Source organism: Abrus precatorius, unplaced genomic scaffold, assembly GCF_003935025.1.
Source record: "Abrus precatorius isolate BTA unplaced genomic scaffold, Abrus_2018 Scaffold5, whole genome shotgun sequence".
Lineage (NCBI taxonomy): Eukaryota > Viridiplantae > Streptophyta > Magnoliopsida > Fabales > Fabaceae > Abrus > Abrus precatorius.
The window spans coordinates 5,733,561-5,804,794 of record NW_020874395.1 but is presented as its reverse complement, the minus strand read 5'-3'; the positions used below and the strand labels follow the sequence as shown (position 1 = coordinate 5,804,794).

General features: G+C 30.4%; 7 protein-coding genes across 15 annotated transcripts; 2 read left to right on the top strand and 5 right to left on the bottom strand.

Annotated features, from left to right (window-relative positions):
- Window positions 1-11,752: 11,752 nt before the first annotated feature.
- On the bottom strand, window positions 11,753-17,505 carry LOC113867293 (14 kDa zinc-binding protein-like). 2 transcript variants are annotated; one of them, XM_027502524.1, is made up of 5 exons: window positions 17,204-17,505; window positions 16,636-16,693; window positions 14,255-14,344; window positions 12,202-12,319; window positions 11,753-12,084 (listed from the first exon to the last, which is right to left on the bottom strand). In XM_027502524.1, the coding sequence occupies exons 1-5, from the start codon at window positions 17,338-17,340 to the stop codon at window positions 12,017-12,019; spliced, it is 471 nt and encodes a 156-aa protein (XP_027358325.1). In that variant the 5' UTR covers window positions 17,341-17,505; the 3' UTR covers window positions 11,753-12,016. The 2 variants fall into 2 exon arrangements, 1 of the variants encoding a protein (XP_027358325.1); XR_003505155.1 differs by having other exon boundaries at window positions 12,054-12,084; window positions 12,202-12,501.
- Window positions 17,506-19,132: 1,627 nt separating this feature from the next.
- LOC113867533 (L-2-hydroxyglutarate dehydrogenase, mitochondrial) lies at window positions 19,133-25,227 on the bottom strand. Of its 6 annotated transcripts, none has more exons than XR_003505177.1 (6): window positions 24,778-25,129; window positions 23,568-23,849; window positions 22,966-23,402; window positions 22,002-22,161; window positions 19,473-19,686; window positions 19,329-19,408 (listed from the first exon to the last, which is right to left on the bottom strand). XR_003505177.1 is itself a non-coding variant. In XM_027502915.1 (5 exons), the coding sequence occupies exons 1-5, from the start codon at window positions 25,120-25,122 to the stop codon at window positions 19,295-19,297; spliced, it is 1,338 nt and encodes a 445-aa protein (XP_027358716.1). In that variant the 5' UTR covers window positions 25,123-25,227; the 3' UTR covers window positions 19,160-19,294. The 6 variants fall into 6 exon arrangements, 3 of the variants coding, with proteins under 3 accessions (XP_027358716.1, XP_027358717.1, XP_027358718.1); XR_003505178.1 differs by having other exon boundaries at window positions 19,392-19,408; window positions 19,583-19,686; XR_003505179.1 differs by lacking the exon at window positions 19,473-19,686 and having other exon boundaries at window positions 19,133-19,408; window positions 22,002-22,189; window positions 24,778-25,226.
- A 505-nt stretch (window positions 25,228-25,732) lies between these two features.
- Window positions 25,733-28,011, top strand: LOC113868120. Its single transcript, XM_027503686.1, has 3 exons — window positions 25,733-26,009; window positions 26,935-27,059; window positions 27,711-28,011. Exons 1-3 carry the CDS (start codon window positions 25,766-25,768, stop codon window positions 27,915-27,917), a joined length of 576 nt encoding a protein of 191 aa, XP_027359487.1. The 5' UTR covers window positions 25,733-25,765; the 3' UTR covers window positions 27,918-28,011.
- A 2,900-nt stretch (window positions 28,012-30,911) lies between these two features.
- LOC113867030 (calmodulin) lies at window positions 30,912-36,770 on the top strand. Of its 2 annotated transcripts, XM_027501947.1 has the most exons (4): window positions 30,912-30,929; window positions 34,150-34,311; window positions 34,924-34,944; window positions 35,896-36,770. In XM_027501947.1, exons 2-4 carry the CDS (start codon window positions 34,236-34,238, stop codon window positions 36,267-36,269), a joined length of 471 nt encoding a protein of 156 aa, XP_027357748.1. In that variant the 5' UTR covers window positions 30,912-30,929; window positions 34,150-34,235; the 3' UTR covers window positions 36,270-36,770. The 2 variants fall into 2 exon arrangements, with proteins under 2 accessions (XP_027357748.1, XP_027357747.1); XM_027501946.1 differs by lacking the exon at window positions 34,924-34,944.
- A 4,558-nt stretch (window positions 36,771-41,328) lies between these two features.
- Window positions 41,329-45,451, bottom strand: LOC113867745 (ubiquitin-conjugating enzyme E2 22-like). 2 transcript variants are annotated; one of them, XM_027503197.1, is made up of 7 exons: window positions 45,326-45,451; window positions 43,472-43,598; window positions 42,993-43,137; window positions 42,841-42,918; window positions 42,473-42,585; window positions 42,237-42,340; window positions 41,329-41,800 (listed from the first exon to the last, which is right to left on the bottom strand). In XM_027503197.1, exons 2-7 carry the CDS (start codon window positions 43,472-43,474, stop codon window positions 41,464-41,466), a joined length of 780 nt encoding a protein of 259 aa, XP_027358998.1. In that variant the 5' UTR covers window positions 43,475-43,598; window positions 45,326-45,451; the 3' UTR covers window positions 41,329-41,463. The 2 variants fall into 2 exon arrangements, with proteins under 2 accessions (XP_027358998.1, XP_027358997.1); XM_027503196.1 differs by having other exon boundaries at window positions 41,405-41,800; window positions 43,472-43,612.
- Window positions 45,452-47,175: 1,724 nt separating this feature from the next.
- LOC113867291 (COP9 signalosome complex subunit 2-like) lies at window positions 47,176-57,456 on the bottom strand. Its single transcript, XM_027502522.1, has 12 exons — window positions 57,286-57,456; window positions 57,108-57,200; window positions 56,610-56,688; window positions 54,134-54,374; window positions 53,967-54,041; window positions 53,719-53,853; window positions 50,305-50,492; window positions 48,369-48,464; window positions 48,180-48,270; window positions 47,928-48,062; window positions 47,574-47,686; window positions 47,176-47,481 (listed from the first exon to the last, which is right to left on the bottom strand). Exons 1-12 carry the CDS (start codon window positions 57,293-57,295, stop codon window positions 47,391-47,393), a joined length of 1,347 nt encoding a protein of 448 aa, XP_027358323.1. The 5' UTR covers window positions 57,296-57,456; the 3' UTR covers window positions 47,176-47,390.
- Window positions 57,457-60,101: 2,645 nt separating this feature from the next.
- Window positions 60,102-66,298, bottom strand: LOC113867141 (proteasome subunit alpha type-3). Its single transcript, XM_027502207.1, has 10 exons — window positions 66,049-66,298; window positions 65,748-65,787; window positions 65,590-65,673; window positions 65,284-65,357; window positions 64,176-64,262; window positions 64,002-64,086; window positions 63,828-63,874; window positions 62,478-62,543; window positions 61,695-61,785; window positions 60,102-60,503 (listed from the first exon to the last, which is right to left on the bottom strand). Exons 1-10 carry the CDS (start codon window positions 66,150-66,152, stop codon window positions 60,432-60,434), a joined length of 750 nt encoding a protein of 249 aa, XP_027358008.1. The 5' UTR covers window positions 66,153-66,298; the 3' UTR covers window positions 60,102-60,431.
- Window positions 66,299-71,234: the final 4,936 nt, after the last annotated feature.

Genomic DNA, 71,234 nt, shown 5'->3' with positions numbered 1-71,234 from the left:
AGGCATCGATACAAAAGGATATGTACCATGACACCGGATTATGGGATTACCTTTCATTCAATATTCCTGTAAGTGATCATACCTTTCAGTCAATATTCCTATAAGTGATTAAAGGTCGTTTCCTAGCTCTCATTGAGAGATGACACAACAAAATATGGAAGGAACATTCACATCTCCTAATGTGGCAAAGCCCAAAAGCTGTAGGAGCCGAGGCCTTAGGAGATTAAACTAGAAGAGATGAGGTTGCACAAGATGATTTTAACATACAAAGATGAAGGGAACTTCTTTCATCTATGTTTCATCCATTTACTCACCCTGATAGATGTTGGGAAAAATACGCTGAATTTTTCATGAAGTCGGATCTGTGAAAGTAAAATAAAAGCGAAATAATTGGACACACCAAATTGATAACGGAGTTCGGCCAATAATGCCTACGTCTCCGAACTATTGCAGATATTTTACTAGGAGAAAAGAAATACACTAGTGTTTACAAAACACTCTCAAACTCACTCACAGCCCACAACCCAAATATACCCAGAAGCTAAACTAATTTCTGTTTTTCTACTTCTTACTGACTACTATCTCGTTGATTGCTTGGGATGCTTGTTATGTGTTCAGCCAATGTAATGAAGCCTATTTATAGGCAACTCAATGCTCTCAATGCACATGTTCTTACCACCCATTTTCACCATAGCTAGTTTGTAGCCTCCATCTATGCACCGAAAATTACTTGCCGCTGTTGACAATTGTATGAGAGAAGAAAAAGTCTTCCCTCTTATGTTGAAATGCAAGCCACATGTTCTTACAGGTGGCTCCCCCTTCAATTTAACTTTTCAACAATCTCCCACTTGAAGACAGATTGAAATCAGTCTTCACACCTCAATCAATGCAGCAGTCTTTTCTGGTCTGTTATTCTAGCAGGCCAACTGAAGTTGAACGCAACTTCAGTTTGTCAATGGTCACCACCTTTGTTAGCATGTCTGCTGGGTTCTTGCTTCCTACAATCTTTTTCAATGTCAGCACCTCATCCTCAAGCAGAGATCTGATGAAGTGATAACGTATATCAATGTGCTTGATTCTAGAGTGAAATGCTGAATTTTTTGCCAGATGTATTGCACTCTGACTGTCACTGTGCAAAACACTCCTCTCTTGGATGAATCCCAGCTCTGTTAACAAACCTTGAAGCCATATCAACTCTTTACTGGCTTCTGTTACTGCTACATACTCAGTTTCTGTAGTGGATAAAGCAACAATCTTCTGTATTCGCAACATCCATCTGACAGCTGTAGTACCAACAGTAAAAATGTAACCGGTGGTACTTCTTCGGTGATCGACTTCACCTTCGAAGTCTGCATCTACATAGCCTTGTACTTTTAATTCTCCTTTTCCAAAGTACAAACACTTCTTTGTTGTGCCTTGTAGATACCTCAAAATCCACTTGACTGCTTCTCAATGAGCTTTTCCTGGATTTGCCATAAACCTGCTTACAACTCCTACTGCATGGCCAATGTCTGGCCTAGTACATACCATTGCGTACATCAAACTTCCAATGGCTGAAGCATATGGAATCTTAGCCATGAAGTTTCTTTCTTCCTCCGTCTGAGGGGACTGATCCTTGGATAGGCGAAAGTGACTGGCCAAAGGTGTGCTAACTGGCTTGGCCTTGCCCATGTTGAATCTTTGTAAAACACGATTGATGTACTCTTCCTGAGATAACTGCAAAATTCCTCTTTGCTTATCTCTCGTGATTTGCATTCCAAGAATCTTCTTTGCTGGACCTAAGTCTTTCATGTCAAATTCTTTTGACAGCTGCATCTTTAAATCTCTAATCTCGTTCATATCTGAACCTGCTACTAACATATCATCAACATAAAGTAGCAAGATGATATAACTGGACTTATATCTTTTGAAGAAACAATAGTGGTCGGCATTGCACTTCTGAAAGTCTTCCTTGTGCATGAAGCTTTCAAACTTCCTATACCACTGTCTTGGGGCTTGTTTCAGGCCATACAAGCTCTTCTTTAATCTACATACCATATTCTTTTTCCCTTCTTCTGAGAAACCTTCAGGTTGATGCATGTAGATTTCCTCATCTAAGTCTCCATGAAGAAATGCAGTCTTCACGTCCAATTGCTCAAGATAGAGCTCTTCACTAGCCACAATACTTAAGACAGACCTGATAGTATTGAGCTTTACAACTAGAGCAAAGATTTCAGTGTAGTCAACTCCTTCTTTTTGCTGAAATCCTTTGACAACTAGTCGGGCTTTATATCTTTTGGAGCCATCATGGTCCTCCTTCACCCGATACACCCATTTGTTGTGAAGTGCCTTCTTTCCCATAGGTAACTCAGCTAGTTCCCATGTCTGGTTGGAGATCAAAGACTTCATCTCGTCTTTCATAGCAAGCTCCCACTTATTGGCATCTATAGTCTGACATGCTTCTACATAATCTTCAGGCTCTCCTCCATCAGTCAACAACATGTAATCCATATATCTCCTGTTAGGCACATGAGATCGAGAAGACCTTCTCAATACAGGAGTTGAAATAGGAGCCTCTGGTATGTCAGACTGCTGCTCATTGTTCTCTTCAGTTGATTCCTCTGACTGAGGATTCTCAACTATAGGATTTTCTGGGACATCATCCACTTCTGCATACACTGGCTCAATCTGTTCTGCATTGTTGGCGATTATGCTATGCTTGTCCTTGTACATCACTCTTTCATTGAAGATTACATCTCTGCTGCGGATCATCTTTTTGTTTTCATCATCCCATAGGTGGTAGCCAAACTCATCTTCACCATAACCGATGAAAGTGCACTTCTTTGATTTGGGATCAAGCTTACTCCTGCCTTGATCATTAATGTGCACATATGCTACACAGCCAAAAACTCTAAGATGTGAGAGTTTTACCTCTTTTCCACTCCATACCTCTTCTGGTATTTTGTGCTCCAATGGTACCGATGGACCTCGGTTGATCAAGTAAGCTGCTGTGTTGACTGCTTCTGCCCAGAACTGCTTTGGTAAGCCTGACTGCACACGCAAGCTTCTGGCTCTTTCAGTCAACGTTCGATTCATACGCTCAGCTACACCATTGTGTTGAGGCATACCTGGCACGGTCCTCTCCATTCTGATCCCGTACTCATAGCAAAACTTCTTGAATCTGGTGTCTTCATATTCACCACCATTGTCGGTTCTTATCTTTTTAATCTTCAATCCTGTTTCATTTTCAACCATGGCTTTCCACATCTTGAAAGCCTCAAATACTTCAGACTTATATTTCAGAAAGTATACCCATACCTTTCTGGAGTGATCATCGATAAAAGTCACAAAGTATTGCTTTCCACTAATGGATGGAACAGATGTTGGACCCCAAACATCAGAGTGAACAAGCTCGAGTCTTTCCTTCTTTGGGGTTCTTCCACTTATCTGAAAGCTGACTCGTTTTTGTTTTCCAAGTATACAGTCTTCACACATGTCAATTTCTACTGACTGAAGACCTGGTAGCTTACCGTTTGAGTGCATGATTTTTATCCCTTTCTCACTCATATGGCCTAGTCTCTGGTGCCATAGATTGGGATTTTCAAATGCTGCAACTGCAATCAGATGACATGCTCCTGCTGTCTTATAAAGAGTACCACTCTTTTTGCCACGAGCAATTACCATTGCACCCTTTGAAATCTTCCAATTATCACCGTGGAAGACTGTTGTGTAACCTTCACTGGCCAATTGGCTTACTGAGATAAAGTTTTTCGTTAGGTCGGGAATATGTCTGACATTTTTCAATTCCCATACAGACCCATTCAACTTAATCTTCACTATACCTTTGCCCACAATCTCACATGATTGGTCATTACCAAGATAAACTTTACCAAGGTTTCCGGGAACATAGTTCTTGAAGAATTCTCTCTGCGAAGTGGCATGAAAAGATGCTCCAGAGTCTAACACCCAAGACTCTTCCTTGCTCTCTAAAGAACATATCAACGCATCATCTCTTCCAGAGGTGGAAGCAACATTTGCCTCGTCTTTCGCCTCCTGATTCTTCCGTGCACTCTTGCACTGGTTTTTGTAGTGCCCGGTCTTCCCACAATTCCAACACTCGATCGACTTTGAGTTTTGGGAACCATGATGATTTCTGGACTTGGATCGTCTGCTCTTTGATTTGCTGCGTTCTCTTCCTCTGGTTGAACTTCTGCCTCTTGACTCTGTATGCAATACTGAAGAGGTTGATGATTCACCCGACTCTCTACGCCGGATCTCTTCACTGAGAACCAAATCACGAACATCATCAAATTTCAACTTGTTGCTTCCCAATGAGCTACTCACAGCTGTGACAGTAGCATTCCAACTCTCAGGCAAGGAAGATAAGAGAATTAAAGCTCGTACTTCATCATCGAAATCGATTCCAACTGAACTCAATTGGGTTGTGACAGTGTTGAGTTCGTTTAGATGTTGCGCCGTTGAGGCGCCTTCTGCCATCCGTAAGTTGAACAACCGCCTCATCAAATGAACTTTGTTTGAGGTTGACGGCTTTTCGTACATGCTTTCAAGAGCCTTCATAAGATTCGTCGTAGTCTTTTCTTTTGCTATATTGAAAGCAACATTACGGGATAATGTTAATCGGATGACTCCAAGAGCTTTTCTGTCCAGAAGTTTCCAGTCTTCTTCCTTCATAGACTCTGGTTTCTTGCCTGTAAGAGGTTCATGCATGCCTTTCTGATACAAATAGTCCTCTATTTGCATCTTCTAAAAGCCGAAGTCTACACCATCAAACTTCTCGATTTTCACCTTTCCTTCATCTGCAGCCATCACTTCAACTCTGATCTGACTTCTCCGTTGGATCGTTTCTGACAATTTCTGTGAACTACCGTGTTTCAGAACACGTCTGTAGACAAATTTGTAGCGCCAACAAAATTTGCACTATTCACGTTTTTCATTATTCACAGAATAGTACTTTACTATTCATATGAATAGTAACACCACAAAAATTGCAGAATTAACAACTAGCTCTGATACCAGTTGTTGGGAAAAATACGCTGAATTTTTCATGAAGTCGGATCTGTGAAAGTAAAATAAAAGCGGAATAATTGGACACACCAAATTGATAACGGAGTTCGGCCAATAATGCCTACGTCTCCGAACTACTGCAGATATTTTACTAGGAGAAAAGAAATACACTAGTGTTTACAAAACACTCTCAAACTCACTCACAGCCCACAATCCAAATACACCCAGAAGCTAAACTAATTTCTGTTTTTCTGCTTCTTACTGACTACTATCTCATTGATTGCTTGGGATGCTTGTTATGTGTTCAGCCAATGTAATGAAGCCTATTTATAGGCAACTCAATGCTCTCAATGCACATGTTCTTACCACCCATTTTCACCATAGCTAGTTTGTAGCCTCCATCTATGCACCGAAAATTACTTGCCTCTGTTGACAATTGTATGAGAGAAGAAAAAGTCTTCCCTCTTATGTTGAAATGCAAGCCACATGTTCTTACAGGTGGCTCCCCCTTCAATTTAACTTTTCAACAATAGATACAATCCCTCAAAATCAAAAAACAAAAATGAAGAATAGTGTTCACGAAGTGGAAATTTAGTTTTAATTTTATTGTAATATCAATGTTATTTAATCATATAAAGAATGTTGTTTATTTATTTTCTCTATTCCATAATTTTGTGTTTTAATTTTTATGATAAATATAAAATATTTTAAGAATTAAAAAGGGTAATTTTACATTTAAATTATTAAAAAAATTTACATTAAGTGCTAAACTTTTTTATAAAATGACTATTATCACTGATCAAAAATCATTATTGGTATTTTTTTTTATAAATTTTCATATTCTTATAATTTATTTTAAAATATTATAATTTAGTATTTATACGTTCTTTTTTCATATATAAACTAACCCTTTTTCTTATAGTTTTTAATATAATTACTCATAAAATAAAAATTTACTAATAATAATCAGTTGGGAGTTAATAAAAAATAATGACTTATTATTTATTGATAATATTTAAATTTTATTTTTTATATTTTAATTTAAAATAATATTTTTCTATGCAACATGTGTAATATTTTAAATCTGAATAATATTATTCTTACTATTTATTTACGTTTAAAGAAGTTTTTAGAAAGATATAAAATATAAAAAAATATTATTTATTCTTATTTGTTAATTTTTTCTTCAGATAAAAAAGTATAATTTTTTTTATATACACATATATTTCTTGATTATAAAATTTTATTGTAACCATTTATCTTTTATTCAAATTCTTTCTTTTAAAATTTTTATACATTATAAATATTTAATTTATTAAAATAATTTTTTAAAAATTTATATTTTTGATAAAATACTTTCATATGTACATGAGTTAAATATACTAGTATTAATATATATATATATATATATATATATATATATATATATTATTTTAATTAAATCTATTATTTTCCTTATAATTTTAAATTTAAAAGTTAGAAAAATATTTTATATATCCACTTTTTGTTATTAGTATTCGAACTTCTTTACCTTAACTCTAATCTTATTATCAATTTGTCTCATTAAAATTTAACAACTTTGAAACATTATTTATTCGAGTTAATTGTCAATGCCGCCACAAGAGGCCACCAAGTGATCACACACAAAAGGCCACCATTGTGCAAATTTATTTCATTATTGCTCTGATATTGTCGATCGATCGAATCTTGCATAAGATAGGATCATTGCCAATAAATAACTTGTGTGTTTAGTTACGCTTATTGTTTTTAAGAATTTTAGTTTAAAAAATTATTGTATTAAGATACATTTAACACTTGTTATCTTTAAATATTTATTTTTTATCTATCTTTGTACCTTATTTGACAACTACATATTAAATTTTTATATTATTATACTACTTATGTAAAGTTATATAAATATATTTTTCTTTATAAATATTTTTTTCTCAAACAAGTGCGAGTAATGGATACAAAATGGGTATGTGGGTACCCAGATGGTACAGATATGAGAATTAATGTTCATACTAACATAGGTATAAAACTGAGTATGAATATTTTTTTTAAAACGCAAGTATAAGACTGATTATTCATATATCCTACCCATTGTCATCTCTGATTTAATATTATGTGATTTTGGTTAGTAATTATTTTATAAATATAAAAAAATAAAAAATCTTATTTACAGTATAAAGAATTTTTTATTAAAGAAAAAATATTAAATAATTCTCGATTATTTATAAAAATTTTATTATAATTTTATATTAATATAAGTTTAAAAAATTTTATACTCAATTTAAATATTTTATTTAACTTATATTTAGTGAATTATAATTTATTACTTCATTAGTTTTTATATGTAAGTTAAATAAAAAATTTAAATTAAGTGTAAGAATTTTTAAATTTATATTAATATAAAAAAATTATATGTATATATATATATAGGCATTTGATTATCTTTAAATTTATATTAATATAAAAGATCTTTAAGCGCGTTGATTATCTTGAGCACTTTGGAATTTGGAAACTTTGACGAGGCTTTAATCAATATAGGCATAGATGGAGTACCAAAGAAGACTCAACCACATCCAATTGCTAACAGCTAACAGCATAGCCACGTCAACCCACCGCATTACTAGTCCATAGTTTCCCATGTCAAGTTGTCAAATCAAACATTGCATTTGCATCACAAAAAAAACTGCTTGAAATATAAAAAAGTAAATTCTATATTGTCATCATAAAAGAAATTACTTGAATTATACAAAAAATAGATTTTACAGTCCAATAATACATAAAATAATAATTATCATTAATTTTATATTAATAATAATTTTTGTCTAAATAATAAATACTTTATATTAACAGTTATGTTTGAGTCGAATAAGATCACTAACAGATACTAAATTTTTTTTTAATAAAATTATATCCTACTTAAATAAAATTATCTCGGATAGAAAATGTATATAATTAAAAATATAAAGATATCTATAAAATAATCCATTCTGGGTGCAGATAACAGATTTTTATCCACAAGTCAATAGATACTGTAATTTTGCCCCTTTATATAATGTAAACGAAACGGGGTATTGGATTGTGCATGAGGGCATCGTGATCGGGAAGAAGCAACAAGGAAAGGGTATTATTCAAAGAGAAAAAAATGAGCTTCAAGTATTGTTCCATAAGGTCTAAACAACGCAAGTTTGGAATCTCATTCACTGTTCCAGATCGTGTCATTTCGGAAATCAATGACAAAAAGAGAATCATGGGGAAGCATCCTTTGAGGATCACTAGAGTTCCCCCAGAAGGCCCAATTGAATTTCACAAGCTCATGCAAGAGGCAGAAAAAGGGTCCTCACCTTTGACTTTCAAGAAGAACAATAATGGGGTTTCAGATAAGTTGGTCAATCACAAAAGGCCTTACCATAGGAACCGTTTCAATGATTGGTATGTTCAAGTGTTCTATTTTGAGAGTTGTAATCCAACCCAACCTAACTCATAAGGGTAACTCTCACTTTCTTCCACATTCAAGTTCCTTGCCTTGTCTTGCAATTATGTAAGTAAATACTATATATTGATGCCACTAGATTATTATCCTTGTTGTAGTTAAAGCTTTTACATTTTACCTTTTTCGTTTAACCTTTGTCATGGCTTTATAGTTTTTATTAGGGGTGCTTCTATGAATTGTTAGATATGTAAATTTTTATTACTAAAATTTTGATCATGTTATCATCAAATGAGGTTTTTGACAACAAAACACAAGTTGGTTGTAGCGGAAAGAAAATGACAAAATTATCTATGTATTATATTATCCATTTTTGTTTTTAGTTTCCCTTGACAAATATGATGGTATTGTGTAGAATTAATTAATGGTTCATAGCTTACGACAATAGCATATTGACAAATATCAACTAAATATTCTTGCGCTGTTGACAGACAATGATAGATTGAGATCTTTGAGGATCGAATGACTAACCTTAATTTAAAAGTTTGCATAACTATGAAATTTTGGAGAATTAACTCTCTCCTATGTACATTGAATCTTTGAAGCTAAAGCAAATTAATTCATTTTAATATTTTGGAAATTCAGAGCTACGAATTTGTACGTGGCCTGATATTTTAGGTTCTATTTTTAGTATACGATAATATATATTAAGATTATTCATTGTTAATCATTACAAGAGAGCTAGCGGAATAAAAATATTCAAAGTACAAAGTTTACAAATGAAAGCAAGGGGAGAGAAGAGTGAGTAGTTAAATAGATTACATGAATTGAACACAGATCTGGAATTGTTCAAATGGCTAGGATGATAAATCAAGTTAAAATATGAAGATTATTCATGAACTAATAACTCACACTTAAGGGGTACATTAACATACATCTCTCTAGCTAAATCAAATAGATACAAACTTTTGGCTCTTGTGGAATCTTCAACTCCAATCCATTGTCACATTCTCTTTGCTGTGCTCCCCCAGCATGCAAATTTGAAGCATCTTCAATTGTATCAAGTGAGGTAGCAGTAACAATGGAAACTTGGTTTTTAATCTTGGGTCGTACTAGGAAAGACAAAATAAGTACAAGAGAAGCCATGGCATGGAGAATGAAACGCAACCTTCAATTCAAGCTAATAGATAAGTGATCACTGTGTGAATATATATATTTTGTTATATAAGTGATAAAATGGTATTGCCAGCCAGGAATTGATGAAAATGTTGGAGGGACAACTCCTTGCCCATGGTTTTGTTTCTGGTTTTCATTATTACAAGAGAAAATTTGGCCAATGTGCTACACCAAGTGGTTGGGGTTGTTGAGAACCTCATCCTTTGATAATTAATGAGAGGAAAAAAAAAAGAATATCAAATTAACTTTGGCCTGGATCTGGTGTACTTCATATTTCAACTGTATCTTTGATATTCAATTTTTCTAACTAGTTCAGTAAGCTTTCTTGTTTTTGTCACTGGGCAAGTACTGGATTATGAGAGGTAACGTACATGTTCCCCACTTGCCATGAAATACAATCTGTCTATAATAATAATAATTAATAATAATTTTATAAGCATAATCTGCTAAAAAATTATCACACAACAAATGTGAAACAATAAAATATAGACAATCATCTAAAAAGCTTTTGTAGACATATGTAAACATAAACGTTTTAACTCTATCATTTCTGCTCTTTTAACTATTGTGAATTCTATTATTTTCTTGTCGACACTGGATAATGGGAGCTTACAGAATACTAATAAAACTAGTTTAAAAGTTTTTTTTATCTTGTTTTAATAAATATTTTTTATATAAATTTATAAAAATAATTTATTTAATAAATGTTTAATTAAATTATTTACCCAAAATGGAGCCAAAAGTTTCTTGTGTCCACAGTATCGCATTCCTGAACTCTTCACACAGCATGACAAAACAGAAAATGGCCATTTAACCAAGTCTCAATCTACATCTTTAATATCTTACATGTTCATATTTCAAGCTTTATAGGTGAAGTCTTAGGTGATTTTCATTCAGTTGTAATATTGTTTTCCTTACTTTTACCGTATCATTGAATCAGGTGAATCTATCCCACTCTAAAATATTTACTATCATCCTTCTTTAAGTAATTTTTAAATAAAATTCTTTTTTTATTGATTAATAATAATAATAATAATTTTTAAATAACAAAATATTAAATGAAGATTGACAATAAGCATTTTAAAGTGGTGCTAGACATTCCCTGTTAAATTTCCTTTAAAATTAGTTTCAGTAAAGAAAATAAATAAATAAAACCATTAATATTAGTTTAGTTGTAAATTCAACTATTGTTTATTTGAAGCTTTCAACAAAAATAAGATGAACATTAATTTGTAGAAGAATTGTTACCCCTTATATTAAGTTATTAAATGCATCAGCAGTACAGTCATCATTTTCATAAAATAGCTTTGCATGCATTTAATAAACACTAACTAAGAAACATTTAATACACTGTCAAATGCTTCTAATTTCATAAAAAGATATATTAAGTGCATGGCAAATTCAGTTTATTTTTTTAAAATTATTTATCTATTTTTATCAGCAAATTCTTTGAAAAGACTTGAAAAAATAAGCAGTTAACCTTTTAAACCTAATTTGATGTCGACATGGGCTATATGTTCTATATGATTTTAATATCATAAACACTTTCTTTTAAAATAAAAACTTTCTACTTTTTATTGTCATAATTTTAGAACACTAGTCAGCATTTAATCATGAATAAACACTCTTATTAATTATTTACAAAGCATTATTCCTACTTAGAGCATGAAGGGTGTTGTGTGGCCCCTGCATCCACCATACTCCACATCAATATTCATTTGGTCCACCTTGTCAAGCCTTGTCCTCCTTTTGTTTAATCACCCCATGCGATGTGGGCCTCAGTTGAGTACCTACCCTAAACTAAATTGCATGTTTGGCCGGAGATAAATTTTTAGAAATTATCACTTATTTTTCAAAACCCTTCTAAAAAAAATAACAAAAATAAGCAATTATTTTTAAAACAGTTTCTTTAATGTATATCTAAAGACAAAATAAAAACCTATAAATAATAAGTTTTCAGGAAAATCACAGAATGCAATGCATTTAAAAACACAAGAATACTACTATTTTTAATAAAGTCTTACTATTTATTAATTTTTTGTTGTGACTTTAATCACACGTTAAAAAATTTCGTTCTTAAAATAAGCTAAACCAAACAGACAAATTTAAACACCCACTACAAGCATGGATTTGATGCCTCTAATGTTAGAGGAGCAATTTAAACCATAGTATAAAGGAATGCCATCATTAAAAATCAGAATCTAGAAAACGACTATGGAACTAAGCAGTAGCTTAAATTCATGTGTGTTTAAACATATCCAACACTGGTTATCTAACTTGATCATATATCAATTCAAGTACAACGTAGCAACTTATTAGTTGTCTTAAACCATTATTGAAAGAGAGCACAACCAGGATATTACTGCACATGGTTCACTATGAATCCTTTCCCACATCTTAGCCAGGTGGCCAGTTCATTTGTCGTCCCCCAAGGAGGTGCACATGAATGTGGTAAACTGATTGACCTGCCAAAATAGAAAATCATATCTTAAAATGATTCAGAAGAATCACTCAAGAGTTAACAATTCAAATAGAATATCAGTTATCAAAGTTTAAGAGTGGGCATGGAGAACAAAACTTACATCCCTTTGGCCCATCATTGATCACAATCCTGAAGCCATCATCAAGACCTTCTTGCTTTGCAACCAACTTAGCAGTGTAAAGAAGGCGGCCCAGAATTTCGCAGTGCCTCTCCTCAGCCTGTGGAAATAAATTCAGAAAACATAATTGAACAAAATAGAGAACAATTGTAGGTCATGGTCCTAGCTGTCAAAAGTTTCTGTCACTCAGTTTGATTCGTCAAAAAAAGTGAAGTCTCTCTTTAGGTGATAGTGAGAATAATGAATGTTGTCATCATATATGTGTAATGTTTTCTTTTGCTCTTGTTTACCAATATATTTGCAAATGTGTCTAAGGATCCATAAAAAGGAATGAATGAACAGTATAAAACTTCACACTAATACTTCAACTTTGCTGGAACTGGAGACACTACAAAATGGTAAATTGATTTAAAATACATAGAAATTAGTGATGAAATTTAGTGTGATAATGATAGGAACCTAGTATATTTATTTGAAAGAGTGGGGGAAGAACTCCCAAATTTACAGAATAAAACATATTGAAGAACTTCAAGGGTCTTATACCTCTCAATACCAAAAGGCCCTAATTTCCTCGCCAAAATGATAAGATATACCCCATCCCCTTCAGTCCCTTCTAGTTATTTATAGGCAGCATGCTTAATTAACTAATTCACACTACAGTCAACTAATTAATCTACTGTAACTACTAACGGGTAACTAACATATTGTAGCTAACTATTAATTGGGGTTACCTCATAGCTAACTAACGAGTTATGTTCATAAATGTGATTGGTGATTAAATTAATTGAAAAGGTTTCAAGATCTTTCACAAACACACACACATATAACAGTTTGCATGATTTTTTCTTTCACAAAACAAAAAGTAGAAAAAATAATTTCTCTCTGTGACGCCAATATGTTATCTTCCACCGATGTTTTTGATTTTCAGCCAACATTTTAATCGGACTATCTTTCATCTGATCTAATTTTCTCATCGGTGCCTCCTCCCCTTGTTTCAGGTGACCAAACCACTTTTGGCACACTTCATTGCCCAGTACTTGCAAACATAGGCCACCACTTAGAAAAGAAGATAATATAGCTAGTTATAACATTGTCGCTAGTAAGATGACATTCTAACAAGAAAAGTAATTGACATTACACTGGAGAGAAACACTTTTCTAATAGTGTTTTAAGGGTGAAATATATCTTCGTAAGAGCATGCAGGGATTGATAGCATTAAGAATAGTACCTAAGGTTATCTACATGAAGAAGCAGTTTATATGTTGGCATTAACCAAAATTTTATGATTTCTGAAAGGAGATTGATATGTCGATATCTGGGGTGCTAAGCAATCCATAGCCCATATCAAACTAGATTCATCATATAACAAAGAGCTATGGCTGCAAAGTCATCATGAACATGAAACAATGAACAATCTAATAGAGGGTTAGGTAGCCTCCAAACTATCATTCTCATAATAAAATATAGACCAAACAAGATTAATATACAATGATCAGGTAGGTCCTAAAAAATGAATAGTCACCATGAACCCATTTCAGAGCAAAACAAATTAATAGTTGAAGCACATCAGACATTATCCCGTTAAAGAAGTCATATAAACCACAATTCAAAGATTTAGCATAAGCATAAACAGTCCAAAAGAATAGTTTCAACTTTCAATAACTATGATTCATTGTTGACCAAGTTTTGGTAGGTCCACAATTCCACACAGAAAGGTTCATATCCAAAAACATGTAGACAATAGCCAGCACTTCAGAGTTCAAAACAGCATCGCTGTTACTGTAGGACAATATAAGATGAGCAATCTTTTTTTTCAAGAAAAAACCTTTACAGAATCAACAAGCAGATACTGAAGGAAATTTATTGTTTGCGTTCATATACCAGAAGAAAGGGCTAATTTTCATTATATTACTGTTTCAAGTGAATTCAATATGTAAATATACTAAGCATAATCATATGTGCACCCGTTTTTTCAAATGAAAGTTTGAGAAAGCATAATATGCCTATATACACAGAAAGAGCCACTAACAAATACCTTGGACAGACCAGTTAACCCATCTTTGACTTTAGGAATGATTAGAATATGTGTAGGAGCTTGAGGAGTTATGTCCCTAAAGGCAAGCACCTGTCAAAAGGGGTAAAAAAAAATAATAGAATGATCAATTGTGATAATAAACCAGAATACTGGACAACAGTGGAACCTTGCTAGCCCAGGCTCACTAATGCTAAAAAAAAACAGACAATAGAGAAAAAAATATATTTGATGAGTTTTAAAAGATCAAATTGGTAAATAATATCTATGAGAATTTAGTTTTTGACCAAGTCCAATGATATCATGTGGATCCACATAGCTAACCTTGACTAATGGGATAAGGCAATTGTTGTTAACATAAAATTTGAAATTGGAAGAATTTCCCTAAGTCTATTTTGGCAAGTTAGAAATACTTGTTTTTCCTTTAATCATCCATCATAGCATATAGCAGAGAGGCTCTTGCGCAAAATTCTGGCCATGCTTTATTTACAGGTAGCATAGAAATAGCCAAAGGAAAGGAGATAGAGTTGACAAATAAACAGTTCATTGACTAATACCATGACTGTTAAAAAACAATATTCTGATCATCCAATTAAATTTTTTCAAGGGAGAAGAAGCTAGGAAAGGCAAAGTGAAGATGACTGACAAAAAAAGAAAGTTAAAAAAGGAATATTCTGAAGAAAAATAAACCTGCAAACTAGATATAATTTTTCAACTTTTTAGCAATAAATTCAAAGTTGAAATGTTACTCACATAGAAGATCAAAATAAAATAGAATTGCTATTTGTACAAAAGATTTGTCCAGCTTTCGTTACTATTAAGAAACTTGGGCCTAACTCACTCCCAAAAGCTAGCTCATAGGAGGAGGATTGTCCTAACCCTTATAAGAAGTATTGTAGCTCTATTCCTAACCAATGTGAGACATCTTAACACCCCCCTTCACGCCCAGAACTAGACATCTGGTGCGTGATACTTGTAGGATTAGACATCTGCATGGGTGAACCCAACTGGGCAGCCCAACTTTCAAATTGAATAGGTTAGACATCGGTGGACAGCCCAACTTTCAAACTGAATAGGCTCTGATACCATGTTAAGAAACTTGAGCCTAACTCAATCCCAAAAGCTAGCTCATAGGAAGAGGAATTATTCTGACTCTATTTCTAACCACTGTAGGACATCTTAACAGTTACATCTTAGAGAAAAAGGAAGAGAAGAGAAAATAAAACCATGTAATAAGATGGGTGATAGAAATAAATTTGTTATTATAGAAATTTGTCACATCACTCATGTTATAACTCCCTTTTGTTTTCTTCTCTTCATTTTATACAAATAGCATTTCTCAATTTGAAATATCCATGTTAAGACATTCAAAACTGAGAAATCTGTTCACAAAGGATATCAGAATATCCACTTTCTTTGAACATTGAAAACGGATTGAACCTTTTTTAACATGTTCACATATCAATATGTTTAGAATGCAAAGAAACGTTAGCTATGAGAGCCAGGACACCCATTAAACCCAAAAAAAGTAAAAAGCCAACAACCCTATTGTATCACGACTCATGCGATTCAAATGTTAGCTATGTGGTTCAAACATGAATCATGCAGTTCTTTGTATCACGGGTTGCACAAGAAAATGGGTCAGGTTGTGTGCAACTCAGTGTGAAAAAACCCTAAAACAGAACTTTTTTTTATTATTTCTTGTAGTGATTTGGGTGGGGAACAGCCAACTTTTACCCTCCATTGATACCAGACAAAATATTGAACAAAGAATTTTTCAATTTCTCCTTTCCCACCACTTACCCCACATTCACATACTATTTCATTTCTTTTGGCTGGTCAGCTGCTCCCCCACATTTTGCTGCTGATTGCTGACTATCTCTACCCCACACGACACAAACTTTGTGCTGCCTTCTTTTTATTGCTCTCTCTTATTTCTCTTAATTCTTAATCATTGTCTGCTGGTTCCTGCATGATTCTGGTATTCCTGTACTTTGTTGCTGTCTTTTTGCTGTGTTATTTTGAAGTGTATATGACACATCATTAGCTATACAGTGAACTATTTGACTTCAAAATCCTAACATACAGCCGTTTCTATATGTTAAAATGTTTTTAGATTTATGCATTTTAATTTTTGATAATGAATTTGTGCTTTTTATATTACTTTGTTATCTATGTATGTTATTTTTAATCATTCATCGTGAACCCACGATATGGTTTGATTCACGATTCCAAAAATAAGGCTTTCATTGCAATTTGAATCCCGATTCAATGATCATGCTATGGACAGCGAATTTCAGAATTTCTGTGTCATTGATTCCTTAAGGAAACACCAACATGTCGCCCAAAATTCTTAATTGCAAGGACACAGAAGAAGGCATTACCTTATCATCCTCGTAAACCACAGTAGAAGGAATCTCCTTGTTTATAATCTTGTCAAATCTGTGCATCACAAAACACAACATAAATGACAGGTACCCACAAAAATTGAGATATCCACTCATGTCCCACTCCCAGTTCCAGCACCAAGAGGTAGAACCTCTGCAAAAATAAACATATGTATGTGCACCAAATCCGCCACAGCCACATCAAAAGCACTGATCAATTCCATCAAATGCAAAAACCAGAATCAACTTCTTCATAAGCAACAAAACAGCACCAATAACCACACACCTTAAACCCCTTCATTTTTGCAACAAAACTCACTCTGTTTTTTTCCAAAGCATGGAAATTTGAGTACCCATTAATCCAGAAAACATAAAAATGCAATCTTTTTTAGGTTTTCTTCGTACTAACCGATGTAATCAGAACATCAAACAGATGAATGGCAAGGAATTTTGTGAAACAAGGAGATACCCATGAAAGGGGGAACAATGAAATAGTGATCAGAACAAAAAAACAAAGTAAGGAGAGAAGAGAAGGAGAGTAAAGGATGAAGCTTTTAACGCATACATGGTGGGAGCATCAGCATCAGAGGGAGTGGCAGCAAGAGCAGCTTCTTTCTCTGAAGCCATGGAACCGAAAGAAGAACCAGTGAAGTGTGATGCCAACACAACGATTCTTTGATTTAAATTGTTGTTGCCATTCATTCGTTCATAAAATTAATTATAAAAAAAAAATGCTTAATTGGGATGGGAAGCCCCAAATTCAATAAGCCCTTGTAGCTGTATCTAATGTCCAAATGGCTATTGGGTTATAATTCTGAAGCTTAGATTTGTGTTGTATAATGACATTTTGTTGGGACACTTGTCCAAATGGTAAGCCACCACGTCCCTATGATATGTATCTGTTGAAATTTGTAGGTTTCCTGTATTTTGCGTTTAAAATCTTTATTTTTTTTCTTAGCTATTTTAAGGATAAAATAAAAGAAGAAAATATAAAAAATAAAGTAAAAATGATTTAACGTTCGAATGAGCTAAAATAAGAAAGAAAGAAAAAAAATATGATATATATATATATATATATATATTTGTTTATTTGAATAAAAAAAAAAATTAATTATATTAAAATAACTTTAAAAATAAAATAAATTTTTTATCATCATATTTTTTGTTGATACAAAATTTTAAAATATTTAATATTTTTATATTTTATAAATACAAATAATTTTAAAAAATAAAAGTAAAATGTGCCCTAAAAATAATTACATCACATGTGGATAATAATAAGTTGAATTTTCCTTAACAAGTTTATTATTCAACAAAAAAAATAAATGTCAGAGAATAACTTTTAATAAAAAAATTTAAGAATTAATTCTAAAAAAATGTTGCTTTTAGAGGAAAATAAAGTAATTAAACTAATTTATTATTTTGCATAGAACGGTCTATTTTCTCTTCATAATAGAAAATAAATTTTGATTTTGATTTTCACCTTTACTTTTTTCTTATTTTTAATTAAATAAAAATTATATTGTTCATATTAATTATTTTTTATTTTATTAAAAAATAAATAATAATTTATGAATTAATTTTTAATTTAAATGACATGTATATTTAAAAAACAATAATCTTATTCAAATTGAGTGAACTTACTATTAATTGAAAAAAAATTATTTATTGCAACGTCTAATACTTAAACTTCAAGAGAATTTAAGAACTAATATAATCAATTCAAGATATAATTTTGCTGATTTAATTATTTATATTATTATTATTGTATGCTTTTAAGTTAGAATATTAAATTTTTGGAAGACTAAAATAGTCCTCTATATATTTGTAGCAGTTTCTGTGTTTAAGGATACGCAATAAAAAATAAAATAAAATCTAGGGTACCCTATACAATTGAGATGGTTAGGTATCCTTTCTTGTACGTAAAATAATTTTAATAAAATAAATAATTAGTGAATTAATGATTTAGTTAAAAAAAATATTATAAAAATCATAACTGTTAATCTAAAAAGTATATAAAATATTCTTTCAAGTTTACAAGTATCATAGTGAGCATAAAAAAATTATTAAATAATAATTTTTACTGAATATTTTTACATCTAATGATAATAATATAATAAATTTTGTGATATCTTATAAAAATTAGGTATAAGTTTTTATTCAGTGTTTTATACTTATACATTAGAAAAATTGCTTAAATGAACATTAAATTTTATTAAAAATTACAATATTAGCATTAAATATTTTACATTAATTATGTTAGAAATCTTAATAATTTTTTTCTTGTATATTACGTTAAAAGAATTGTATATATATTTTATACAGTTGTTGCAAACTTTTATGTATTAGGTGTTCATTTAAAATCATAGTAAATATACTGCCTTATATTTGCGGAATGATAATTACACAACTTTTGGCTTACATTTCATGTTTGATTCCAACAAGCTTTAAACAGGACCCTTATCAAGTAGTTAATAGTAGACACGGCAACAAAAACGAATGTGGACATTTTTTTTGTGGTATTAATGAATTATTATTATTATTATTATTATCAAATTGTACTCAATTTTAGCTTAATAATGCAAAATTTCATGTGTAATAACAACTTGGTTTCGGGTGGTGCGTAGTTTCTACATCTTTACACTTCATACTTCCATCATCCCAAAAATCTTGTAGAAATAAAATCTGCAATTGCCATACTTGATGTTAAACCTGGTGAGTCAATTCCAAAAAGATTTACAAGACCTGGTACCCCATGGATGTCTTCTCCCTGCACAAATGGAACAATAATTAGACCATTTTTTCATGTTTGGTTGAAACGTAGAAAATCCAACCACACCCTTCAAATGAAGATGGCAGTAATATTGCCATGATCTTCAAGGATATCACAGAATTCACATGACAAAAAAAAAATTAATACTACAACATTTGCAATTTTCTATACCGCTTAAAAAATTCAATCAAATTACATTTTGATGTTTGAATTGGAAGAGACTCATCTACCTAGTAATAAATGCATTGTAGTAAATGTGTTGTGGTGGTGTGACACTAAGAAGAATGTAAGAAACAACAAATACTATAACAACAACCAAGCCTTATTTCATTAAGTGAGGTCAACTACATAGATCACACGATGTTATTGGGTTCGATCAAAAATTAAATTTTCAGAAATTTGATTAATTAACAGATCTCTTTTAATAACTATGTCTAAGATTCATTTGAATCTCCTTTGACCTCTCTTTACCAACTAAGAGTTATGCAATTCACTTTCCTTATTAACTCTTCTAAAAGTCTTCTTTGCACATGACTAAACCACCTTAAACAATTTTCAATCATATTTTCCACTATAGGCACTACTCTAATATTATCTTGTATACTATCATTTTATATCCTATCTTTTCTCACATATTCACTGATCCACTTTAACATTTACTTTTTTGTCACTCTCACCTTTTTCTTATATTCCTTTATGGTCCAACATTCATTACCATATAAGATACTAGTCGTATTGCAGTCCAGTAAAATTTTTCTTTCAGCTTGGTAGGTATTTGCAGTCACAAATAATTTCTAATATCTTTCTCCATTTTAACTACCTAGCTTGAATTTAGTGACTAACACTTTCATTAATTTATCTATTATTTTGTATAATCAATCCCCAAGTACTTGAAATTGAGAACTTTCAGTATAATATCATCTCCAAGTGTAACTTTCAACAAATAATCCTCATCTTTTTTTTTGGTAAACCTACAATGCATGTACTCTATTTTACTTCTACTCAAATGAAAACTCTTAGATTCTAAAGTCTCCTTCATAACTCAAGTTTTAGATTAATCTTTTTTTTCGAATCCTCGACTAACACTATATCATCTGGAAATAGTCTGCACCAAGAAATAATCTTTTGTGTCATTTTTAAGCACATTTAAAACAAGATTAAACAAATAAGGACTTAAAGCGAAGCCTTGATGTAAATTAATTCCAATTGGAAAGTCTTTAGAAATACCTCATAAGTTTTCACACATGTAGTTACCCCTTTGTACATGTCTTTTTTACCCAAATATATGCTACTCCATATCAATGAATTTTTGCAACCTCAATTTCTTCCTGTATTCTATGTTCAATCACCTTTTCTCACAACTTCATAGTGTGACTCATGATTTAAATCCCACTATAGTCCTCAACATTTTGGATATCACCCTTATTCTTGTATATAGGAACCAAAGTGTTCTTCCTTCATTCATATGGCATATTCTTAAATCTCAAAATCTCATTAAAGATTTTAGTGAGTCACTTCAGTTCTTGTTTTTCCAAACTTCTATAGGAATATTATCAAGGCCAATCAGTTTACCATTCTTCATCCTCTTAATAGCTTTCTTTACTTCTCAAACTCGAATTTTATGGTAATATGCTAACTTTAGCTCATTCACTTGTACTTCTAATTCTGTTAAATCTTCACTTGCTCCTTGTCCCTTGTTAAAATGTTCATAGAAATATTTCTCCCATCGAGGATATTTAACAAAAAAAGAAGCAATAGTTTCAAATGATTGACTTTTTATAGTTGCAATTAGGACTAACAAGGCTGAAATGAATATATATCTGACAGAATCCATTAAGGATATTATATGACTGACCTGAAATATTTTGCACAAGGATAGATGTTCTATTACTGAGATTGTGCATTTACAGTCAACATTAACAATGTCATCTAGTTTACATGCTTATATACCAATATTTATTACTGATTATAAAATTTTGTAAGTATCTGCATGATTGGAAATTCTAAACGAACAAGTCTATATAATCATGATTTTAGAGCAAACAAATGTCAGGTGATGCCAACAGTCCACGATATGTAAATAGCAGCAAATTTTGTGAAGGAAAAAGTATAATCTAGAAAACCAATGCTTATCTTCTTCATATTTGTACTTTAGCCAAAGCATATTCAACCATATAATCACGTGGATCAATTGGCATTTGGCAACCATGGAAGTATTGATGATACTTACAGTTGTTGTGCAAAGTTAAAGGGTGATGCCAGTAGTCCATTGACTTAAAAAGAAAAACAAATTCTATGGTGCGTGTAAAAGATACTTTTAGGACACCAATACCAATCTATTTGATTTGTGACGGAAATGTATCAAATGAACTTAAGCTGATAAATATTGAACATAAAGTGGCACAGACCAATGGACTAATTTGGAGTTTACAAAATAACTGTTAGCCAAAGCGAGGGAACTGTTACATAAATTATATGGTAGAAATGTAATAGTAAATCTAACATCTTGCACAATACTGTCTCTCTTATCAAATTATGAGACTCACAGTACAGGAGGATAGGAAAACAGTAAGAGAGTATGAGAAGGAACCTGTATAACATAATCAACAGGGGGCTGGCGCGGTCCTGAAAGTTTAGGTCTGATCCCTGAATATCCAGGTTCTAGAGAACCGTCCTTCAGATTTGGGTAGTACTTTCTTATCTCTGGATAAAATTGCTCAGCACGATTTGCATTTACTGAATAGTCAAACCTAGGATCAATGGTTACTTAAGTCATATCTGCAATCCAAATACACTTTTTTTCAAGGGAATGCATGGAAAACTGCCATGAGGGAAAAGGAAAAAAACAAACCAAGGTTTAGCAATGACAAAGTTTTATTTACTAATATATCAGTTGTCCAAATCTTACATTTAAGATCATACACAGATGTAAAATATCTCTAGTAAATATAAACTTTATGCCTATCAATTTAAATTTTAATATCGCATTAAAATATAACTAATCTAAACTTAAAATAAATAAATGGACACAATAAGTATGATAACATACTTCAAGGGGCTAATAGAAGCATAAGAGTATAAAGAGTGGTATGATCTTGATACACTAACAGACACAAACAAGTGACTGCAGAATAAATCCAAGCCATAGACTAGTTTCACCATTAGGATAAGAATTAACATATAATGCCTAATCTTATAAAATTGTTAAATAAAGTGAACCATCTACCTTTCCTAATGCTAAGAAACTATAAAAACGATTACACTATACATGAAACTAGTCTTTGACCATGAAATATTAGCAAAATCATGTAGCTTCATTCAAGTATTTGGAAAGATGTTGTGATAGTGGGAAGGTGAGAAGCGATCTAGATGTCAAGTAATCTGTTGGGCATGTTTGAACTGAAACTACAAATAACGAATTATAAATTTAGGAATAAAACCATTTCAAACACAAAAAAGGCAAATGTTGCCACAGATCATGTATGGGATATGGCAAGGAACCCAGATTCCAAAACAAATCAAAAGCATGCGAATGAAAGGGTATTAGGAAGTACTTATTCTGAAAGCTTGAAATATCATCAACACCATCAATCCATTCAACATTTGGCCCAAACTTGACCTGACCACTCAAGTCTAGTGTAACATGCACTCCAATGCCGCCATCCTCTGGTATAGGATAGATCAAATGTTTGAAAGGAGGGACTTTAGTGTTAGATAACATGAAGTAGCAACCACGTACATAGTAGGCAGGAGGAATAACTTCACTTTGTTGGCCAATAAATCTTTTTGCAAGAGCAGGGGCACTCAGGCCTGCAGAATTGACAACAAGTTTAGGAATTAAGACAAGTTCTGGGTGCAAAATTGATGTTCCATCCCATTGGTTAAGATGCTTGGTTTCTGTTATTTGAAGACAAATCTCATTTCCTTTGAGATGGCCACCAATGACAGTTGAATTGTACGTGAAGGTTGTTCCAAGATTTTCAGCTTCCCCCTGGACCAACATGGGGGTTTGTATTCTTGTCAATATATCATTTTAACTCCAAATAAAGAAAATGTTTAATTACAAAAGATTGAAGCTGAATCGATATATTTAAAACAAATTTGGATACATTAATCCCCATCTTTACAGCATGTAAAAGAAGCTAGAAATTCATACCACTAAAGACAGCATTAAAGAATGGGAATCAACAATCCCCGTGAGAGGTGATAGTATTGCCTTCAAACATTGCAATTCAGGTTCCATTTTCATGGCCTCAGCACCATCCATCATCTTCAAACTATCAACCCCATTTTGAATCCCATGATTAAAAATATCATCTAGTTTTGCAATCTCCGAAGATTGAGTAGCCACTATGAGCTTACCAATTTGTTTGTGTGGAATATCATGCTTGGAGCAATACTCATACAACATTTCCCTTCCTCTTACACAAAAAATTGCCTGCAGATAAAGGAGGAAATAAAACAGATATAATCATATTTTGGACCATTGTCAGGAGAAAGAATGGAAAATAAAAATACTCAATATTTATGATATGAAGTGAACAATATGTCTAAGTCCTTTTTAGTAGAGAAGATTATTTTCATTTTATGTGTTTTAGATTTAGTCAATAAATATTATTTCTAAGAATTTAGTTTTATGATATGAAGTGAACAACGCTTCATCAGATGTTTAAGTGTCAAACAAAAATGCCTACTAGTGCATTCACTTGAACTTCAAATGCAAAATAAAATCCCTGGATACATTGCTTCCCCATCTATCATCTTAGCCATGTGAGATCAACGAAAGACTCAACCATTTGAGTCTCCAATTACCCAACATGCTTTTTTCACCAACCAGCAAATAACACCGAGATTTAACCAGATTCATAACATAAAATTGATAACTTTATCTAGTGGGGTTACACAAAAATGGATTTCGATTCTCTCATGTTATTGTGTAACATGATATGATCACGTTAAATAAAAGAAAGATACAAATTGTATCAAATTGAGTTAATAAGTCCTATATCCAATTATAGTGGGTATTCATTTGATAAAAATTATATCTTTTCTTCTCCAACATGACTATTGATAACTAATAATCATCTCTTAATGAGAACATGTCAACAACTATATAATGTCACATACAAAGAAAATGTTAATCTCAGCCCACAAAGTACCTGAAAGTAGTAATTTTTTATTAATAAAAGATGCATTCATCATATTGTTATAACTTAAATGTGATATTTTTCAATAAAATTTTGCTATTTTAGGTGTTTAAACTCAATCCTAAGGTGAGATTCCCAAAAACCCTACTCATTAACATAAACAAAACAGGATCCAAATTCAATAAAAATGACAACTTTAACTGAAAAGAGCACCCCAACCTTGAAAGAATTGCGAGGGTAATAGATTCCAGCATGAATAACTTCACTATTTCTAGAACTGGTGCCTGTTCCAAAGGTGGGGGCAGATTCTATGACCAACACTTCCCTACCCTTAAGTGCTAGGGCTCTTGCTATTGCTATGCCCACCACACCAGCACCTATCACTATGCAATCCACTCTCTCCTTTGGAACACTGTACGAGGTTGTCCTTTCAGGTTGGGTGGTGTTGCTCACGTTTCTGACCCAATTGCCAAAAAAGTGCTTCTTCCATTTTATATCAACATTCTTTCTTCTTGATGCCGATGATATGCATCCTTCCAACCTTTGAACTGTTTGCTTTATCATTCTCAGTCCGACACCACTTTTGTTGTCTCAGCTTTCAGCTTATTTGTTTGTTGGAGGAGAGAAAATTATGGTGAGGAACTGAGGATTAAATTATCAATCAATTTACCAAAATCCAATCACCATGGGCTCGATAAAAAGAATTAAGTAGGGAAGGATTTATGCTTTTCTTCTTTCATGCGAGATGAAAGATGAACGAAATAAAACGCTGAAAGATAAAGTAACGGTGATTAGAGTTTATTACTCCCACATCATCCTGTGAAATTATTATTTTAAAAACTTATATTTACAAAAAATATTCTTTAAAAATTTTATTATTTAAAAATTCATATAAATTCGTATTTACAGAAACAAATCATTCTTCTTCGACCACTCTCTCACCCTTTCAATCCCAAATCAAAAAACTAAAATAGATATATTTAAAATTAATTTCATACAGTATTTGTGTCATATTTGTCTTGCAAATGAAAAAGCTTATATTAGTAATTAAACTAACCGAAAATAAAAACTAATTAAAATAAATTAATTAATATTTCATTTATTTAGTTTCTCTTTGCATTTCTATTTCATCAGTATATCATGATCCGTTGGAGGTGAGTGATTAACCATTGCTTCCATTGGAAAAGATAAAGAGAAACATAAAGAAATGATGGGCATGCCAAGAAGAATGGTCTACATAAACACACCATGTGTGGCTGTGAGTATGGTTCTCATCCTCATATGGATCTTTGTGCGAATGCACCATCCTTCTCTTTCTCTCATCCCTGATGATGATGATTTCAAGGCCAATCTTGTTAGATTTCACACTCGGCTCCATTCTCCCATTGTAAAAGACAACCGTGGCTGGTTGCTTGATCCTCTATCTCTTACATCTGCTTATGCCATTTCAGGTTTTTTTATTTCAATTGCTTCACTTCCGAAATTCCATCTTAATCAGATTCATTATCAAATGTTATAGGCTTATGGCAGTTTTCAATTTTTAATTATAATTAACACCATATGTGTATTAGGATCAAATGATATTAGGTGTTGAATTTAGTAAAATGGCATCACTAATAACTTTTTTATTAAAAATATATTTTAACAATTTAACTATTATATATATTAGTTATCAAATGTGTTACTTTATTAAAATTGAAAAACGTGGTCTGTATATACTAACTAGTATTGTCTACGAATTGGTCAATGACCCTAACATATTTTTTGGTAAAAAAATAATTAAAGTGGATTAGGTGTAGGATTTCAAGTAGATATGGCAAATAATAGATATATTCTTTTAGGGTACGTTTTACAACAAGGAGCTTTGGAGGAAAAGGAAAGAGAAAGTGAGATTTTCATTTTAAATTGATATGTCTAAAATTACTTTGGAATGACAAGAATAAATGATAGATTATTATAAAAACTTTTAGTCATTCCTTAAAAAAGTTTTCATTAATATTATATAATTCTTTTATTTTCAAATGTAAAACTTTACTATTCTAGTCGTTCATGTCTTGTTTTATTAGTTCTTCGTAGTAACAGTTCTTGGAGAATAGAGACATAGATACTTATGTTTGTGTTTATATATTATGTTTAGAAGCAAGAATAGAATGTAGTTATTGTGTTTTGTATTGTATTTAGATATAAAAATTATGAGAGTAATTTATGTAACTTTTAAAAATTATGTAATTTTTAAAATTATAAGAAGTATTTTTATTTTCAAAAGTTTACTTTTTGTGTTTCTAGAGTTAGAACATACTTTTGATTTGTTATTTTTGTGTTATGATTCTAGTAGTAATTTAAAACAAGATCCTTAATTGCTTCTCTTCTCCATAGGTGGAGCTGTTAATTGTGCTTCGATTCATGCTGGGGAAATTAGACCGGGCAGGTTAAGAGGAAATCATAGACACCATGATTGTAATGAGACACTTGTCATTTGGGGTGCTTCAACAAAATTTAGGGTAAGGTCCAATCTTAATCTTGACACCAAAAATATCATTGATTTTCTTATGTATTATTGAATTGATAACTAGCTTACCAGATAAATGACTTTTATAAATAGAAGGCTATACAATCTTACATGTTGGCCAAAAGATAAAGTAAAATCCCTTTAAGTGAATAGTTATCAAGATGTTATCTCTATTCTTTTGGTTTCTTTGCCTAAACAATTAATCTTGAATGCTTATTCTTGGATAAGTGTTACAAAATATATATCTCTTTTAATCTTTGAAGTTACCGATTTCTGAATTTATGCTCAAATAATAGTATTGTAAGCAGAAAAATTGAGATTTGTTGTTGGCTTACTCCTCATTCTTGTTTAGTTTGTTTTTTAACTTTTATCTAGTCATGGTTATGGATAAGAAGGTTTTCATAAATAAAGTGAAGGAATATGCTATAGTTTCTTGTGCATCACAGATTCACAATGAAATGAAATGAAAAATTCCTTCTATAATAAATTTTGCAATACTGTTGAATGGGCATAGCAAGCTATTTGATCCTTTTGTAATGCAATGGTGGAACAACTAATTTCCAAATTATAACACAGATTGTAGTTGACCATCAAAAACAAATTTTCATACGTTTTTTATTTGTGACATGCAACATTTTTGCAGTTAGAGAACAAGAAGATACCTGATAGTGGTTATGCTGAGGTGACTTTTGGGTCAGATGATGTTGTTATTGTCGCAAGCCCAAGAGGGATAGCCCATGCAATAATGAACATAGATCATGTTCGAAGTACATTCTTTATAGGATGCCAAGATAGTGTCATAACTTATAATGCATCAAGTACTGACTTTAATGTTTGGAAAGATCTTTAAGGTGTTCTCTAAGGATTTTCTAGTTACTTTCCTTTTGGTGCAATGTAAAATGTATTTTCTAAGGTTATTAATACATGACATAAGAAGATTATTTGAGATGAGAGAAGAATGAGAGACATAAAATGATTTCTTGTATCTAAACTATACAGCAAAACATGATAAAAATAATTAATACATGAATTATAACTATAACGAAACATAAAGTTACTTAATTAATATAATTACAAAGATATTAACTTTACTGTCTACAACATTATTATGATTACATATTTCTGAAAATGTCTATGTAGAATGTTTGCTTTGTTGCAAACTCATTTGATGAATTTTAAGGTTTTCAGTTTAGAAAAAGGAAGAAACTATATTTTCTATAGTATCCATAGTCTGTTACAAGAAAATGTTCTTTGTTTTTTTGTCTACTAGTTACTCAGAATCATATTTTAGGTCATCACCTCACCAAATACATATTAAATATAGTTGGGTTAATTTTTATGAGCCATTCTTTCTATCAGCTATATGACTTGTTTCCATGGTGCAATGCTTAGAAAGTTAGAAGCTTGTAATCTGATGTTATATTTTTTTCTCAATTCAAAAGTTTTATATACTGTAAAATTATAGATGATGCCATTTTACAGTTGTCTACCATCATTATCCTTTAGTATAAAGGTGTTTGTTTAAATTTGTAACTAATGTTCTCTCTTTCTTGTCTTCTTTGGAAATCTGAATTACTATACTATTTGTGCTGTGAATCTATTTTCTCAGTTCTATTTCATTTAATCAAGTATACGTCCACAAAACATTTGATTAGCATGATTTGATTAACCATAGAAATTTCGGTCACTAATCTGTGTATTTTGTTTTTTTTTATTATTATTATTGGTGCTGATTCTTACCTCGGATGAAACTAATTAAAAGCTATTTAAGGAATTAACAGATCTTGCTTACATGAATCCATTTTATGATTATGCTTCAAATTGATGAAGTTAGTATGGTTTAATTCTTTTTGTTTGTCTCTTAATTTTTTCCATAAACTTTTTACACCTTGCTTAATTTATGCATAAATGTTTCTTGAACATTTAAAAGATAAATATTTTAAAGTAATTTTTTAATATGTTTTTGAAATGGATATATACAATATCATATTACGGAGTCAATTTTCCGTAATTCAAATAACAAAACTGTAATTTATACAATGAAATTGGAACTTGAGATGTGTAAGTAATATTAATAAGAAATTTAGTTGTTTGTTCCCCAGTAGATTGTTGTCTACTGCGATGCACAGTTGTGATAAATTTTGATCCTCCATAAATTATGCTTAAAGAAAACATTCAATTTAATAGTCTATAAATGAAAGTGTTAATTATCGAGAAAATCTTTCAAATTTAAATATTTGAAATGACAAATTAATATTTTAATTACTTAAATCGCTATCAAATTAATCTTTTAAAACTTTTGTGACTAAATTAGTCTTTGTATGATGGCTTTAATTCCGTATCAGAATTAATTTGATAAATTTTAGATTTTTTTTCAAAGATTTAATTTATCTTTAAAATAGCAGTGTCGATTTAGATCTTGAAAGAATAATTAGCAAATTAAGTTTTTAAAAGACTAGTTACTTTGTTAACAAAATGTTTGAAGAACTAACGTCGTAAAGATTTAAATCCTTAAAAACCTAATTTGATAATGTAAATTTTTAAAAAACATGATTAATGATGCTTTATTTTTTTAGGACCATGTTCACATTGTTCTCATTGTTCTTATATTATAAGCTTCAATTAAGTCTTTGATTTCTTCTCCAAGCAGCTACATGTGTGGTGTTTTGAGGTGTCCATGATTGGAGCTTCCGTCACTGAAAAATGTGATTTACTACAAAAATTATTGTTGAATTAGATTTTGTTAATATGAAGATTTTTAACAAAAATTGATTTGCTAGTATATTTACTTTATAGTTCTATCCTAAAAAAACAATATATTATACTATTAAATAATTTTATTAGTATATAACATTAATATATACCATCAATACATAAATAGTATAAAATATTATTGGTTAATATAAGTCTCTATATTCTTTGTTAATTTAATTTTTTGGTCAAACAACATCTATACTAACTAAAATTATCTTAACATTTAACATTTCTTGTGCATAAGTAAATGCCAATTGTTTGTTTATAATACACCATAAGTTAAATGATTTGTAATTAAGCACTCCTTTAATGATAAATAAAATTAGATTTCTTATCTTTAGAGAATCAGCCTCTCAAGTCTCAACTAATGCTACCAAAAGGTTTCTTGTTTTAGTTGCTTTTCCTATCACAGCATACTCACAAATCCTCACAATTATTCTTCGTTTCTAGGTTGACCCATTTTGGTGAGATGCAATCAACTTAACATCTGAATGGCCTCATCATTGCAAGAGTCTACGTAACCAATAAAAGCTCCAATTGTCTTTGATGGGGACGCCGTGGTTTCTTTTTCGTTCACTCTATTTTCCATAAAACCAAATAAACGAATCCCTGTCATGAAAATTCTCCGATAGAATTTTCAGCTCAAATTCATATATATTACTAGTATTAAAGTTCAACTACTAATATGTTACATGGCATATTTTAATATATTTTAAATTTTAAATTTTATTATTTTATTATTTTATTATTTTTTATGAAAATTTTATTATCTTATCTATATTTTATTTAATATTTTAAGTTCTAATTTTTTTCAACACATTTTTTATACTATCATTATTTTTAATATTTTTCAAAGACTAAAAATTATAATAATATTTAGAAAAGTATAAATTTTTATTGTATATGTTATTCAACATTATAGAAAAATATTTTATTAGATTTACTTTTTTAGGAGACTTAAAATCATAAAAAAATAGTTAGACTTTATATTTTTTTACTAGATAATAATATAAATTTAAAGCACATATTATGAGTTAACTCTTTCGTAAAAGTAAATAAACATATTTAATAAATCATACCCCCCTTCTCTCCCTCTCTCTCTCTCTCTCTATATATATATATATATATAAAGTGATTATTGTAATAATAAAAAATTACATGCACAAATAGGTTATGAATTAAATACTTATAATTTCTTTTGATCTTTGAAAGAATTATAATGAAAATTAAGTTGATATTTTAAATATTTATAATATTAAAATTTTAAAATATATGAATAATTTTTATTTTTATTTATAAATTATTTAATTTCATTTGAAGGATTTGTTTATCATCATAAATATTTGTAACACCAAAATTAATATCAAATAAATTTTCTAAATATTAATTAATATTTTTATATTATTTAAGTAATTTATACATTAATATAAATGATTAAAAACTATATAATTTCAAAATTTAACTAAAGAACACTAACTTTATAGTATCATCTAATCATAAATACTTTATAACATTTAACCCTAGATATTAACATATAAGTGAAAAAGGTTAACTTTTATAATAATTAATTTAAAAATAATACGTGTAATGAATTTAAATTATTTATAATAGAATTTTTAAAATTAAAAGTTATTTTTAAGATATTTTAAATAATTGATTATTATTGCAGAAAGAAAATATAGTTAAAGAGAGAAAGTGAACAGAGAAATCGTGACGGGGCATTAAAATGGGCCTTACTGCTGCAACCGCTCCGCGTCCAAACCGCGTAACCGCGTATTGCGTCCCCTGTTTCCGTTGTCAAGTTGCGTGGCAATAACGTCATAGAATAATTTTCTTTATAAAATTTAAATAAATAATAAATACAATAAATAAATAAAAAATCATTGACCAACAACAATTTCTCACCACCACGAAACTAGTATTTGATGTGACTACTAATAGAAACATTATTTTTTAATATATTATAAATTTAGAGAATATTTTATGTAATTATTATTAATTTTATATTAATAAAAATAAAATTGATGATTTATTTAAAAATATATAAATATTTTTTTATTTTTTAAATATTAAAAAAATTATAATTATCAAATTTACATGGTAATAAGCACTTTTTTTTTCTGAGGTATTAACTAATAAGCACTTTAATAGTAAATACCTCCTTTTTCTTAATTTTTCAACGCTATGCTTTATTAAGTTTCCAAAGATTTTCGTTGGTGAGTTTTGTTATGATAAGGTACACTCCATGTAAAATCTGTGGTGTGTGACTGTGGACCGTAGATTTTTATCTTTACATTCTAGTAATGCCACGTGGCTACACGCGAATGTTTGTCACCGAAGAACACTGTTGGCCAATTGTGATAGCTTTGGTTTTGTTGATTGAATTTTTGAATTTACAATTTTGCCCATTACCTGAACCTGAGATATTTTGCTACCATGCCGAAGATCTTTATCCTCAAGAGACGTATCTTACCTAAACTACCCCTGATTCAAAATTGACGTTTGTCTTTGATGTAGTCTTAGTTTTGTTAACGATATGACACTAATACCCATCCCATTTATGAAAAATATTTAAATTAAAGAAAAAGGGTTTTCAATTTAAAGCGTAATAAAAGTTAAAATAAGCTAAAACTCTTATTTTTGATAAATATTATAATATATTTTTAACTATTAATTAAAATTATAATAACTTTATAAAATTTTATTTTTATTATTCTTAATTTAATAAACTTTTTATCCTTTTGTAATTTTTATTAAATTTCAGTCAATAATTAAAAGTGTCTTTAAAAAATTGTTAAAAATATTATAAAAAGGTAAAAGAATATTAGAAATACACTTTCTTAAAGTTTTATCGTCAATTTAAAATCTTGTCAGCATTTTCATTCAAGCAATTGTCCCATTTTCTTAGCAATTTAGTTGTATTTTATGAAGATGAGAATTTGGTCGATACGTCATTTTTAAAAAATGTTAAGAAATTAGAATAAAACTATAAAAATCAAAGTTAATATTTTGATTATACAAAATTATGTGTCAAATAATGTTTTTTCTCAAAACATTTTTCATGGAAACTTCTTAAAATACAATAAACATTAAAAACCAAAATGCTTTTGAATTCTCTTTATTCCTCATCATAAACACATTTTTAACTGATTCCTAAAGAATAAAGCTTTTAAAAAATAATTAACAGGTTTTAATTTATACAGAAGCTAAATTTATCAAAATTATTCTTATTTAAAAATACAATAATTATATTAATTTCACACTACACCTTGATTTTAATTTTAACGTTTCATTGATTAAATATATTAGTAACTAGATATATATAATTTTATTAATTTCAACCCTTAAAATTTAGTTTAAACATTTAAATGTATTGATTTTTTTTAAAAATAATTATTCTGTTAAAAATATAAAATATTAGATATTTAAACTTGAATTAAAAACGTGATTTTTGAAAAAAAAATCACATTTCCTTATTTAAAATATTTATTAGGTTGGAGTAAAAGATTTTCCTTATTAAATTCATTTTATTGAAAAAAGTGACAAATGCTTATAAAAATGTATACAGTAATTAAATATAATTTAATTAAAAATTTTGGATGGACATAGAAAAAAACCTTAATCCGTCATGAATTTTATAAAGTAAATTATATATTGTTTTTTATTTTTATCTGTTCACATAAGATGTAACACACACATTAAATAATATAATTAATATCTTTATTTATATTAAAATTATTTTGAATTTTTCAATACAAAATTCACTATTATCTCTCTTTGATTTATTCTAAGTGTGTAAATGATAATGAATTACATAAAAATAAGAGTATAATTAAAAATTAATGTTATTTTAAAATTCTAATTAGTATTTATATAAATAAAAAATAAAATAAATCCCAAATATTTTGTAATGAGACAATTAAAAGTTTTATATATTTATAAATATATATATATATATATATATATCATTTTTTAAATTAAATTTAAGACTTTTTTATTCAAAGATGCAAACTCTTTTTTTTAGACGTTACATCTTAATAATAAAAGAACGAATGAAGGGATTATCAATGAATTATTCATGTTCATAATAATGAATCAAATATTATAAATTTGAATAAAACTTTATTATTTATTAAAAGGTGAAAATGGTAGAATAAGGGGTAGAAAAGGGAAGAGAAGAAGGGGCAAAAAAGAGAAAAGGAAAAGTAAAAAAATGGTAAAGGGTGTGGAGACCGCGTTGCTCAGTTATGATTGATTCCAGCGATGGTGCTTCATATATAAACAGCGCCAGCGAGACTTGGTGCCATCTACGTTCAAACACACACACACTCTCTCTCTCAAATTGATCCAAGAAACTCGAACTAGACAATAAGAGAAAGAAGAAAGAGCGATTCTCTTACCGAACACCAAAACAATGGCCGATCAACTTACCGATGAACAGATCTCCGAGTTCAAAGAAGCCTTCAGTTTGTTCGACAAGGATGGCGACGGTTCGTTCTCTCTCTCGATATATATTTGATTTGATTTTGTTACAACGAGAGCAGTTTTCGAAGATCGGTGTTCTTACGTCGTTATTTTGTTTTGACAAGCTTTTGCTCTCGATTTGGATTCGGAAATTAGGCGGAATCGTGATTGTTGATTTTTTCTTTTGAGAAGTTTATTGTTATTATTATTATTATTATTATTTGGTTAATTTATAGATTTAGATCTCTGGCTATTTATTTATTTATTTATTTACTGCAGAGGAGAAAAAATGCTAACGTTTTTTTTGTCTTCTGCTTGTTATTTTCTAGTTTCTCTTTTGGTTGAATTTAATTGTTTAAGGAATTATTGTTTATCTCACTTTTCTTTTATAGACATGAATTGAAGGTTACGTTTGGTGTTTGGTTTATTAATTTTTAAGGAAAATAATTGCTGGAATTTTAGGTAAATGAGGAGTTGTAGAAGGTTTTAGATCTTAGTCTTGGCATGTTTTTTTCCATTGCATGTTTTGGTTTTCATATTGTTTGAGGAAGGGGAAAGAGAGGAACGAATTCTAGTTAGATTACTCATTTTTCTTCGTTTCCCTGCATTTTCTTTATCAGTAAACTGCATATATAAAGATTGTGTTGATAACGGAGACAGTCAGGGATAATTATAAAACTTTCACTTGATATTAATGTTTGACTGATATATCCAACTGACATACGGACATTTGCAACTCTTTATTTATTTATTTATTTCTAGATATTATTGACATTCTTATGAATATGATTAATATTTTGATACTTTGCCTATGGCTTGTGAGCTTGCTTTTGTGTCCGAGTGTTGTGAAACTTGGCAAAGTTTTGTTGAAAAGCACTTATATATTATCGGTTTTTCTTACTTGTGTAGAAGGGCACACAATAAGAACATACATTTAGTAGGGTTTTACTAAAAATTAGAACATTAGCTATTATAATTTTTAATGAAAAATTACTATTTATTAATTTCTTAATGTGTGTCCTTGACAACACATCAGAAAATATACATAGCTAGTTATATTTTCTTGCTAAAGACAAAAGTATCAAGGGTGTGTTTGGGTAAGTAGTCTAATTAAAATTTAATGAATAAACTTTTTTCACACAAGCGTCTATAACGTAAATTTTTTCATAAAGCTTATTAGAATCAATAAGTTGTCAAATTCAAGAGTTCACATAAACTTGAATTGTAAACTCTTATGCAAAAATAATATTCAAAATGCCACAATAATAAAACAAAGCACAATACCTAAGTCAATAACAAAATTAAAAGCATATTTAAATATACCAAATCATAATGAAAATATAATTTTGATGCCCTAATTTCCAAATGGTCTAATTTTGGTAAAAGAAAAAATGTGTGGTTGATAATGCATTGATGTTATTATGAAACTATTCTCTAAATAACACATAAAAAAAGGTCTGGATCCTGAAATTGATTGAATAAAAAATTATTAGTGTGACTAAGCATAATCATCTAACTAATTAACAACTAACTTCACTGTGTGTGGTTGATAATGAGGCCATGAATTTGAAGCTGTTGTTGATTTTGTTGAATTTGGTGTGGACTTGCAGGTTGCATCACGACCAAGGAGCTTGGAACTGTTATGCGATCATTGGGGCAAAACCCAACTGAGGCAGAGCTCCAGGACATGATTAACGAAGTAGATGCTGATGGGAATGGTACCATTGACTTCCCCGAGTTTCTAAACCTCATGGCCCGGAAGATGAAGGACACTGATTCTGAGGAGGAGCTGAAGGAGGCATTCCGGGTTTTCGACAAGGATCAGAATGGGTTCATTTCTGCTGCTGAACTCCGCCATGTGATGACCAACCTTGGGGAGAAGCTCACTGATGAAGAGGTTGATGAGATGATTCGCGAGGCTGATGTTGATGGTGATGGCCAAATAAATTACGAAGAGTTTGTTAAGGTGATGATGGCCAAGTGATCGCATCACAATGTCCACCAAAACCTGAATGAAAAAATGCTGATTAAAAGGAAATGAACAAAAAACAAAGGAGAAAGGACAAGATTGGCTTGTACAACTGTGCTCGTAGTAGTTCTTGTCTTTCTTCTTCCTTTATTTTTATTTAATGGTTTAGAGTCCAACCTTAAAAAGTCAATTAGGGATAAGTGCTGCCACTAATGGTTGTGGTGGAACTGTATCGTCTTAGTTTGTCTTGTAATTTTATTCCCCCACCCCAACCTCCCCTCTTTAAAAAAGTTGTAATGTTGATGTCACTTCTCTTTCTACCACTCCTCATTTTTGGTGAATGTTGGTGAATATTGTAATGATATTTGACATGCAGCCTAGTTCTTCTTGAAAAGAACATTTCCTTCTTGTTGACAATACCATTTCCTTCTGGCCAGTAGGATTATTGGATATGGGTTTGAGTAATAGGTTTGAGAAACAATTTCAAAACTAATTTTTTAGCAATCTTTTTATGGTCTTGAGTTACAGGATGCTTTTTTTTTTCTTTTTTTTTCCGTTGATACAATAATCATACTTAGTGTTAGTGTTTATATTCAACTTTGAATGTGTTTGATAGTCTAAATATTATTGCACAATTTTCATCAAGTTCTATCTTTATGCATTAACAATATATACAACAGTTCTATATACAGAAAACTTGATTTTTGAATGATATAATATTCATGTATTACGATCTCTTATTTCCTGCACAAATGTGTATCACGTTCAATAGCTTTGGATACGAAAGTTTAAAACACTTGCGAATATTTGGACAGGATAAGACCCATTATTTAAAAGGTTTCTGATGAGAGTAGGTTTAATGTTGTAATAAACATGCTTTTTTTTTTTTTTTTTTGGTGCATGGTACAAGAAATTAGCATAGAAGATATTTTTTTTCTCTACTAAAATAATTACATATTATTTTTCACAAAAATAAGTCTATTTTTATGGTTAACTTAACTTTCTATTTTAAACGAATTAAATAAATTTAAATTTTCTCTCACAAAAATTAGCATTTAGTTTTATTTTTTGCTTAAAAAAATGTGAACATAAAAAAAGTTATGTAAAATTTATTTAAATAAATTCAAAATTTATTTTTATATCTTCAATCCTTCTTATTTTTATCGTACCTAACTTCTCTTCCTTAAATTTTGTCTCTCTCTATCCAATACTCTTATTCATCTTCTGTACTCAACTCTCTCTCCTCAGCTTCATTTTCTTTCATAGAATTATATTCAACTCATTTCTTCTTTCCACCCTTACTCTCTTTTCTCATATCCAACTTTCTCTCTCTCGCTTTACTTTCTCATAAATAATATCTAAAATTTATTTAAGTGAATTTCGTGTAATATTTTTTTATTTTTTATAATTTTATTTAAAAAATAGAATTGAACTTTTAGTTTTTGACTTAATGAAAGAAAATTTGGATCCAAATTACAATTGTATAAAAAAAATTATAGGTTTACAATTGCTTATATTAAAATACTTAATAAGTTTATTAAAATAATAATATAAAATTTATCTAAGATTTAATGACTTTAATCTAACAAAATGCATTAAGGTTTTCAATTTTAAAGGATTTGTCTTAGATTTACAAAGTAAATAATTATTACTTAAATCATAATTGAACAATTACCGAATAAAAAAAAATAATGAATAATGATAATATGAAAAAGTAGAAACATAAACTTTGGAAGTTGATTAGTAGTCAAGTGTCTAACATGTGATTCAAGCTTGTCTAGATCATCTATAATATTTATAAATATTTGTAAGATTTTTGTTTTAAATTTTTAAATTTTGATTTTGGCCTTTAATTTTTTAAGTTTAAGTGTATTCTTAATATTTTTTTATTATTAAATGATAACAAAATTAACTTAGAAGATTGCTAAATGTCAATTTTTTGTTATTAAAATTAAAATCATATGGAAATAGAGAATAAAATAAAATAAATAAGATTAAAACTAAGATTCACAAAATTTAAAATACATGGATTGAAAATATGTTTAAGAAAATTCATAAGCAATTATATTTTTAAATAAATTTAAATTTCTAATAAATGATAAAGAATAATTAAAGTGCTTGTCGTAATACAACTTTCATTACAACGATTTTAATAATGCTTTTATATTATAAAAGTATCTTATAACATAATAATTATTTATTTTAATAAATAAAACATTTTAAAGTTATTTATTTCTGTAATAATATAATGATATTTTAGAATAGTAAGTATTATTTTATATTATATCAAGTAAACGATTTAATTGTAAGATCTTACTTACTGTTGTTTTTAAATGTCTTTAGTCAAATATTAACATTAAGATAATATAATATGTTAAGACTAGTGTGTGAGTGAATTAATAATCAAATCTCATATCATGGATGTAAGATATCAAACTCTCACACAAATACACATTAGGAGTAATAATATATTGGACTAATTCTGTAAAAGTGTTATATAAATTGTTATATGAGTGTCAAACATATTTTTTAGTATAACTATGAGTGATTTTTTGACCTAAAGACATTATGATTTCTACGTGATGAACTTATATTTTGATCTAATCAAACATCACCTCCAATGAAGTTATCATAATGTTGCAGGTTGAATATAAAATAAATCATGAGTAGGAATGTTAGTGATCTATATAAAATTATCATAATGTTGAAGGTTGGATATAAAATAAATCATGAGTAGGAATGTTAGTGATCTATATGAAATTTGTCCCTCTTATATAATATAAGTAATATTTATAAAGTTTTTTTTTTTTACAAAGACATACTACAAAATACATAGTTATTCTTAGTAAAATAAATATGAGATATTTATTCAAGAAAAATCTACTTAGATATCAAGAAATAAAAGTAAATTTTACAATTAGACATGCTCTATCCTTGTGTTCAATTAGATGAAATAATAAAAAAAACTAATCATATATTACATATTATCATGTAAATATATCATGTTAATATATAATATTCTTAATATTTGAGGATAATGTTATATTACTAAATATTGTTTAATATTTATAAAATTTAATATAAACTAAATATTAAAAGAATATATAAGGTTGCACAAAAGAACAAGCCTATTTGAAAACTTAAATTCTAGTTGAACTATAATTATTATCTAATAGAAGCAAACTCATAAGAAATGAGAGTAAGAATTGAATTACATTTATTAGGATTTTTCCTTTTTTAAAAGAGCATTAGATGCCTAACCTTAATCACATGTGGCCATATTTACTCCCTCATAACTATTAACCTATAGATGACTTAGGTGGATTATTCATGTATCTATCTAAAAACATACAACTGCGATCAGCATGTTTGTCATAACAAAGCAGCTTTAAAATAAAAAATTGTACATGTATGCCTGTGTTTGAAATGTAGATATCACGGGGGTATTAGAGGATGATGTGTTCTAGTTTTATTATTATACACACAATTTCTTTGACCAAAAATTTTTAAAGTTAAAGTTAAGAATTAATTTAACAAAAGAATTAAATATAAGATGTGATTATATCATAATACTATGATATATATAATGATTTATGTGAGAAGACTATTTTCTAAATTATTGGAGAAACCATTAATTGTCCCTCAACAGACAATGTGAGGGCCATCTAGTATGAATGATATAGTTGAGAGGTAAAAATAAACTCTTTAGGATACGGTAAGAAATATAACAAGTCATTCTACCTTAATAGAGACACTTTGGGGAGAAGCACCAAAGACAAGAAACTATATTTTGAGTATAGTGCCAACTAAAGTAACTACTAAAACACCTATTGCTTTAGACAAGGCAAAATCCTATTATTAAGCACAAGATAATGTTAGAAATTGTTATTGTTCAAAAAATAAATTTGAAATTCCATAAAAAATATTGATCAATTTTTCCTTCAAGATGAGGTAGTTGCTCCTCTACGACTAACTCAATAGCCTCACAACACATATCATTAAGTTAATCCACCAAAGAAAGGAGAAATACAATTGCATATGACTATATTTTATTTCTTCAAGAATATGATATAAATAAAAGTATGATCGAGGGTGATTCTATTAAGGGCCTAATATTTTCAAAAGAATTTAATCCCAATTAACTTTCGTCAACCCATATAGGCAATATAGTTGCGGAGACCACATGTGATATTCTTTAATGAGGGATCCACAATCAATCTAAGATTAAATTGATACACATTTCCATTAAGTTTAGCGATTTTAAATTAATTTCAATAAAATTAATTCTACTTAACTTTATAGCAAGCAAATCTTTAAAATTGAGTTGGCAGAATTGAAACTTATTGCAATTTATAAATTCATTATAAGCATAGTTGAAATCTGAACTTTATAATTCAAGTGAAAGAGAATAAATAAAAATAAATAGCTAAAAGCATTTTATTGTAGTTTAGATATAAAGTGATGTTTTAGCGCATTTATGAAATGTTGGAAGTTATTTTTTGAGTTAATTTAGGTAGATTACTCAAATTTAGTTCACACCCCTACAATGATTGGCCATGGTACAAACTTGTGATGTCAAAATTCAGACCAAAAGGTCGTCACATTAGATAAAGTTTTACACAACCAACACTAGTAGTGAGGACGTTAATCTCGTAACCTTGCCTACCAAAATTCTCAGTTAATAAACACATTTATGAATATTTATGTTCCTTATTGACTTAATTTAGACAGACTAATTACATACTTAACAGTGACTGATCATGATAAAATAGACTGAAACTGGCTATACTTTGCCTACAATGTCAAAAATTCAAATCAAAGAATCGTCCCTTGGCATAAAGTTTTTCCAAATCATCGCCCCTAACTCGAAGGTGATATTTTGCCTAAAAAATTTCTCCATCACCCCGCCATATGTAAAAACTTTACGTCTTATACTCAAGGACTTCCAAGCCATGTTGTGGATGGAATCCTAGTTTCAAGGTCATGCTAACCCATGATTCGATAAGGTTCAACGTTGCCTTGCTGCCTCATTAAGAAAGAAAGAAAGAAGAAAAGTAAAGAAGCTAACCCAAGAGCACATACAACAGTGTAATTTCATTCGTTTACTCCCACAAAATGTACTCATTTGAATCCATCTTCCCCATCCACCCACATTCCCCTTTTTCATTATCAATAAACAAACGAAAAGTTCAATTATTGAACAAACTTATTACAATCTTTTCAAACTTCTTTTTCTGGCATCTATCTTCTTCTTGTCTGTCTGAGCTTTGGCTACTCCACTATCCTTCTTTTGTGCAGCATGAACTGTGGATGAGGCACAAGAACCGTTAAGAGCTGGCTCGGCTGCAACTGCTGCATGTTCCTGATTTTTTCCTCTAGTTGATGGAGCCCACGGCAATGGCAATGCCACACCCGATGATGCAGTTCTGATTTCAGCATTAAGAACTGAGGTGTTACTCTTGTCAACATTCAGAGCAGTCGTAGATTCAGATATAGCTCCAGTTTTAAATTTAGGCTTAGGTTTTGCATGGATTCCTGTGTAAAGTCTGCAGCATGCGACAAATGAAGTTGAAGATCCTTCATTATGTGCATGAGGGGTAAGATTTACATACCAAATATGTAAAAACAAAGTAGCATGTATAAATATCTGTCGTTTATCAAAGCAAACAAGAACAGTATGTGATCCAAACATATAGCTCAATGAGGTAACTGGATTTTCAAGACAATATTCTGCATCATTTTAAGGTATTAAAACTCAAAAAGGTGTGTGTTTTAACTGTGAACTTGAGAAGCTGGCATACATAGCAAAGACAATTAATTAATAAAAAAATAAGACAACAGAAATTGTCAACATATGTGTTGCTACTTGCTTCATTTTGCTACACAAGACTCCAGAACGAGGGTAATCTTAGAAAGCACTCCATTTAACATTACAATTCCATGTAAGAAATTAATTGACAACACCATCATTGGCAAACTCACCTAGCATGTCTAGCATACTCCTCATAATTTTCAAGCAGCAGTTTGCCAGCCTGTTCATTCAAAGCTGATTCTGGAAATGGTTCAATTAATAGACACCTAACAACCTGTTAATTATGGTAACATAAAAGTTAACAAGTGCTGAGACCAATAATAATGAATCATGCAAAACTAGATTCAATAAATCAATAAGATCTAAAGAATGAGACTTTGTTTACAAGAACAGCCAAAACACTTACAATGAGGACATGTCGTAATCCAAGACTAGGATTCCAGTCCTTTTTAAGTGTGTTGACACAAATCTCTCCATTGGTTGCAATATTTGGATGGAAAATCTTAGTAAGGAAAAACCCTATAACAATGGCATCATAGGTTTGACCGTGTTACATAAAAGACAGAATAGATGGGAATCTTTGAAGTAGGAAAAGTCAAACAATATACAACTATAGGACAATTAAATGTCTCATAGAAGGTCAACTCTAGACCAAAAAGGAAAAATACAGATTACATAACCAAGTGAAAATAGATAATATAATTCTCTGTCAACAATGTAACCAGCAGATTGTAAAATGGTCCATTAGGAATTTAGGACAGTAACTAAACAAACCTTTGGGTGGAGAGTGTGGAAAATCATGAGACAGCAACAATTTCATGCGGAAAAGTCCATTATCATAAGGAGTCCCAGCTGTAGAACAAATTATTGGTTCAGCATGACTCGTTACATAATGCTCAAACAAAAAATTGAACATAAAGACATACCTGGGCCCTCAATGTCTGCATATATAGTCGAAAAATCATCATCATTTACTACAACTTTAATTCCCTCAGGAGGAGATTCATCTAGATTTTTTAATTCCTTGGCTAGTTGCTTTATAACATTTGGTGGAAGGTTTTCATTAGTTGCCTGAAAGAAAAAAGCACACCTACAATGTAAGAATATTAAAACCCAAAAGTGATTAAGAAAAAGCACATGAAAAAGATCTACATTCAAAGAATCAAAAGCAACTGTTCAGTGAATTCCAGGGTTTAAAAGTTATCTAGTAATTTAATAGTAAATCAAATTATTGATGGGCACAAGCAAATTGTGAATTTAACTGCTAGATATAGTAAACTAGGTGTAAGACAGACCCATAAGCAAGTTAACTTAACAAATAACGTGCTCAGCCAAGCAGTGTAAACTTAATGCATTTCCCCTGACAAAAGAGTGAAAAAACAAAAAAAACAAAAAAAACGCTTACCATCAGAAAAATCCACCTGCTAGCTATATTTTGTTCTGCCACTGAGAAATCGTCCCTTCTTAACCAATTTACTTAATTCTCAAATTTGCTTCTCAGAGCGCAGCAATCATATCACAGAAAAAAGTGTCTGCAAAGGTGTTTCTGATCACAAATAAGTTAAAATCCTAAAATCATATCACATGCATCTGCACATATATAGAAGCACACTATGACAACGTAAGGGAAACCCCATTAGAGACACTTCTACCAAACCAAAAACAACAGAACAGTAGAAAATAAACTAAATTAAATTGCACGGGGTGAAGAATGATATGCCATTTCCACCTGTTCTACACACTAACCTCTTACTAGTCCCTACATATGTATGTGTGTATTAGCAATTTAGCATTTTACCATGAACCAGAAAAACCAATCAACCTGAAACAAATCTCTCAATCAATTGGGTTGGAATCATGGCAGTCAAAATCAAGATCCTAAGTAGGAAAAGGAAAGGGGTCAAAGATCATATAATCTCGGGGTGTAACACGAATTGTAAGATCCTACAAAATTGTGTGTGTGTGTGTGTATGTTGAAATAAATAAATAAATATATATATATATATATATATATATATATATATATATATACATATAAAATAACATAAATAAGAAAAAAAAAAAAAAGACATCAAAGAAACTTAAACATCAATTCATAATCCATATTCAACAAGGTCATGCATAACTCATAAAACAACACAATAGCAACTGACAACAGAACAGGGTGCACAGCACAGGCACCACAAGGAGCAGCAGAACAAGATGAAGAAAAAACAGAAAAAGATGCCACAGAAGAGAGTGGCAGTGGCAGCGCACAGCAGCAGCAATAGAAGAACAAAAACCTGAGGCAGTGCATAGCACAAGACAATTTTGGGGTTGCAGCAGCAGCGCAATGGTTAGGTCTATTTCAGGGTTCTTGCCCTTTTCAAAACAACTAAATCAGAAAACGGGTCATGTGTCAAAACACATAAAAAGGGGTCAAAAGGGACACGGCAGAATCATGCATGCCTACTGATCCTCGATCTTGCATGGTGATTCCACACGATCCTACCAAACTCTGATAGTGCTTGTGAGCCAGCACAGCATGGTGGTTCAGGATCGTGTCTACAAGTCAGCACACAATTTTGACTACCCGGTCGGAATCACAAAACTTCCTTAACAACACACAGTACAAGAAAAACCAAAATAAAGGTAGAAACAACACTCAGTGCAAAGGGCAATCCCCATTGCACACCTACAAATTCCAGAACGACACAAACGTAGAAAATTGGTACACCCATTTTGCTTTACAAAAAGAACCAAAACATTACAAGCCCCTAAGGAAGTGAATTAGCAATTATACCTACACACAGTTTCTTTCTTTCATTCTTTGTGAAAATTGAGCACATACTAGTTGGCACAATCACAGTTCCAGAACCTCGATATATATATATATATATATCACCACACCAAAGAAAGAAACCTCTTAGTCAGATAAAAATGAGACACGATCAAATAGAAAAACCCTAATGAGTAACACGAAAACCCAAGAATCTAAAAATTCAACATGAAACAAATCACATCCCAAAAACCAAAACAGAAGATAAAGCATTGCCGAAAATTCATCAAGCAAGGTGCATCAGATGGAATTTTTTTAAATTAAAAAAACTGAGATGGCTTCAAAGGCTTCAATTTCAACTCAGAATTCCAGAAAGGTAACATTTTGGTAGCACAGTAAGACACAAAATGCAAAACCCACAAAAAAACGAAAAAAAGAAAATGGAAATGCATAGCCAGAAATTTAAAAAACGAAAAAGAAAAAATGGCGATGAGAATTCACCTTCAGAGACAATTTGGTGGGCGAAACCAAAACCTGGGAGAGGAGAGAGAAATTTTGGCGAAAGAGAGAGAACACAACACAAGAGACAGTAAGAAACAAAGAACGATTCGTGACTTTGAGGAGTGAAATTATATTTATTTATTTATTTATTACTCATGAAAATGAAAAGGTAAGACGCTATTGATAATTTAAAAAAATGAAATTATTTAAAAATAATAATTCAAATTAGTGTTTGGCATTATATTTGAGGAGGGCATACCTCATACTCACAGTATATTTTAATATTTAATATTTATTTTTTATAATTTTATTTTAATTAAAAAGGTTTTTCAGAGTCCGATTTAGGATTTAAAAAGTTTTGAGTTTTTATTTAATTCAATTTATAACCTAAAATTATTAGATGAGTGTAAGTAAAAGTAGTGTTTTGCTCAATTGGCATTGGTAAAATGTTGTGGGTCACTTGTTAATCTTTGATGGATATTCTGTTGGTGGTGAAGGTTATTATGTTGGGAAACTAAATAAGGTAGGTTTTATGATTCTTCTTTTTCTATACCCATTCAAAAATAGGGTTTCGTATTTCATGTGAATTTAAGTGATAAACTTTATTTTTGTTGAGTGAGGTGTGTTGTTATCCTAATATAAGTGTGCTAGTTAATTTGGTTTGAAGGTCTAATGTTTGTGTAAATGGGAGTTTGGAAGTGTTTGAAGTACGAGTAATCTTCACCCTTCAATTAAACTGAAAATTTTAATATTAATTGATGTACTAATTGTAAAGTCTTTTTTTATGGTACCCCTTATATATGGTTAATTTTTTTTCCTAATTTAAATTTTTTTAAAATTAAAAATAAAGAGAAAGTTACCAAATAAAGAAATATTACTTTTGAACATGGAGTGAAGGATTTTTACTTTGTGAGAAGGATTAAGTCACATAATTATTCTCAATATTTTTATTTGACTCTTCTAAAATAAAGTATAAAGTGAGTAAGAAAGAAATATATCAATCATTTAATTTAAAATAAATTAAATTTGTCAAACTCTTTAATTTAAATTAATTTGTAAGTAAATTTTTAAATTATTTTTAATTGGATCACTCCAGCAAGTTCAATTCTTTTAAGTATAAAGAATTAATAAAAAAAATTTTAAATAAATAAAGGACTGTATCAATAATTTAATCATTAAGTAAATTCAAATTTTGTTTATTACTTTGTATAAGATTATATTGAATTCAACGAGTGTGGTGACGTAAATCTTTATATGATAAGAATTTATTTAATGAATACTGAATAAAGTTATTATCTAAAGGCATCCTAATCTTCGATAACCTTTTATTTTCTAAAAAAATCCTCCGTTTTATATTTGCAGCAACTCTATACTTCAATAATCAACCAAATAAATACTTCACACAAGCACCAAGCATGCACATAACTGTGATAAAAACAAGAAACTAACATTGGAATCTTTTGGAAAAGAATAAGATTTTATAAAAGATTAAATAGTTTGTCATATTTTAAAAATGGAGAAGAATCTTTTTATACCGATGTAAGTCTAAAAGCTTTTATACCTACTCTGAGCTTTTTGTTTAACTTAAATCTAACGGGTTATAATTTATTACTTATTTAAGTTAAATAAAAGACTCAAATTTAGTGTAAGAGTTTTTAGACTTATATTAGTGTAAGAAGATCTGCCTTTTTAAAAATAGGAAATCAAATAGTAAAATCACATGAAGTTATAAAAAAAAAAAAGGGACATTCAGTTTAGTGCAAATTCCCAAATTCTAAATTATGATCATCAAAATACAGCTGTTATCGCGGTCCTGAAAAAGATGGAATGATTTAAGAGGGGATTGTGGTTTTAAGTAATGTGCAGACATATCGGCACAAAAAATTGAAATATTAATGTCAAACAATCATGTATGTACTATAAAACATGAATCAATAGTTGTTTTTGACATGAATTACACTATTCGGATAATACACTCCTCTGTCCCAATCGTAGCTTACAATAATTCATATGACAAAACTGCAAGCTGGGGAAACAAGACCGATAACACTTTCACGGACACGTTTTAACAAACTCTGTTGCTAATAGTTTGATAAAGAGATTTAAGCTGTGTGTTCCATTTGTCAACGGCAGTGTACTTCTTCATTCCTTTTGAACTGAACCATGAATTTGTGTTGAAAAATACCATGTTACATAAAAATACGAATATAATGAATACTATAAAGGAAGTCAAAATATAAAGGCTGACCTATCAGAGCGTTCTAATAGCCGGTTCACTTGATCAATATGCCCCTGAATTCTGTTATCCAAAATCAGCGACACCAATAGCTGCTCAACATCATGCTCAGGAACATTAAGTTCCTGCAAATTAAATTCATTATATAAAAAGTATTAGACTAACCATAGGTGTCTATTCAATTTAACAAATAAATATTACTAAATGAAAAAGCAACAACAGCTTTTAACACAACCATTTGTACAGGTCAAGGAAGAAAATTGAGGCAGGGAATAGTTGTCTTCCATATATATTTGACTCCCCCCCCCCCCCCCCCCTCTCTTTTTTCTTGGGTTCCTTTAATTTGTTTGATAGTAGTGGAAATACCTTTGATATAAAAGGGATTCTGATCCTGGTATATGGTTTAATGAGCTTCAGTAAGACGTGTGTTCTAATATTCTTTAGCAGATCCTCAATGTAATTTCTGATAAATGGATCATCCATAATGGTTCTTCTATTACTCTGGAAAGCGCATCATGTGATATCCATTTAAAATAAAATATAAGGCCAGAAATGAGGATAAATATTATAGTCAGATTACGGCATGCAATAATCTCATGGCAAACTCAATAAAATTACCTTCAGGATTTTCTCAAATTCCAATATCTCATTCCGTTGATAAGCTGCTATTAAATTTGTCATTGCCAAAATTTCAGGGTCGTTCTTGTATCTGCAGTATATAATATATGCAAGGTGAAAACAGAAAGAAGGAAACACACAACCCTCACCTCAGCGGATAAACAACAGAATCAGAGAAATGAAATAAACAAATCACTCAATACAGAGAGGACTTCCGGTTTAGCCTCCTGCCCATCAAATGGATTTACTTCAGATTCCATCAACATGTTGGCAAGAACAAGGTATCTGACATGTAAATAAGAATTATATTACAAGATGCTAACACAAGATAGATTGAACGGTTTGTTTTGAAGTCGTTGTGTACATAGTCATGTCTGGGATTCAGATTTCAACACGAGAATAGTTGAGCACATATCTAATACATGAGCAGTCAGGCATAAATGTTGAATCTTAAGAAAAATGAGAGACTAGTACCAAGAATTGAGGTAAAAGATGATCATTATTAGAGTGAAGTTCTGTCCAGAAAGACTCTTTCTTGTTGATCTAGAACAGACAAATTATCTCCTAGTTCAGTGCAGTTTGAGAGGCATTGGTTCTCTCCTAACATCCCAATAATTCTCTCCTACTCCCTACATATTGGGTCCAATAAATTTTATAGCCCTCCTCACTCTAACCAAATCATTTGGGCCCATTATTAACAAGTCTAATTTGCCTAATTCATCTAGTATAGACCCTTTTTATTAGGGGTCCATTTACATTATTGCTATCAACACTCCCCCCTAAAGCTTTAACTTTGTCCTCAAGGTGAAAATTTGGAAATGCAGTTTGTAGTAGTTCCCATGAATTCTCGAAATCTGGTAGACCCATCCATTTAACTAGTGCTTCCGCTTCTCCTGCATCATTATACTGCAAGGTTGTAGTTGCAATTCCCAATATTCCAAAAGTGCTGCTAGAAATGGCTGAGGATGGAGACCTGTTGTAACAGCCTTTTTGAGGAGACTAACATAGAAAACTGGATAAACTCTACTGTGTTTTGGTAATTGTAGGTTTGTCAGCAACTTGTCTGATTCTCTCCATCACCTTTATAAGGTCCATAAAATCTGGATGATAATAGCTTCTCATTTCTCCCTATATGGTTGAACTTTAAGGTGCACCCAATCATCCACTTTAAGTTCAAACTCTCTCCTCCTTTTGTTAACTTTCTGTTTAATCCTATTTTGAGCATTTTCCCTTCTAGATTTGAGTCTGTCCAACATCAAATCTGTCTCGATTCACATTTGATTTGCCTCCTCCACCTTAGAAGGAAAAGCGCCTTCTTTAAATAGCAATGGAAGGTCTCTTCCATAAAAAGCTTGAAAAGGTGTCATCTTGGTTGAGCTGTGGTAATTAATATTAAACCAATACTTGTCCATTAGCTTTGTAAATACTGTGATTTTGGAAAGGTGTCATCTTGGTTGAGCTGTGGTAATTAATATTAAACCAATACTCGGTCCATTAGCTTTGTAAATACTGTGATTTTGGAAAGGTGTCATCTTGGTTGAGATATACTGTGATTTCATTAGAAAGATCTTATCTAAAGACATCGCTGGTGCATAGGATTTTTCTTATATGCTCTAGCTAGAAGGAGAGTGCTGGAAATATGTAATTATAAGTGTTATAAATAGAAAAATTACTCTCTTTATAATTCTGGTAATTGAGCAACCGTATATTCTATATAAATGATTCATATTATAAAATACATGCTCCATTTTATAGTTTAAACACAGATTCATTCTTTCTCTCATTCCTTTTACTTCTCAATAGGGTCCAATACATTATATAGCTGCCCTCACTCTAACTAAATCATCTAGGCTCATTATTAAAAGGCCCATTTTTCCTAATCCACCTAGTATAATAGAACTTTTTTATTATGGGTCTATTTACATTATTGCTATAAAACAATTGATGAGGGGTTACAAAGACAAGCATACTATATGTCTTTATACTATATAGTTTAATGGAAATCATAGTTCAAATTAGTTATTCATGATTAATTACATCCTTTTTATATGCTGAAGTGAAATGTATAGTGATTGCGGTATACACTGTTTGAAATTAATAGCATAAGAATATTATTTACACCTACTTCAAGCATTGGATACGTCTCTGATTCCCAGCGTCATCATAATTCTTAAAAGCTTCAAAGAAGTCAGTAGCTGCTTCTGCCCACTGGCGCTCTGCCATATGCATTTTACCCCCACATTCATGGATTATTCCCATTATTCTTGGATGGGGAATTGCTGACTTAATAGTGAGTGCTTTCTGGTAAAGTTGCTGCATTTAATACAATGGAGAGTAGAGTCTGATAAATGCCAGCAAAACTAAGCATACGAGTAACTGATCCATAAAATAACTCAGAAGAGGATCATAGATTAAGAGCAAAATTAAAAATTACTAATCATATTAACATCCCCTGATCATCAAAAGATATAAAGATATAAACTAGTCACACATCACAAGAAAATACCAAAATCGACAACCAACACAATCCATTGAATAACGCAATGACAAATTATGCTTTGCTTAAATTTCCCACTGTTAACAATCATAGCCAAAATTGTTGTTTGTTGTCTACACAATAGGTCAAACATCATAAGGGAACTCAGGCTGCCACAAATTTAGGCAGGAAGATGGTATATCCTGAGCATCACTGGTTCAATTAATAATTTTGAGTTGAGCATTAAACTCAAAATTTACCTCATCCATCATTTTACCTCACATTCAAGATTGAACATATGGTGCGTGAAATTTGCAGGATTGGACATTTGCATGAGTGGACCCAATTGGATATCTGTTCAAACTAAATAAGCTCTAATACTATGTTAAAAAATTTGAGCCTAACTCACTTCCAAAAGCTAGCTCATAGGAGGAGGACTGTCCTATCCCTTATAGGGACTATTCTGACTCTATTCCTAATTAATGTGAGACATCTTAACACTATGTATTACTACTAACTATTAAGTTAAAATAACACATTTTTAGTTTCACCAGTACTTGATTCATTTACCAAGCAATGTGCATGCAGCAGACAGTCCTTGCCACATGAAAAAAACAGAAGCAAGATAAAGCTGTGAATTATCTTCACTCTGGGGATGAGTTCTAAAGCATCATGTATTTGATCAAGTTTTTTCATCAACATGGACTTTAAAAAAGATTGTTTCATGATTACATCAAGCAAGTAAATTACCTCAAAACTATGCCACTGTTTCTTTATTTCCTTCATTTTTCTTTTTCTTTTTTTTTCTATTTATCTTTTTTAGTATTTTCTTCGTAGTCCCACACTTGTAATTGACGTTTTCCTCTTAGTAGAGAGTGTAGAACACATTAATCATGTGCATGAAAAACTATGAATAAATGATTAAAGTTCATGTTTGGTCCGACTTACTTTGAAGAAATAATCATTTTTTTTTTCTTTTGCAGATGGTATAGTCTTTTTAGGAGAGTTGAGAGAAAAAATGAATGGAAAATTGAAGATTTGGAGACAAACCTTGGAAATATACAGATTCTGACCAAATTGAAGTTAGACAAAATATATGAAATGCAAGTTTAGCAAGAGACACCAATTCTAGCTTAGAGGTAAAAACTAGAGAACATACAATGCTACAGATTGCACATTTAAGTACCTTGGATCCATCATACAAAATGATGAGAAGATAGAGTAGAGACTAGAGAGTAATGTCAGCCAGATCTAAGTAGGGTGGATGAATTGTAGTGATACTTTATTGTGATATGTGATAGAACATTACCCCTCAAGCTTAAAGGAAAATCTTACCACACAATTATAAGACTTGCAATGCTATAGGGGAGGGGGACTGAGTGTTGGTAAGCTAAAAGCCACGAAAGAAAGATGTAAACTTAATGCTTCAGAGATAAGAAATAGATGAGTGTTTAAACAAGATAAGATAGGATTAGGAATACTATCATATCAGATAATGTTGGGGTAGCCCCCTATTGTAGAGAAAATGGTAGTCTCATAATCTTTGATGGTTTGGGGATTTGGGCATGTGTGGAGAAGACTTACAGAAGCACCAGTAAGGAGGGTTGACCAGATGGAAGATAGTCAAATAATTAACGGTATCTTGAGGGAGAGTGTGGAGAACAATGTATATACAGTAACTATGTAAATAAGGTAACTACATAGATGGCATGATTTTATATAAAATAATATTATGTAAAATTAGGTAAACATTGAGTATTATTGTAAATAGATAGCTCCACTGTGTATTCCAACAAACAAATTCATCATATCTCTCTCTCAACACGAGGGAATTTACATTGCACTAACCACCATTAATTCTTGAAACTACACTTCTTTCTATATGTTCTTTTCATCTGTACAAACTTTTACCTAAGACTATACAAGGAGTGTATATGCCTGATAAAAAAACATTAAAAGGGGCTGTTTGACTGGTAAATATTCAAAGCTAGAGAAAAAGTCAATACAATGCGTTTCATCAAAACTCAATGGATATTTCCATGATTTGTTCATTCTTTATTTATTTAACAAAAAATAAAATAGAAGATAGGTTTTTGTTTTATTGGGATTTTTCGGACTAGATTCTGCATTTAACATCAACAACCAACCCTTATTCCAGTAGGTGAGGTTAACTACATGAATTACACAACGTCACTCAGCCAAAAATCAAATTCTCATAATCAAATTTTTTTATTTTGTTAATTATTTTCTCTCTATGCATCCCATTTTGTCTTTTATCTTTCTATATATATATATATATTAAAAAGGTTAAAAATTGTTTAAAGGTGAAAGTAGCATATATCAGATATGTTTTTCTTTATTGAATATGGTTAGTACTTAGTAGAGATAACTCAAATAACAACTTCACGAGTTCTTCAGTCAAAATTGTAATCCTCATCAAAGACCCTAGTTTTCTTAATTATCAGTTTTTCCAACAAATAATTAATTGTAAATTCCCACCAAAATGATTGATTTTCAGTGAATCTCAGCTTATTTGGTATTTTTAAGTTATATAAAAATAAATAGATCAAGCCTCACCCCCCTTGTATTCAAATGAACTGAAAGCAAATAAAGGAACAGAGAAAGAAGTTATATTTTCATTTTTCATAAATCTAAATCTTCGGGACTTTTTTCTATGTAAAAATATCTAGATTTTTTCTTAATAATCTATAAAGAGAGGGAATTGAAACAAACAAGTTAATTATTTTAGAATCAAATAGAGTGTATTGTACATTGTGCCCGGCCTGCCATATAAATGTTCAATACAGCAAAGCATTTAGATGTCTCACTTTGAATAGCTCTATATTAAATTCCAGATGATGTTAGTGTCTTCAGTCTTCAATGAACTAAGATAAAAAGTTAATACTAAAAAATTCTGCTTACCTCTCAGGCATTAAGTAAAGTCGGCAAGAAGGTTCAAGTATAAATTGGAGGCAAACACACTTCAGAACTTGAAAAGACATATAGTTACTTAAATCATGCAAGTTAAAGAACAAAAGTTTCATTTTAAACACAAATTCTGACCTTGAGCATTTTGTTGTTTTTGGTCTCGGTGTACATTTGAATCTCTATAGCATAAACCTCCAAAAGTTGGGTTCCTTTCTTATGGTCATCTGTGCCATCTTCTCTTTGACAAGATTTGTGAAGTTCCTTCAAGATCTGGCAGGGCTCATCAAATCTTTAAACCATTAAACACTATATGCCACTAACAAACATAAAAAGGCATCCAAATTAAGTTAAACAGTCAGTTATATGCAAAAATAATATATCACCTTATTCATACGTCCATATTCACCAATATCAAAAAAGATCTTGCAAAGCTTCAGATTTGTCTTAAACCACAATCTCTGCATAGTGAGTGAAATACCAAAATTATCAGATCACATCAATGAGAGAAATAAGATTCAAGATACAATAAAGAAATGTCCATTGGACTAACCTCATTCTTTGCCTCTTCAAGGGCCTTCAGAGTTGTCTGGTAGAATTCCTGCAGAAGCCCAAAGTTCTGGCTTGCTGAACCTGAGACATAGTCCATAATGCTGTTTATGCATTTTTCACTGTAGTTACGAGTCACTGCTGACTTAATATATGTCAACATCTCCCTATAGGCTTCCATCATCTCTTTATACCTTCCCAGTCGATAATAGAGCTTGACAGTCTGTTTTAGAGCTTTAAATCCCCTGATAAAATTAAGAATGAAAAATAAAAGTAAATTGTAATGGTTTCTCATCACTGAAGAAAGATTCTCAGACAAAAGTCATTATGTGGTACATGGAGTACAAGAAACAATAGACACATAACTAGACAGATACATTCACGTTAGAGCATAGTTACCTAATATGCAATTCTCTTTGGTACAAGTATGTCGTACACAGTTGGCAGTACCTTATTATATAAAATATATGGTACAATAGGTGTATAATTATGCTATTTTAGTTTGCTTTTTGATGTATGAAGAGTGCTAGGAACACACTTCTAATTATTGGCTAAAATTTATTAAAAACTACAAAAGAATGAAAGAAAATCATTAAATAAAATGAGAAAGAGTGAGACTCACATGATTTCTATAGTTTTTAATAAACTTTAGCCAATAACTAAGTGTGTATTAGAGAGTATGTTACTAATATTTCTCTTTGAAGTATTATTTGGTACATTTTTATTATATTCTTTAAAAAGAAAACTACATTATAAAATTTTTAAGTGCTTGCTATGGTACCCGTAAACTTGAGAGAATATTCTATACCCTTCTTAGATTAACGGTTGTGATTACTCTTATATCTTAAAGATGAAAGGGTATTGATGTCTTTTTAAACTAAAAGACTAACTCCACAACCTATTAACATAAAATTAAAGGTGAAGATTATTCTAAGTACAAGAGAGGGTACTAAACCCTCTCAATTGTAGAGGATACCGTAAATTTTATCAAATTTTTAACTCAATATTTAAAATATTATAAAGATAATAATCTTAAGAAAAAATTAGCTTCAATTTAATATTTTAAATAAATTTTATTATTTTATTTTTTATGTGTTTTTATTTATTATTATCTTCTTCTTTCTCCTTATCTGGTTGTTAATTCTTATTTTTATTTTAATTAAATTAAACTACTTAATTCAATGCACCTACCGCTTAGGTTAAGGGAGATTTTATTCAATACCCATTCCCAATATTGGTGGACTTTTATTTGTGAAGTTCCTTTCACCTTTTGTGTTGCCAACCCCTTCACCTTTTAGCTTTCATGTTCCCAACCCTTTCATATACCCAATGCTATAGCAACACCATGCCTCTAATCCCAAACGCCCATGCTAGCATCCCAACCTAGGTATCGCAATGAACTGGTATGAATCCGTAACGCAAATCAACACACACCATGCATTTTGCCATAGGGGGTTGAGCAAATTAGGTAACAGTGTCAGAAATCTTCCAATTTAATCAAGCAGATGTTTCCACCATAAACATTTGGTGAGCCAGTATGAGACAGGTAAATACTGAATGAGGATGAGCTTAGAAACTTATAACAGCAATTACAATCCTTTATAGGGAATCCAGGAAATACAAATTAAATAAAAACTAAATATTGACTTAAAAAACTAGATGTATTTATCAAAGAGAGGTGCTATTTACCACAATGGATACTATACAAACTGGATTATAAATGCACAATTAACTATTATAGTATCAGATTAGAGTAAATCATTTATAAAGATGGAGTTCACGATTTAAAAGTTGATATATAAATATATATATATATATATATATGGGATAACATCCATTGACACCAGTTGTAAGTCTAAAAGACTTACACCAAATTCCAACTTTACAAATCAATAATCTAACAGTTGAAAGTTACCAGTTGTTTGACCAAAATAATAAAGTACAAGCACGTAGAAAGAGATAATTTTTTAACCGTTAGATTATTGATTTGTACGGTTGAGATTTGGTGTAGACTTACACCTGATGTCGATGGATCTTATTTATATATATATACACACATATAGAGAAGGATCTTCTTACACCAGTGTAAGTCTAAAAACTCTTACACCCAATCTGAACCTTCCATTTAACTTACATCTAATGGGTTATAATTTATTACTTCACTGGCCGTCAGATTTAAGTTAGAAACTTCAGATTGAGTGTAAGAAGATCATATATATATATATATATATATATATATATATTAGATCAAATCGATTCAGTGCATGCGTTTGAGGAATTCCATTCATAATATCTAGCATTGTTCTTCACTAAATGCAATCATGTTAGACTGGCAAGCAAAAGGAAAAGGAAACCTTCTTCAATAGATACTAAGTCCTGCAACGAATAATGATATATCGAGAAAGTTCTTTACATCCACAATCCAAATCTTATTATTATTATTATTATATTATGCAGCATTCAGAGATAAGAGTTCCTACCATTCCGCCTTATCTTGTTCCATTTGCACTACCTGAGCAAAACCAGCAAGTGCACCTTCTGGATCAGTTTCAACCATACCTATATGCAAACAAAAAAATATCATCCTCAAGTCAATTACAAAAATTGATCAACCTTCCGTAAACCAGAAACAGGCCAAACAAAATCTCACAAGTTCCTCAAATTCCACGAGAAACAAACATAGAAGGACTTGCTGGTGAATGCATCCAACAACAGAACACTGAACTGAACAGACAAGAAGAGCAATACAACTCCAAAAGAAAACTAAGCTTTTTTTTTCCTAATTCATAAATAGATCAAATAATACACTAAATTTGTCCCTGAAATTACATAACCGATCAACATAGTCTCTTAAATTAGAAAACATGTTATTTTAGTACCTAAATATAATAACTAATATTTGAACAAAATTAACGACATGCTGTTTAATCAGAAAACAAGTGTGTGGTTTCTAATGCATAACCGTTAGAAAAAAAAACCTTTAGAATTATAATATTGATTCTCAATATCAACGTCTTGCTCCTCTTGCTCCTCATCCGAGTACTCAAAGCCATAGTCCTCCATGTCAGCATCTACATAATCGATCAGACACTTAATTTCATCACTAAAAATGCGTACATCAAAATCATCATCAACAACAACTACTACAACGCATACCAGAAGCCATATTGTGCGTGAAATGGATTGAGAATCGAGGTTTTAGGGCTTCGATGGTAACGAGTAATAGGAAGTGAGTGTTTGCAATTGCAAGTCCTCCACGGTGCTCAAAATCCGGTGACGATATCGGTGAAGGGAAGCCGGAGGAGTAACAATAGCTACTTCCTACTACCTTCTGTGGCCCAATTCCATTTTGGGCTGGCTGGTCCAATGAAATAGAATAATGTCTTTTCACAAAAAGAAAAATAATAATTTGTTTTTTATCAGACCGAAAAAGATTTATTTTATTTTATATACATGGAAGAGATTTAGGGAATAAATTTTAGTTAACTTATTTTATTTAATATTTTTATACATTAAATTTTATTAATCTAATAATTATTTCATGTAAGTTTATTTTTATAATTATATTTATAAAATTTTAAATAAACTAAAATTTTATAAGTATGTAATATCATAGCTGATATATACTTATATTTTAAAAAATATATTATACATTAAATAATTTATTTGATGAAGTATGAAATAGATTTTAAATATTATAAAATTTACTCTTAATCAAAGTGAGGTAGTCAAAACTTACTCTTAATGTTTAATCAAGCTTGACTATAAGTTTAGCAAAATTTCACTTAGTCTTTCTATTTCTACCTTTTAGTTAGGTCTTTTTTTATTGTAGATTATTATCAATTTCTTATCATATTCTTCTCAAATTTTAATAATTAAACTACTCAAAAAAGTGGTTTCGTATAATTTTTTATTCATTCTTATAAAAAAAACATATCTACAAAGCAAGTTTTATTATTTGTTTATTCTTTTTCAATTAAGCAATGCATTCAGAGATTATCTCTTACATCTTCTAATACTCTACACCGTTTTATTGATGAAAATGGTAAGGAATGATTCGTTTAAGAGAATAATTTTTAATTTTACATTTTTATTATAAAATTATCATCTTGTTTGCATTTCATTTTCTGTTTTTAAACATTTGTACGGAAACAGTGAAAATATTTGTTTATTATTTTACATCCAAATATTTAAAAGTAAAAAAAAAAGAAAAGATATCAAACTTGTAATAAAAAGTTAAAACAAAAAACAATTTATGAAATCAAACAGTTCCTAGAGTGCTTTAAATCTCATCATCGAAAACATTATTATACTTTCTTTGATTTTTTTATAAGACAATTTTAAAAGTTTTAGCAGTATTTATTAAATAGTATTTTATGATTTCAATGAAGCATTTTTTCCCCTTATTTTCCTTTAATAAATAGAATTTGGAGGGATCAAAAACAAAAACTAACAAAGAAAGAAACAATTGTCTTGGTGTCACATATAATTTACTCATTTTTTTTTGCTCATGAGTTTTACGTTTTGTTATTTGTTATGGTACCTTCAAATTTGAAAGAAGATACTGGTACCTATTATATACATAAATTTACAAAATTTAACAAGTATATTTTAACTTTCCGTTCCTATTCTAATGGGTTAATATCATTAATTGCTCAAGCTAAATGCTAAAAATGAATTCAAAGATAAAAGGTGAGTGTTAAAATATACGTTACATTGAACTTCTCAATAATTTAGAAAGCATTTCAAAATCTTAAAACTACTACTTACCATTGCTTACATGACTCCATTTTGGTTTACTAACTACAGGATTTTATAAAAAAGAGGTCAATATATTAAAATATTAATAAAAAATTAGTCAACTTTTGAAACTTTTTACTTGCTTTTTAAACTAAAAATAGCAATTTAAATAAATTTTATTAATACCTTCAAATTATATGTTTCAAATTATTATTATTAATAATAAAATAAAAGAGTACTAAGATTATTTCTAATTTTAAATTACTCTAGAAGTTAATACCTTTTAACTTTGTTTTTCAATTCAAATAACACATTTTTCTTAACACACTATAATTATTGCTTAAAATTTATTGAAAATTATGAACAAGAGTTATTAAATTAAGAGTGAAACACACGTAATTTGGTGATTTTAAATAAATTTCAACAAATAATAAAAAATGTTTGTGAGTGTATTGGTTTGCATATGGGATCTGCTGTGATGATGATGTTGAAGTCTAAAATACAAATGCCTACAATCAAAAGCTTTTTGGAAGTATTGGCACATTTCTTTTTGCTGTTGCTGTCGTTAATGGTCATGGCTATTCATTTTACTTGCTAGTGACCTGCCATTAGTATTTAAGACTTCAAGAACCTCACCACAAAGAATACCTAACTAGAAATTAAGAAATATATATTTTAATATATGAATAATAGACAGTGAGACCAAACCTCTTCCTTAGAGAATGCATCATAACAAATTTCCTTGCGGATTCATCATTTGGGATTAAATGAAAGATAATAATTAAGCCTTATTGCGCTTGTTCTTATAGGGGAATCAAGCCATTACTTTAGTATTCTTATGCTGAGTATGCCATGCCCTTGCTATTAATGGAACTTATCCCATCAATCAAAGATGTTTTTTCATTGGTTATCAATATAAACTAGCATACTCTAACTCTGCTCTTCTTTCCACAATTGAACACCAACTCGCGTTAGAACTCTGTTATGGACTATATATAACTACTTTTTGACTAAACTACAGTTCTAGTTTCGCATTTGAAATAAAAAAACCTTAGGAGAGTTGTCCTTTCTAAGGCCTTAAGGAATTAGATATCAACTTATCAAAGAGGCATCATTGTTACATTCAACAGTGCTAAAGAAGAATAGCCACTGATTTTTTAATGAGATCCATATGAAATTTGGTTAGAATAAAGTGTCTTAAAATAATTTCAAACACTGTTTCTAACATTGCTAAAAACAACTCGCTTAATAACAGAAATACATTACAATTTAGTGTTTCTAATCCTGCGATTGCAGACAAAAATAAGGTGCTAAATAAAAGATAAACTCAATGGTGAGCACAAGTGGAATTGTGAGACAGAATTCAATACTAAAATCAATGAAGGTCGGTATTTAAAGCACTTCAAAACATTTCTCCCCATAAACAGGAAATCAACAAAGGCATTAAATCATAAAGAAGCATACAAAATCCAACTATTGAAGCCTTTGCATTTCCTATAGATGTTCCAAATGCTCAGTTACAAGTTACGAAATACAACGTTTGAATAAACATTTTTAATCTATTAATCTGCATCCATTTCCTCAAGAGCTGCTTTGGCTGCTGCTTTTGCTTCTTCTAGAAGGTCATCTGGGACCTATACAAGATCAATTAAGTAAGCATATAGACTAACAAAAAATTATAATTTCTTGCAAACAGTTGCAAAGCCAGAGAAGTGGCCACCAGTTAAAATAGAAAAACAAAACCAACATTCTAACTCAAGTTAGCCTCATGTGGGAGTGAAGACTGAAGACTTCACTAGAAAGCATTATAGCTTCCAGTGAAACTTGTTAAACTCAAGACAAGAAACTGTCCATTCTTTCGAAATGGAAATGATTTGAACAGCGAAACTGTCCACTAACATTCCAAGTATGTCTCGTGAGAGAATTCAAAGGACAAGGGTGCTACAGGTGCAGGGCCTACTTGGAAGAGCACATGATCAGCTAATGTAAATAGTTTGTGACTAAGTTCTTTTTAGCTTATTCCAATAAGCTTCTGAATACATCATTAAAATAAGTTGTTTTCATCCAACTCCAATGACATAAGTCATCATGTTAAAAAAGCTCATAAAATAAGAATTTAATTAAGTTGTGTATCCAAATGCACCAACCATGTGCTCCTTTTTATGACAGGAAGGAAAAATTTGCAAACAGAACTCAATATAACTGACAGAAGGTACAAAAAACCAATCCATATTGAGGAAGTCCTTTGCTAGAAATGTTTATGCCAACACAACAATGATGGTCCAGAAACATTCCATAGATAAATTTCATGAGAATAGGTAGGGTGTTAAAAGAGTACACACACAAGCATATTTAGCAACATTTATCTGGACCCCATATTCATAATAGAGAGGCTTTGTAGTAAAGAAACACCTAATCCTTTTAACCCAAAAGAAATAGTGAGTGAGTGATCAGAGTTGCAAGGAGGTAGTTTCAGTCCAGCACACTCAATTTGTATTCATCAAATTAAAGTCTTGGATCAGCTCCAGATATAATTTAAATGCCAGCAATACACAACTCCTTTCCTCATGTTAGCAGCCAACTACTTTTAATGTTCTCCCCCTTCCCCCAACTTAACACTTATGCCCCACCAGTATACCCTCCATAAAGAATTTTCTTCACTCTTTTCCTCCTTCCTCTCAATCAGGAAATAAGACTAGGTAAGGAAATTGCTAGATAAGGAAGCAAAAGAAACAAATAAAAAAATTACAGTTCATAAACAAATCACAGTTCATGGAAACAATTTTTTCCTTAATAAAAAGTAACTAAAAGACACCTAGCCTTACCTTTTCATGTTGGCGGTTTGATTCATCACACACCCAGCTCATTTCTAGCTCAAAGTCTTTGTCCTTTGCCTCATCATGAACACCATATATACTGCTTGGCACAAACAAATGCAAAAATTTGTTGGAACAACTAACATCAAGCAATTGACTTAGATAAGGAGTAGCATGTCATGATAAAAGATTCCCCTTTTTTCAGAGAAAAGCCCCAAGGTAAGGCTATCCATCCAATAAAATACGGATAAATATAATTTCAAAGTAAAAAAAAAAAAGAAGGAAATTTCTTATATAAATTAGCTTGAAAGTTGCAAAAAAACAAATTGAAACTCAAAATCTCAATGCCCAGAGCTCTCTGTCATTCCAGTAACTGTAAAACATAAATTACCCATAAGAGCTATTTGGAAAATATTATAATTTTTCTTTTGGTTGGATAAAAATCAATTCTTGTTACTTCACAGTTTTTAAGTCTTGATAAGGACAAACAAGCACACTACAAAATCCTAGAACTTCCTATTCCTTCTCATGTTCAGTTTTACAATGTTACCTTGATCCTGTAATGCTATTAGAAGTTCCAAAGGAAAATTGTACGGAGCATTTTTATCCTATAACCTCAATTTTCTAATTATTATTAGTTGCCAACATTGTTTTCACTGATACTCTAATCACAATCAGTATTATAAAGAGAGACAGAAGGATGCATCAAAATACAAAATTGGGCGACTCTCAAATTATGAATATAAAAGTAAAGGAACTACACATACTATAACCAATAATCATGCCACTTACATCTTTGCTACTTCAATAACCCCTTGTCGACAAGTCATATCAGCAAGCTTTAATTTTTCAATCTCTCTGCCAAGAAATTAACAAGTTCATATTAGAATCATATTGAACGTAAGTCTGATAATTCAAGATCATATTAGAATCAGGTCACAAGTTCATACTAATTGAAATATTTTCAAGGTAACAACAAGAAAGCTTTGATCTTAAACTAATGCAATGCAGCATAAGAAATCACTACAGTAGCAATAACTTTAAGGAAAAAGGAAATAAAAGCATATTATATTATTCACATAAACAAAATATTTCAAACATGTATAATATACATGAACTTCCTGTCCTGTGTTAAGAGACACAGCAAATATGCAATTTTTCGTATTTATCAAAATATAAACATCAATTTTACAACTTACAAGCATACAAAGGAATGGAGATGATGCAGAAGTGAGCAAACAAAATAAACCTTGACACATCTGAGCATACACATAAACCAAATTCTACAGTTTTATTTGATACCTTCCCCGGACCCATAATGGCAGAAGTCTCATGCACTGAGCCACCTTTTGTTATTGACAGAACGAATTTTAACTTCCACCCACCATATTCCAAAAGAGACACAAGGGTAAAAATTTGTACAATTGGAGATGTTGGTCATGCTTCCACTGCCATTTGAATCCCCTTTCCCACCCGATTGCCACACATAGTGAAAAGCTGAAAATAGGTCTACATCTATAACAACCTAATATAACCAAGTCATTTTGGGTTTATAACAATAATTAGGAATTTGGTTCAGTGGTTCAGAGTCCACTATTTTCAGTGTCTGGATGAAAATGGCCCGAGGAATGCATCAAGAGGTGCAAGTGAGATATTTTGCATTGGAGTCAATGGCTAAATGATTCAGGAGCAAAATCTAATTTATATTAGTTTTTCCTTGCTTTTGTTCATTCATTTCAATCAATTAGAACTTAGAAGCAGATATCAATAATGAAAACAGGGGGGGGAGGGAATTGAACTAATGCATTATCAATTGGTCTAATACTTTGTTATTCCACAAATAAGACAATCTCGATAAGTGATGATTCTAAGAAGGTCTACTGCTATCTTGCCCAAGCTTCAGGAGCTTAATCCATTAATTCATAAACCAAGATCCCACTTAACAGCAACTCCATGTAGTTATTAGATAGTATGGAATATACTTGTTATAGAATACAAAACATCATTTAAGAGAAATCTATGGATACAAATGGGAAGTGGATTAGATATCACCTTTAGCAAGGAGAGTAAGAAGGAAAATATACATGTTCAATTTGGTGCGGTATTACATATTTACATTATAAGTAGAGTATATTTACTTACGTTTTAGCAGCCTGTCTCCCTTTCCCAATTGCAGCACCAAAATACCTCTAGAACAAATACCAAATAAACAAATCAATTAAAAAATATCACATGGAACTGACAAAATAGAGTATCAATAGCTCTAGTAATTACAAAGAAGTCTGGAAGTTTCTGTCAAATAAAAAGTAGACTCACATAGGAAACGCCAGAAGGTTCAACCATGTACAATTGTGGTCCATCCCTGTCATAACCTCCAAGTATGACACCACATCCAAAAGGTCTGCAGGCATCATTATAGATCTATTAATAATAAGAAATATGACAAACTACAAATTCAAAAGGACTACAATGCATTCAGTCTCATTGAACCTGAGCCACCAATATAGCGTACAAAGGTGCACATAACTAGCCACACGTTCAGCAAGTTCCTTAACAGGAATTGGTTCGCCATAGACACTGTAAAGAAATATAAGCCATAATAAACATCTTTTTCTTTTCAAAAGTTGAACACAAATATCCAATTAACCTCAGAGTTAAGGGATCCTTATACTTCAGACATGCCATAATGCAGCACATAATGAATACAATATAAAAAAAAGAAAAAGATCTTCAACTAGATAAAATATACATAACTGCAATAAACAGAAAATTTTAGCATTAGGGTGTTAACACATTTTAACCTCCTTTCCCAGGATCCAATTATGTCTTTCAATAAAAACATAAAGATGGCTGTGTATTGAAATTTGAAAACAAGCATGAAATGCACGGCTTCCATGGTAAGCTTCATTTCAATGATTCAATCCAGGGCCAAACATTACCAATGATTCAGATGTTCAAGAACAGTGAACTATTTGAAGGTGTTGATTGCAATGCCCCATTTAAAGCTCTATTTTTAGTACATACAACAACTTTGATTAGATTTCAGTTAGTAAAAATTTATGTAACAGTGTAACACAAGGTCTATTGTTATCACTCAGTGTGTTATGCAAAAATCTGGTGTATAGGCCACAGATGACTGTTTCAGTAGATGCTCATGCTATTCAGCTATTTTTAACTCCAATGGAAGAGAATTATGGTAACCTAAAATGATTCATGAAATTTGCTAGCGATCACTTATTTTTTTGTGGGATGAAGGGATAAAAAATCAAAACTTATAAGGCTGACTTCAAAAGTACAAACAGGGTTGAGTTGTGCAACAGGGACTCAATTAGTCCATCAAAAATAATAATTGGTGAAATCTAGCTACTACTTTTTTCATGAGAAAAATATAGCTAAATGAAAAGAATTTATAATTATGTTGAGTTCAAAATCAAAACAAGGCTAACTTACTTTACAAAGTTTCAATTAGTCCATCAATCCTTCATGGCAGTAGCCCAACAAAAGGATAGAGAATTCAGTTGGTAAAGACAACAAACGAATATGCATGTTAAGATAAATATAAATCATCAAATATAAATATTGCAAAAATGAGGTAAACCTGTCATAGTTAGTTGCTTCAGACTTAGCCCTAGCAACAATTTGCCTTCCATCAGCTGCTAATCCTGCTACAGCCTAAAATTGGAAGAAGATTCATACATACATACATACATCAAAAGAAGTCCAAAACATAAAATCAATTCATAGTCAAGCTAGTAAACAAAATGCAAGTAAAATCACATCTCTAATATGCAAATCTCAGCGGTAATTGAAGAATCAAAACAAACAGCAAAAGCAACAAAAAGTTTAAATAAGAAAAAAGCAACAAGATGCTTAAAAAATAAAAAAAATGTAAATGGCAAAGTACCATCCCGGAGTGACGATGAACCGAATGTATTCTTCTATTGGAACCCGGGAGCATCATTTTCGATGGAATAAGCTTCTCAACGCCCTAAAACCGAACCCCGTGTCAAAAAAACAAAAAAAGGCAACACCCAAATACCAGAAAATTTCAAAATAACCTACCAACACAACACCATCTTTGCATTTGATCCCAATAACAGTCCTGCATCAAAGCTCCAAATCTAAGATCACTAACAAACACAAAAACTGAAAAATATATATAAAAAAAAAAAAAAACTTTTTTTTTCCAAAACCCATCATTCAACTTCCCGAAAAACCAAAACCCTTCATTTTAATTTTTTTTTTTCAAAACCCATCATTCAATTTCTGAAAAAATAAACAAACCCCATTATTCGTATTATTATTATTATTAAAATACTTGTGAATTATAAAAAGGTGGTTAATGTGGAAAGAAAAGAAGTACCCGCTATTGTCGACGGCTTTGGCAGCGTACTCGATCTGGAAAACGCGGCCATCGGGAGAGAAAGTAGTGACGGATAGATCGTAACCTGTTCCGATGCTACTCATATTTTGAACGCTTGATTTTGCTCTTTCTTCTTTCTTCTTCGACGACTCTCTGCAGAGTGAAGTGCAGAGGAAATGAATATAAAGGGGGGTTCTTGCTTGCTCAACGAGTTAACTCAACTGCGTCAGTGAAAAAATAAAGGGAATAAATTGCAGGATTCACTCCTTGTTTCTCCGATATTTGTAAAGTGGCCCCTATGAAAATAGGAATAGGAAGTGAAGAACAAAATAGGGCTACTCATTCTCCAGCTGACAAAGTGGGCTGGCCCAACCGGATCTGAATTCACTTTATAAACCAAAAATTTAGCAAATTAAAAATTTTGAACTTTTATCAAGTTTACACATCATTTTATGAGTTTAAAATAAATTTAAAGTTGTGCCTTAAGTTAATTAGAAATAATTTTAATAAAATTAATTTAAAATTATGAGTTTAATTTTAGTGTATTATTAACATAAGTTTTATTTTATCAATTAATGAAAATATATAATGAATATAAATTTTAAATTTTTTATTATTATAAAAGTCAATAATTCTAGTTTATAAGACATGTTATAATTAGATGATAATGTAAAAAAAAAATTATAATGTCAATGAATTTCTATTGAGTTTTTAAAGTATTTAATATAACTGAAATTGCATGTAAATTAATCTTAATTATATTTTTGTACTAGAATGTATATATAGTGAAACAAATTGATATTAAAAGATGAACAAATAGATGTTAAGTTAATTTATTTTAATAATTATAATGTTTTTAATTAACCAAACTTCAAATTCAAAGAAACAAAAGAAAACAGAAAAGTGAAAATTTCCTATTACAAATTCTTTATGAGTCATATTAACTAACAAATTCATTTATTAATTAGCTTCGTGAAACATTAACAATAAATATAACTAATTTCTTGTAATAATATATAAATGGCCTTAATCAAATAGAAAAAGTGGTAAGAAAGATCTTGAACAAATGTATTTAATTGAATAGCCACTTTAGAATTGACTTCTACACATTTTGAATGCTTTCAACTTTAATTAAGTGAATTTTAAATAGGATAACACATTGTTCAACATTGATGGGAGAATATAAGATATTCCAATGAAAATCAAAGCAGGCTCATTGAAGATAAAAGCTTAAAGACATTGGAAGGACTTCAAGAACTAATGACAAGGACAAAGACAAAGAGTATAAAGAGAGACTTAGAAAAAATAATTGTCGTCCTATTTGAAAGAGAGCTCAATTTGGAGTTATAAGAGCCCAAAATAGTCAATTACCTATGCTTAAAGAACTTGTATTCAAATATGCTTCATTAGAATTTAGTTACTATGTTTAGTTTATTTATTTTAATATTAGTCATTACTATATTTGAGTTTTTATTTAGGATAAAATCTTGTTACTTTATTTAGTTTATTTAGATTTGGATTGTTGCAACAAGAAGCCCGTTATGGTTGTGTTTGTATTGGTTTATAAGCGTTAGATATATATAAGCTCTTATAAACATACTTTTAATTAGTTTTGAATACAATTTGAGATTGAACACTCTTGTGAAAGTAGGTGACTCTAGGTTATTGAGTAAGCCAATTTTTATTTTATTTTATCAAGAGGCCAAGACTCTTGTGGTGATCTTTCTTTGGCTTATCAATCTTGCGATTGTGACACTATTTTTCATTTCTATTCTATTTTTACACCTTTTGAGAAGGAGGGTAAATGATACATTGCTTAGGGTCCCTAAAACTAAGAAGCCAACTGTCTGTCCAAAATTTAGCATGCATTCCATCACCAATTTTCCAATGCCAACCCTTATCAACCCAAGGATAAACATGAGAAGGTCCATGTAAAGATTCTTAAAATAGTTAACAATCTCAAGATCATATTCTAAATTTTTATCACTATTTTTAAGAACTTAACTTTATTTTTTGTCTACAAAAAGCAACTGCTTAGGATAATTTTATTTGTTTTGGACCTTAGTTAATAATTCTATCTATTTCTTGTATTTTAGTACTTTTGATTATTTTTGTCATAACTCCTGATGTAGGTAGAACTTTCAATGATTCTTATTGTGTTAGAAAGCTACCTCAAAGTACTTTAATTTGACACCTCATTCACTGAATTTGGAGTTCTATGTAATATCCTAATTTTTATTTGCATTTCTTTATTTTCAAAATACAAGAGTTTTCTAAAAATAAAAAATAAAAAAAGAATAAAAGAATATTCCTTTTAGTTCAAGCAAAAAATGATTAAATTTTCACACCTGTACTTTCGCTTAAGCGAGAAATTTTTCATTCAATAAAAAATTCACAATAGAAAATGGTAGCTCTTAGGTCACTCGAGCAAAAATATTAGAAAAAAGTAGCAATTTTTGTCTTGTTTTCTCGCTCAAGTAAGAATACCCTCACTTAAGCAAGAATTCGTGAGAAAAAGGGGTATTTAAATGATTCTGTCCTTTTAAAAGCACATATCTCAAAGCAAGAAATCATTCTAATCTCATTCTCTATTCTCTCACTTCCCTTCCTCAAAGAAACTCTCTTGAACCCTGGATCTCTTGCGGATCTGAGCTATAATGTCCTTTTCTCTTGATTCTAAGTAAGTTTCTTAAAGTTCAATCTTTCAATCTCACTTCTATTTCTTTGTTTTCTCCTTTCTTAGAAGTACTCTACTTCATAATGTATAGGAAAAATTTAGTCTTTGAAATGTTACATCTCCCTCTCAATGCTAAAGAGATATTGGTCTTAGAGACACTATCTCACGTTTTTGGTACATGTGTATCAGACATTACATTTTACTTTTAGTTTCAAATTACTCAACTTTTATTTTTCTTTCAATTTTAGTTGTTTATTTCTTTCTATCCTTATTTTCAAATTTGATTTAATCTTGTGTGTATTTTTTTTTCCTCCTAATGTCAATTATTATGCTTTCTAAGTTCCTATGCTAAAGATATTACATGTATCATATGCTTCCATTTTCTGATACAAAGGATGTTATACCAATATCATGTTATAATGTGATATTGTAGGTCTTTGCTTAATCATGGTAAATAGGTTCACAATTTTTTTTAAAACAAATTAAATGCATGATTAATTTTTCTATTGTTATTAGAGGGTTATTGCCACTTTATATTGTATATTTTAAAAAATTTGGTCACTCATGTAGTCTCATTTTTTTTCTACGTTCCATTAATCTTTCATATAAATAAATTACAAAGTGTTACAAATTCAAACAAATTTCAAAAAGTGATTTTCATAGAAATATTAATCAAAATCTTCATGTCTAACATCAAATATACGAATATAATTATGCTAATATAAAAAAAAAGTCACAACCATGTAACTAGATAAATTTAGTCATCATAGTAATTGTCAAAAAGTAAAAAGGAAAAAGAAATATTTACAAATTAAGACATTCATAAATATGAAAAAAAATTATATTATGTTGTTTTGTTTCTTGTTACAACTATATTTCTGCTAGAAAATATTTTCAGTTCCTAGTATAATAGTTTATAGTGGACCACTCATTTGTATAAATATATTTTTCCATCACCTGTCGCAATATTTTATAGGAATGGTTATTCTTTCATATGAATTCATGGGAATAGAAATGGATGCATTTTGTTTTCTGGATAAAAGCTTTTAGAATTTAGAATACAAAATTTCATCATATGATTGTGCATCTAGATCTGATAGCATTGGTAGATCATCTTTTTTAAAATTAGTGATGTCTATAATTTATTGTTAAAGTAAGAAGACATTCAATAGATATACTTAGGTAGCATAGAAATTTTAAAATCAAATAATTCTATTCAACTTGAAATTTGAAAGTGAATAATATAAATTATAAAATTTGATATTTTTATATTGATATACCAAAATGTAATATATGTAAATATACTATCTTTATAAATGGATGAACAAAGAAACCTTGAATTGCATAGAGGGACTTCAAATGACTAATATTTACGTTGTATACATAGAGTGTATTACTGCATAATTAAATTCATCCTCAAAGTAAGAGAATAAATCATTCATTGACCTTGAAAGAAAGCATTTGAAAAAAGATAATTGAGTTAGAAGAGAAGTATTTCAAACAACTAGATGGGTCACATATTCCTGTAAAAATTCTTAGAAGTAGTCTGTTTAACCCTTTTTTTTAAGGTAAAATATATTTTTGTATAAAAATTTAAAATATGTATGATAAAATATATATTTGTAACAAAATGGTAGTGCTAGGATTGTGTTGGAGCAATTGATTGTACACATGTCTGTGTAAAAGTGTCATTAACAGTTGCAAAATATCGTGGTAGAAAATATTTTTTAACCTAAAATGTATTGGTTACGTGTTTATTTGACCTAAAATTTACTTCTATTTTGCCTAAATGAGAGGATACTGCATTTGATTCAAGAAATATTAAAAGACACTACATAAAACAAACTATCTTAAAATACCTAGAGGTAATTAATTTCTTTTTCTTCTCTCAATATATACATATGTGTTAGTAATAATATTCTTTTTTAGGTAAATATTATATTCTTGATGCTAGATTTATGTTGAAAAAGAAACCAATTATACCATTTAGATCAACTCGTTATCATTTGAAAGAATTATATCCTAAAAATCTACCTTGCACATCTTAAGATAGGATCTTTAAGTAACAAACCAATATAACAATTGAGCTATAACAACTTGATAAAATCAAGTTTATGTTAACATTCCTACATGCCCCTGTAAGATAGAGGTAGCTTCAACGTCTCCAATCTTGGTTTCGAGAAAGTTGTGTCGTGAAGAGGAAAGAGGCTTGGTTAGTAAGTCTGCAAGTTGATGACTAGTGGACATATGAGAAATATGCAGTTTTTTTTCAGCTACCAAATCTCTAACAAAATGATAGTTTATGGCCAAATGCTTCATTCTAGACTGGAATATAGAGTTGTCACATGCATATGTGGCTCCTATTTGTCTGAAGATATTGTTGGAGCAGTGATAAGTATACCAAGCTCTTAAAAAAGTTGTTGTAACCAGAGTAATTCTGCAATAGTATTGGCAATTGTTCGACACTCAGTTTCAGTGGAAGATTGTGCAAATGTTGGTTGCTTTTTAC

What these genes read in the sequence shown, in the direction of transcription:
- LOC113867533 (XM_027502915.1), bottom strand. Translation starts at nt 25,122, where the DNA reads ATGATAAAGCAAACAGTTCAAAGGTTGGAAGGATGCATATCATCGGCA. An exon ending in CTTTAATGCTGTCTTTAGTG is followed by an intron (nt 23,403 to 23,567) that starts GTATGAATTTCT and finishes ATGTTGGTCCAG; the next exon opens with GGGGAAGCTGAAAATCTTGG. An exon ending in ATTTCAAGCTTTCAGAATAA is followed by an intron (nt 22,162 to 22,965) that starts GTACTTCCTAAT and finishes CATTGATCCTAG; the next exon opens with GTTTGACTATTCAGTAAATG.
- LOC113867141 (XM_027502207.1), bottom strand. Translation starts at nt 66,152, where the DNA reads ATGAGTAGCATCGGAACAGGTTACGATCTATCCGTCACTACTTTCTCT. An exon ending in AAAGCCGTCGACAATAGCGG is followed by an intron (nt 65,788 to 66,048) that starts GTACTTCTTTTC and finishes GCTTTGATGCAG; the next exon opens with GACTGTTATTGGGATCAAAT. An exon ending in GGGAGACAGGCTGCTAAAAC is followed by an intron (nt 62,544 to 63,827) that starts GTAAGTAAATAT and finishes ATTTCTTGGCAG; the next exon opens with AGAGATTGAAAAATTAAAGC.
- LOC113868120 (XM_027503686.1), top strand. Translation starts at nt 25,766, where the DNA reads ATGATGGGCATGCCAAGAAGAATGGTCTACATAAACACACCATGTGTG. An exon ending in ATCTGCTTATGCCATTTCAG is followed by an intron (nt 26,010 to 26,934) that starts GTTTTTTTATTT and finishes TCTTCTCCATAG; the next exon opens with GTGGAGCTGTTAATTGTGCT. An exon ending in GTGCTTCAACAAAATTTAGG is followed by an intron (nt 27,060 to 27,710) that starts GTAAGGTCCAAT and finishes ACATTTTTGCAG; the next exon opens with TTAGAGAACAAGAAGATACC.
- LOC113867291 (XM_027502522.1), bottom strand. An exon ending in GAACAAGATAAGGCGGAATG is followed by an intron (nt 54,375 to 56,609) that starts GTAGGAACTCTT and finishes TAATTTTATCAG; the next exon opens with GGGATTTAAAGCTCTAAAAC. An exon ending in AGACGTATCCAATGCTTGAA is followed by an intron (nt 48,465 to 50,304) that starts GTAGGTGTAAAT and finishes TTTACATGTCAG; the next exon opens with ATACCTTGTTCTTGCCAACA.
- LOC113867030 (XM_027501947.1), top strand. Translation starts at nt 34,236, where the DNA reads ATGGCCGATCAACTTACCGATGAACAGATCTCCGAGTTCAAAGAAGCC. An exon ending in GTTCGACAAGGATGGCGACG is followed by an intron (nt 34,312 to 34,923) that starts GTTCGTTCTCTC and finishes GCATATATAAAG; the next exon opens with ATTGTGTTGATAACGGAGAC. An exon ending in TTGTGTTGATAACGGAGACA is followed by an intron (nt 34,945 to 35,895) that starts GTCAGGGATAAT and finishes GTGGACTTGCAG; the next exon opens with GTTGCATCACGACCAAGGAG.
- LOC113867745 (XM_027503197.1), bottom strand. An exon ending in TGCAGACATTGAGGGCCCAG is followed by an intron (nt 42,919 to 42,992) that starts GTATGTCTTTAT and finishes TTTGTTCTACAG; the next exon opens with CTGGGACTCCTTATGATAAT. An exon ending in TCCACACTCTCCACCCAAAG is followed by an intron (nt 42,586 to 42,840) that starts GTTTGTTTAGTT and finishes CCATTGTTATAG; the next exon opens with GGTTTTTCCTTACTAAGATT.
- LOC113867293 (XM_027502524.1), bottom strand. Translation starts at nt 17,340, where the DNA reads ATGAATGGCAACAACAATTTAAATCAAAGAATCGTTGTGTTGGCATCA. An exon ending in GATGCTGATGCTCCCACCAT is followed by an intron (nt 16,694 to 17,203) that starts GTATGCGTTAAA and finishes TGTGATGCACAG; the next exon opens with ATTTGACAAGATTATAAACA. An exon ending in GGTTAACTGGTCTGTCCAAG is followed by an intron (nt 12,320 to 14,254) that starts GTATTTGTTAGT and finishes TTATTTCCACAG; the next exon opens with GCTGAGGAGAGGCACTGCGA.